The 53989-nt window shown below is 39.7% G+C and overlaps 1 protein-coding gene across 5 annotated transcripts; it reads left to right on the top strand.

Annotated features, from left to right (window-relative positions):
* The first annotated feature begins 25686 nt into the window (after positions 1 to 25686).
* MARCH7 (membrane associated ring-CH-type finger 7) lies at positions 25687 to 51379 on the top strand. 5 transcript variants are annotated; one of them, XM_027695773.1, is made up of 11 exons: positions 26243 to 26845; positions 31386 to 31542; positions 36043 to 36201; positions 38616 to 38778; positions 40394 to 40528; positions 42176 to 43292; positions 43554 to 43723; positions 44961 to 45070; positions 46439 to 46552; positions 48346 to 48394; positions 50271 to 51379. In XM_027695773.1, the coding sequence occupies exons 2-11, from the start codon at positions 31396 to 31398 to the stop codon at positions 50294 to 50296; spliced, it is 2190 nt and encodes a 729-aa protein (XP_027551574.1). In that variant the 5' UTR covers positions 26243 to 26845; positions 31386 to 31395; the 3' UTR covers positions 50297 to 51379. The 5 variants fall into 5 exon arrangements, with proteins under 5 accessions (XP_027551572.1, XP_027551573.1, XP_027551574.1 ...); XM_027695774.1 differs by lacking the exon at positions 48346 to 48394 and having other exon boundaries at positions 26249 to 26845; positions 42176 to 42970; positions 43139 to 43292; XM_027695771.1 differs by lacking the exons at positions 26243 to 26845; positions 48346 to 48394 and adding an exon at positions 25687 to 25781.
* The last annotated feature ends 2610 nt before the right edge of the window (positions 51380 to 53989 follow it).

Here is a 53989-nt window from a genome sequence, read left to right as displayed (position 1 = left end):
CGCGCGGCGGCCGCCCCGAGCCGGCGGGTCCCTGGCGGGGGTCGGCGGCCCCGCGGCCCCGGTGACGTCACCGCCGGCGCTCCCCGCAGTGCCGGGCACGGGACGGGAGCCGCGACCCCCGCCCGCACCGTCATGCGCGGGGGGGAAGTTGGGAACGGCCCGCCTTCTCCGGATAGCCACAGAGAGTGTCGGCCGGCAGTGGGTCGGTTTTTAATGAGGGCTTTAGCGATCGGGGGAGACACACAGTTGCCCACCTCAAGAACCTACATCAGTTCTCACGCTGCAGATTAAGTTTAGGTTAGAAAAAAAATTAATATGGCAACAAAGAATCTGTGGTACAAACAACTGCCAAACTGCCACCTACTAAAAAAAAAAAAGCTATCCGTTTCTAAAAGAGGAGACATTTTAAAGACGCCGAGCAAATCGGTGGAAGCAACGTTCAACTTTTATGCTCCTGAAGTTCTAGATAAATTCAAGTAAAACAGGCAACAAGGGTGGCGGAATTAAGTTAAACTTACGGAGAAGTATTAACATTCACCAGCTGTTGACACAAGAATTAAAATAGAAAATACATCTTTTAATACCGATGTTCTTGCCTTGCCTGAAACAACTCATACAGATTATTTGTAGAAAACTAGAAGCTGTGCTTCCCTACACCAACCCTTCACACTACACACATGGTATCCTCCTTTTTTTCTTTTTTTCTTTCTTTGGCATAGTCTCAAACTCAGGCAGGGTTAAAGTACACGGCAAGAGCCAAAGGATTGCTCCCTACAAACCATAACACTATAAAGTTATACCACGGTGCAATGACTAAAATCCAAGTGATTTCAGTATGAGCTAGTAAAAACATACTTGTAGAATTCAAGAATATGAACAGCTTGTTAACCTTGTTAAATACTACATATAAGCACTTTAAAAATCAACAATATTTCTAAATAAAGCTGATCTCTGCATAAAGAAATATGCACATGTAGAAAGATGCCATTGTTTTCTGTTTCCTCTTCAGCCACTGGCTGCGATTTTAATTGTGCTGGAGGATCTTCATTAGTATTAACACATGGGGAGATTTCACAAAGCTGCTTCATTAGGAGAAAAAAAAAAGCCTGGCAGACTAGGTCTTTTTGCATGCAATGAGAATGTCAGCCTTACCTCGGTCATTTGTAACATAATAAGTGGAAGCACAATGATTGCAATGCAGGAGCATTGGGGGAAGGGCAAAAATGCTGCCTAATACGGATATGAGAAAAGAAAGCTTCTCATTACACAGGAAAATGTATGCTAAAAATTAGTGGAGATGATGTCTCGTGAGACTCATGCTAAATACATTAACGTGCTGATATGTTTTTAATTATTATTTTTGTACTAGTTTATTTCATTCCCAGGATTCACATCCAGCAGCAAAGGTTTGCTAGCTCTTATTGATTTTTTTTTGTCCACCACATTCCCTGAATACAGATTTTAATCGTTTCACTACACCACATTCAGTAATTTCATTAAAAAATGGAAGCTTCCATCCCCAGAAAGGCATTTAATTTCAATGACACACGATTTCTTTTAGCAGCAAACTGTCTCAACTGTAAAAGCTGGCCTAAGGTTCAAATGCATAATTTAGTCCCAAGTTCTCCATGCTCTGCATTCCTTTGAAGCTATAATTTGACTAACTACCTAATAACTGTAATAAGGACAATGATTTCCTTATAATATGTTATTAACCCACATTTAATTAACTCAGAGGCCAAGCTCTGTACATGTTTGATTGGGTCAGTACCTCTCTAACCTCAAAATTTACTAATAATGGTCTTAAAAAAAGAGTGGGGGATAAGAATGTGTATAGGTATAATAAATAGCTGTTTTACTCAGAATGTTATGCATCAGAAGCTCACACATTTTCAAATACAACAATATTGTCACTCAGAAGATAACAGGATTTTATAAGGGGAAACAAAAAAATGGATTTAGATAATTCCTTATCAAATGTACTGGCTGTTTTGTAAATATTTGATATTCCTGCTTTTAACATTTAAAAACAATTCTACTATCTCTTATTATTGCAACCTCTCTAAATACCCATTCTAGGTATATTTTTTGTTATTAATAAGAAAAACTGTAGTATGTTGTTAAAAATAAAAATGTGTGTATGTTTGGACAATGTGAACACAGAACCACAGGCCCCAACACATACTCCTCTTCAAAAAGTTCAGTCAACTATCCAAATTTACACCACAGGGATATATTTGACATCAAAATATGAACAGTCAACAATTTAATATAGTTTTAGCTAACTACATTGTATTTTATAGTCTACACCAAAATATATTTAAAAAGTTACAGTTTTTCCACTGGTCACAAACAAATCAGTTCTACTACTGCAAAACTTACTAAGGTTTTAAAAATGGATTAACAATTCCTTTGTTTTAATATGCTTATTCAACAGAAGCTGTTGTTAGTGGATGCTACTGATGCATTTAAAGTGATTAACTATTACATCAGAAGGGTTCCTAGCTTTCAAATTTGGCTGTTCTCCCCCAGGCAATATTAAAGCTGTAATTCTCAATTTTAAAAAATGCAAATTCAAATGCAGCACATATACTACAAAACCAGGATTCTCTTTTCTTTTGCTTTCTTTTCATGATGAATTAATTACAAGTACAGTTAGCCTTTGCATTCTTTTCAGGCTTCTAGTGTAAATGCCATTAAAGAAAACCACCATGCCAGAGTTTTGTAGTTCCCTCAGTGTTTTTTGCTATGTTTGTTGACCCTATCATTAATATTTTTTTTTTGAAAGCATAATCTTAACTGCTGAACTGGGAGAAAACAGAAATAGAATAAGGACCATATTTACAGACATGTAACCTCACATTGGAATAATTACACTGATGTCACTACAGCCATTTACATACCATACATAAATGTCTAGAAGGTCAAACCCAAAATTCCTATGGGACTACTTAGGTGGAGTTGACTGTAATGATCTCCCCAAAGGCACAGCCAATTTAAGAAATTCTCTTCTCGACCTCTACTCACAGATTTGCAGCACAGGTTTATAGCCCTTCATTCCTTCAGCTGTTTATGGGGCTACACCAAAGTTAAAACTCACATAAACATTTCCAAAATCTGATTTTGTAACATGGTCTGTTCTAGGTAGAGCTTCTTATCCACCTAAACAAACAAAAAGACTTTGAAAGCATTTTAAAAGTCTATGCAGTATTCACTAGAGACTAGAAACTATACTATAAGCTTTTGTTAACAGGTGTCCTGGTGTGCTGTTCGCAAAGCATTCATTTTATTATTATGAAATATATTAAAACAGATTTGACATATGATAAGGACCAGCAGCAAGTTACCATCATTTAAAAATAACAAAATGTTTGCAAGGCTGGTAGGACTAGTCTTTCCCCTGATGAAGAGTAGAAACAATTAGCATTTAATGCATGCTATTAATAAAAAAAATTTAAAGGTTGATCTTCATAAAAACTTGAATATATCATTCAAGTGCAATATATCACTGTGCACTTAGGGTGTGCAATCTGGTTTTTAAAACACTACTTTTAAAAATATTGCATAGCCCTTTTGCTGCATTTACTCTGTGATTAGGAGGTTTATTGTCATCGTAGATATTTGTTGGCATTTGCAGAGGTGATGCTACCGCTCTCTGACAGCTATTTATACAATCTCAGATGTCTGAGTACTCCTGGCTTCATGCTCTTACACTCCTGGTTTTATTATACCATCCTGGAGTGATCACATGAGGATCTACTTCTCTTCACTATAACGAATAAGGCTTGAGGTACAAAAGGCCAAGGGATCTTTAAAAGCATAAGTTTATATGAAGTATAAAACAAATGTGATAGCTTTGCAACTGGATCGATGTCTTCAACACTAAGTTGCTTTCGTTAAGAAATGCTGTGTAATTGTTGAAAATCAGTATGTTGGTAATTTTTCTTCTAAAGCTTTGCAAAAGTGCTGAGCTAAATGAATCCTCAAAACAGACATAACTGGTTTGCAAAAAATACAGATTTGAAGGGCCAAGATAAGAACTTCTGAAGGATGGGAAAGAATCTAGATTGCAACTTTACACATACTATGAAAGCCTAGAAATCTTCCATAAGAAGCTTCTGCATCAGCCTATGTTACAGACAATTTACAAAATACACTTAATAGAATGTGCACTCTTCTTACCACGCATCTCACTGTGAAAGAGGCAAAATTAGCTACAAGTTGTTTCCCATCACTCCTAAATTGTTAAAGGATACTTCTGCTTGTCTTAAAAGATAGAGGACTCTATGATTTGTTCTGCCAATCCCATTTTAGCAGTGTCTCATACTCCAGCCTTGCCTTCTATAGCTTCTCTGGCATCTCTTTTACATTTGTGAACAAAAATAGTCTTTTTATTAACTAATTTAATCTCCAAGAGCGAGAAATGTCAGTTTGATCTAAATAATTAAAATGTTAACCCTTTGAAAGCAGAGAGAGAGAAAAAAATCTTCCTCACTTGGTCCCCTTTATACTGGTATTCCCGTTGCATTTTACAGTTGGCTCTGTCTTGTACTCAGCACCAATGTTTGATTTCAAGTATTAGAGTGCTTTCAAGTGCAAGTTACTTCTACATTAGAAAAGACTTAGGTTCCTTTTTTCTAGCTGACTAGAAAAGCACCAGCCTCATCAATAGAAATGTTAGCAAATAAGGTACTGAAAATCTTTTATTACCACCACGACTGCTCACATTGTTCTATCAGAATCTTTGCAAAATAAAGTGACCAAAAGAGATACATAAAAACAAAAGAATCAGGGGTTACTTCTGTCTGTATAATTTTTTCCCCTAAGTGTTTCATAAAAAGTAAGCCAGGGAAATACTAACTTGCAAATTCAGTTAATTTTTATCTTCTTCCAAAAAATTGATGTTTTTTGCTATTTAGGCATATTTGGCCTTTCCCTTTCCCTATATACATCTCCAAAATACCTTTCATAACAGCCGGGTTAATTTTCTTGTGTCTACGATGCTCTCTTTTTTTCTGGACCAAAATTAAAACTAGTTTTCTCTGATCAAGGGATATAATGTGTGTGTGGGGTCCTGTTGCTTCTTTAACAAGTATTCAAAAAAGCCCACTTCAAAATTTAGTGTGAATCTGTAGTAATTGCACCCACAAGTGAAAAGAAGCTCTTTCAGGGTGGAGCACAACAGCTGTCACACAGCAGACAAGACTACACAATAGTTTAGGACAGGAAGTGATGGCATCTCTTATTAAACTATAGCTAAGTAGGAAATAACCTTATGTAATTAGCCAACTTGGGACCTGGCCAGGTCACAAGGATTAAGAACTTTTGCAAAAATTTCATCACACTCTTAGTTAATTGTCCATGAACTTAATTTAAAAGCACAGCGTATTACTACTGCACATATAGTGCAGTATGCACTGAAAGAAGCTGTGGCAAATTATTTTGTCAGTATATACATTTTCAAGTTGTACTTAGGCTATTAGAGATGTTACCTTTAGTGTTCTTTAAATAATTTTATCCATAAAATACCATGCAGTTGGCTGCCTTTAAAGCTACACCAAATTTATGCGTATTGTCTAGCTGATTTTTATATATTAAATCAGAATAATGCAAAACACCAATACTGTGACACAACGGAGATTTTTTTGTTTGGGTGTTTGGGTGTGTGGTTGGGTTTTGGCTTTTCCCCTTTTTTTTTTTTAAGAGACACATGCTGTCCAAGTTTTATTTGATTAAGATCTCGGGTGCCTGCAAAACCTATAGTTTTGAGGTGGAAACTGTCCTTGCTTATACAGCTCAGATTCTTCAGCTTCTAGTTCTTCTCCTAGTCTTTATTCTCTTGTTCCTTTTTGTGTTTGAAAATAATGCTGCTGAAGACATTATAAACATACTTTTATACTTTAAGAACTTGATGATGCATCTATGAAACAGAAAATATGTCAAACAGAATAAGGATTACTGTAGAAATGCTAAGCTGGAAGAGAAGTGCTTTGACAGTTCTCTTCATCCATTGGGATAATTACAACAATACCATTAAGTGAAATTCAGAGGACATGGGTCTAATGTCTAAGAATGTCCTTAGCATAAGAGAATCAACCAATTAATATATTTAATTTTCCCCCATATCATAAATGCTGTTCTGATGAGAGCGAGGTTGAAAGGCAAATTATACAAAGGCCCTTAAAAGTTACATTCACTTGTTCTTCATTGCCTCACAAACAGTAACCCTTAAATTTAAAATCTGCTAACGATTATGTCCTTTTTATAGATAAGGACTGAGGTAGAACTAAGAGCGGAAATCATAAGCTTGTGATTCTAAATCCTACAAAGCTCCACCTTCCAAACACTAGAAAAAAAATGTAGGAAGAGTTTTCTGCCAGGATTAGTTGCATACGTTGGTAAAGAAATACATGTTCTGTAAACTGATTGTTTTCTGGGAATTTATAATAATGCAGTTTATCAGAGTTCAGAAGTAATCTTCCTGAATGCAATACTATTGCCATTTAAAGAAAAAAAAGTTTATTCTATCTCCATGCCTTCAGAAACTCTTGTTAATCTGTTATTTCTTAATATGAGCACATTTTCTGCATCATCAGTTTGATTTCACATCTGTTTGCACTATCTTAGAACCCTCAGAACGTTATCACCATGCATGGCACAACATAACACAAATAAAGATCGGACTTCTCTCAGGACTACAGAGTGCTGAACTGCAGATCTAGAGATTATTATTGCAGCTATCAGAATTTTTTAAAGTGTTTATGAAAAGTGTTTCTGAAAAGACTGAAACTTGGTATGGAAATTTTATACTGTTTTGTATATCAAATAGCTAACATTTCTTGACAGGAAAGCATGAAAAGGACCTTTTCCATACTAGTGCAAATGTGAAACACCCTACATTTATTGTTATATATTTGGGGATATCTTAGGCAAAAGAAAAAAAAGAACTTAACAAAAAGCTACTTACTGTAACTAGAAAAGCGAAAAGTTGACATACATGTACTGATAACTCAAAACTTGCACAGTCTTGGCCTTCCTGGTACCTTTTCCCTTCTTCTCTCCCCTCAGATTATACTAACTTCCCATGTTGAAATTTAAAACTGCATAAATTCATTACTATCCCCTACAGAGAGTTCTATGACAAAGCTTTGCCTAACGCACTTCCTGGCATGCTAAAACAACTAATTTGTAGTTCTGTGAAAGCTTGTAAGAATTATCATAAGTGTGAAAGTTGTGTCATGTTTGAACTTTTTATGACTATAATAGGTAATATTCTCAAATTAAGCATGTAATTCGAAATTTTAGCTTCTAAAAATTAGTTTTCTGGTCACATTTTGATCACAGAAATCAGTAAAGATTCATTTGATGCTTCTTATGCCATTATGTTTTAACATAAACAGCGAAATATTAAAAAAAAACAAACCAAACATTCCAAATGTCTAGTCTTGAATTCCAACATTAACTCATGCTCAGCAAATATAAATACAGCTGCAATACAGATAATAGAAAAGATTGCATACACTCATGAAATGCAAGAGTTAAAAATAACCTTGATGCTTTTCCCAGTGTTTTTTTTAACAGGCCATATATACTAAATTCAATCTCCTTTTCTGTGGTACTTTAGCAACTTAGGAAAAACTTTAAACAGCTATTAAAAAAAAAAAAGTTAGGGAAAATAGTGGAATACCTCTACAGTTAATGATGATATCCTGCAGCTTCAGCCTGACTTTACCGTATTAACGGCCCTTGATCCACACGCAGCTGTGGCTGTGATTTCCAGCTGTTAAACAGAGTGCATGAATTGGAGCTGACCTGGCTGTTCACAGTGCTCCACCCGCCCAGGCGAAGCACCAGGCCAAGGAGCACCTCAGTGCCTCCATCCCCCGAGCCCAAGGCTGGCTCCCATGAGTGCAGTCTTCCCCTGCACTCATGTAGTGATGTCCCGCACCGGGGCCCAGCCGTGAGGGGAGCGGTGATGTCCCACACCGGAGCCCAGCCGTGAGGGGAGCAGTGATGTCCCGCACTGGGGCCTGGTGTCCTACACCGGGGCCCAGCCGTGAGGGGAGCGGTGATGTCCTACACCGGGGCCTGATGTCCTGCACCGGGGCCCAGCTGTGAGGGAAGCGGTGATGTCCTGCACCGGGGCCCAGCCGTGAGGGCAGCCGTGGCCTCGCCGCCCGCTTGCACAGCAAGGCAGAGCAGACAGGAAGGAGGCCCCAGGCTGAGCAGACACTGCCTTCTGGAGTTTGTGTTCCCACTGCTGGATCAGCTGTATGGTGACTGAGCACTTTAGTCCAAGTCCCATTTTGGTTATTAAACCATATCTCTGCCTGAAGTTGGGTTTTGCTTGTACAAGTTCAACTGGAAGTGACCTCATGCTCAACTGGAGTGCTTTATTGCACAATTAAATTTTCTCACCTAATTCATTGGCAAGGATTCTTCTTTTTCAACGCAGTGACACATCCAGGTGAGTAGATGTACTTGTTTCTTAAAAGGTTGTGTTTTGTGAAAGCACTATGAAAAAGCCAGAGTCAGCATATATATTAACCTTTTTTCACTGCTGGGCATAGCTTTAGCAAGGAAACCTACAGTAAAAGTACTGAAGGTAAAGGCAGAAACTGTTCTTAATCTTCTATTAACATTATCTGAACAAGAGGCTAGGGAAGCATTTTATAACACTTTGGGGCAAATATATAAGATTCAACTTGAAAAGAGATGTGTATTTGGGTGTAGATGCAGTCTGAACTATAAAGCCAAGAACCCTGAGCTTTACACAGTCAATGGAAACCCAACGTAAAAGTAATAATAATGTCTCTGGACTAATAATGAGTTCAAGTCTTAAATTTTATAGGAAAATACAGAAACAGAGGAAGAATTTTTCCAATGAGATACCAATGTGGAAATCGAATGAAGAATTCTAATGGCAAAGAATTATAAAACAGGCTTGATCTCTAGTAGACTTATTATCTACTGTCAAAAATGAGTGCTGGTATAGAGGCAGTTCAGCAAGTTTGTCTACTGTTGAACATTGTTTAAGAGTAAGAACAAACTGCCAACAACAGGCAGTTTTTATTGCAGGCTAACCTGAAATGATCTCATTCTGTATACTTCAGTGCACATAGAAGGCAGCCAGGAAATCTATTGATGCTGATACCTGCAAGAGAGAAGATCAAGGTAAGTCCCAGACAACCTTAAGAGGTAACTTAATAGTATCACTGTAGTGCTACAGTCAAGAGATCTAGATGAGGGCAAGGAAACTACAAGGAAACTATTAGGAAAGAATTCCTGTAGTTATATTTGAAACCTATCACTAAACAAGTCCTCAGTAGTGTGTCTTTTTCTACATGGGGCATTTAGTAAGAAAAGGAAACTTTTGAACTTGTGAACCCATTCTTACCAAGCATTAATTTTCTATCACAGAAAGTACAACAGTGTATGCTTCTGCTGTTAGGACATTTAGCTATGCATTGATTTTTACTAATATTTTTCCATTCACTCTGAACTCCAAAGAGTTCAGTTAAAAATCGAGGGTTTATTTTCCCCAGTGTCAAATATATTAGTTCCATTCTCTGAGCCATCCTAACTTCCACCAAGTCAAATGAATTGACAAAAGTAATCAGAGTTTTGATTTCTTTGCCCTACATCAATTGATGTAGTGAGTTTTGGGTTTTGGTAGTGGGGGGGTACAGGGGTGGCTTCTGTTAGAAGCTGCCAGAAGCTTCCCCTGTCCGACGGAGCCAATGCCAGCCGGCTCCAGGACAGACTTCCTGCCGCTGGCCAAGGCCGAGCCAGTCAGGAGCAATAATAATGCCTCTGGGATAAGATATTTAGGAAGGTTGTTGTGGAGAAGGAATTCCAGCCAGGGAAGAGCAGAGTGAGAACATGGGAACAGCAATGCAGACCCCAAGGGCAGTGCAGAAGGAGGGGCAGGAGGTGCTCTGGGCGCCGGAGCTGAGGCCCTGCAGCCCTTGGGGCAGACCAGGGTGGGGCAGCTGTGCCCCTGCAGCCCCTGGGGGATCATCAGGGTGCAAAGACCCCCCCTGTGCCCATGGGGGATCATCAGGGTGCAGAGACCCCCCCTGTGCCCATGGAGGCTCCCATGCTGGAGCAGGTGGATGCAGGAAGTAGGCTGTGACCCCATGGGAGACCAGGATGGAGCAGGGTCCTGCCAGAGAGCTGTGGCCTGTGGGAAGGGAAGCCCAGGCTGGAGCAGGTTTTTCCCGGGTGGGATTTGTGGCCCCTGTTGGGGACCCACACCGGTACAGCTCATTCATGAATGACTGCACCCCATGGAGGGGTGACCCACGGGACAGCAGGTTGGGAAGAGCTGCTGACTGAGGGATAGACTCATACCGGAGAGGTCCATCAAGGACTGTCTCCCGTGGGACCCCACAGGAGCAGGGGAAGGACTCCAACTCCTCTCCCTGAGCAGCAGCAGAAACAACTGGGGGGCAGGTTTCTTGGTCTAGCCAGCCTAAGCTTCCTACACAATTTGAGGAAGTTTAGAAGTGAGGCTTTTTGCTCCCAAGTCCAAGCACTGGTGGTGTTTCAAGGGCTAAGTTGAAAGCCCAGCACAACTGGCACACTAACCACAGCTCAGGTTTTGAAAGGCTGGCTCAATGCAGTCAGTCCTGGAAATTAAATCTTCCACACCTGCCCATATGTTGTTAATTTGAGTGGACTAGAAATGGTGTTCATGAGATATCCTTCCATCTGATCTGTTCAAAGTGCAGTTATGCTGCCTTCACATTCTGAATCCTCATTTATATGGAATCGTAGAATGGTTTGGGTGAAAGGGACCTTAAAGATCATCTCGTTCCAATGAATATCAAGATGTATGCAGAATAATAAGTGCAGAGACTCAAAATTCCAAATACCCCTCTTTCATGAATGCTTGAAAATCACACCATAGGGCAGTTCTTGGGTTGCTCATATGTACAAGAGCTTAATCACAAAAGGCAACTACATATCGATGTGCATGTCTGTAATAAAACTCTAGTGCAACAGAGACTTGGATGGCCAAATAAGAGGTGTCTGGATTCCTAAATTCTGGATGGTAGCTATAAAAGAAGAAAGGAAGAACAGACTTTTGGAGGGAAGCAATGAAAACAAACAACTTTGATTCATATTCTATCAGTTTAAACTTTTTAGAAAACTGAATAGACAAATATCTAAGATTCAGCTTTCTGACAAAGACTACAAAGTTGACAGCGATTAAATGTCAGTCATCTATGGAGCTGAGCAGGCCTAAGGATGAAAAATTAACATATATTATAGAAATAATCCTGTACTACTTTATTTGCCTTACATTTTACCGTATAATAAAAAATGTTGTCAACACTGCACAGACAAGCTCTCTGAGCTAAGCACAAACAGAACTAAAGCTGCATATGTGACATCAATTTGGCCTCTTTGTGCTTGTGAGCTTATTATTCTAGTGTGGTTTGGTGGGGTATTAGGGCAATACACAAAGGAGGTAGTTGTCTATTCAATTCCTGCATTCACAGAATAAATGAAATATTGAGTTGTTGGTCTTTAAGTTAAGGAAAATGAACACCACACAGGAGAGCAAGCCTTCTATCTCAACCTTTGACATGAAATTTTTTTTCTTAAACTGAATTTTCTATCTCAACCTCTGACATGAGATGTTTTTTTCTTAATCTGAATGATCATTAATTAATCTTCATTGCCTAAATATTCAGTTTGACCACCTGTGTTCTAAAAGTGCAGGGTATTCACCAACTGCAATTGGCATAAATTTAGAGCTGCTGTTTGGCAAAGATCTTCACAAAACACAAGTCCTTGTTCTGCATATCCAAGCTAAAAGTTAGCAGATACATATTCCAATATGCCACCGATGAAAACTGACAAAATCATTCATAATACATGTAACCTGGCATGCCAAATCAGGACTATCCATTCCAGAATCAACTGTTATGTGAACAAAGTCTCATGAATGGCCTAGTGACTGCATTATAAAGAATTTGCTTTAAATTCATGTCTGCTCTTGTTCCAGATTATTTTCACCTGTAAAATAAAATCATTACTTATAGCCTAATTCTTGCCTCTGAATTGATAAATTCCTCATATGCCTTTTTAGTGTGTACATTGCTACCATACAAGAAGGAGAAGCTAGATGTCCTTCTGGCTAGATGTCCTTTTGCACACACAAGCAATTGTCAACAAATCTGGCTTTGGAGTTTGACTTCAGTTGCTTTCAAACAGGGCAATTGATTTACAGTCAATGCAATCACAAACACGTGAAGACTTATTTAAAATATCTCCTTGCAATCTGATGTGTATTGCCATTTCTAAAATTAGACAGCAGCAATTTGAGACCCAGGACTGGAGAGGTGGTTTCATTAGAGATGCCTGTTCTCAGAGTGCTGGCATTTCTGACAGAATGATTTTACTTATGCTTCTCAATACAAAGGTGATATTTGTTGTTGTTGCTCTCTGAGCATGGCAAATAAACTAAAAAATATTTTCTCTAAGTCCTCACTTTTTGAAAAGGTGGTGAATCTATTTTATTTTGTCTCTAATTTCAGGAGTATATTTGTCTCTATAAATTAAACATTTGGGTTTCCATAAGCTGTATGAATATAAAAATCTGTACATATGCTATCTGTATTTTTTTATTGCAGATCATTGTATAAGATGCTGGGATAGATATAAATATATTTTTATACAATATTTTTAGTACAAAATGAAGGAAATTTCCTCAAAATAAGGAGACCCGTTTTTTTCAACTTTTTGCATTTTTCCTATGCTTTCTTCCATTGACTCTGTTTCCACATAAGAAAGACACAAGTTTCCCATGTCTATTTTTTCTTTTTACTTTGACAATACTGATGGTTTCTACTGAATCTTGGGCTGTTGGCTCTAACAGGATACTGCTTTTTCCAGTGGAAAGAAGCATTTCTTTCTTTCTTTCTTTCTTTCTTTCTTTCCTTTTTCTTTCTTTCTTTCCTTCTTTCTTTCTATCTCTCTTTCTCTCTTTCTGTCTTTCTTTCTCTTCTTTCTTTCTTTTTTCTTTCTTCTTTCTTTCTTTTTCTTTCTTTCTTTCTTTTTTCTTTCTTTCTTTCTTTCCTCCTCTCTCTCTCTTTCTTTCTTTCTCTCTCTCTTTCTTGTCAGTAACTATTTGGATTCAGGAACACAATCAATGTCGATTGCATATATTTGTTTTGGATAATTGCTTGGATGACTGTTTATCATAAAGTAAACATTACCCTTAACTGGTTATGTTAGAACTGATGATGAGAAATGCAGATTGATGATTTTAAAGGAGTACACTGTATTCATTTTCACCTCTCACTAGCAGCTCATAGAGCTTGGTGATGGAACTAAAGGCATGTGTTTGCTTTTCTCTGCATTATCTCTTCGTATGAAACTGCCACTCAAGCTTATATATTAAGGCAAACAGAAGAACCTATAGTTTTGCCATAAAATGTGTTAAGTGATTGAACTAATTTCACGAATGTGCCTTAAATTATGAGAAATTATGAGTATTTCTTACTATATTTGTTCTTTATCTTATTGAGTGACAATAATGCAGAGGCTAAATGACACCTCCCAAACAAAACACATTCTAAATTTAATTATGCCAAGCATAATCACAGGAATCTAAACATATGAGCATAAGAATATTTTGATTCTGCACAATAAATAGAAGTAGACTGAGATACATTATAAAAAGTTTGAGATATAAGCTTTCTTTTTGTCAGATCTTTATTTTGCTCTCTGGACTAGATTCAAATCTAGGGGTTTTAACTTCACAGATAAGCAATAATCCACAATTCAATCCACTTTTCTTCTCATGTGAATATTTTTTGTACTGGATCTACATTATTTAAATTCCAGACAATATTACTTATTCAGCAATATGCTAAACTCTTGTTATAGCCTGAGCTAAGAAGACAGATGATCTTGAAGATGAAGCAGGAGACAGTTAAAAAATCCATGACTGATTTCAAAGCTGACCAATGCTTAATTGATTGAGACTCAGAAGGCATAAAGTAACACTGGCTTTTATAGCTGTAACCAAATACAAAGTCTCCAATATATTGTAAAAAATCTTTAACATTGATAATGACATATAAACAAGCAAGCCTGGTGTTTTTGCATGCATTTACATGGATGCAAGCCTTATTGGCAAGGGTTACAAAGAAAAGCAGTAAATTTATTAGAAGATACAGATGCAATGGATATTTTTGAAAATTAAACAGGTTAACTTATCCCCAGAATACACACTCAGCTGTTTCAGTGATGTAATAAGTGACCTTGTCCTTCTCACATTACATTCAAAAAGTATGCACAAATTAAAAAGTAAAGCAGCGTAATGTCTTGCAACAAAGCAGTTTCTCAAAGGGTATTTAAAAGCAGTTTGAGAGTATAAGGATTGGGGTGATACGGTTTGTCTTGCAGTGTGGTCTTTCCTCTCTTTGTACATCACTGGGAAACAGTTAATCAATAAGAATTCAATTATGAAATTGCTTCAATGTGTAGCTTTCCAGAGCAAGATCTACTCATGTGAACAGTTTTCCTCAGAAGGGAAAGAAGAAATAATGTCGTGGAATACATCAAAATCAGTTTTTACTGCCGCCCAAGCTTTCTGATTCTGATTTAACCAGTCAGTGTTAGTGTGCCAACTGGTGCTAATAAACAGTTACAACAAAGGGAAGAGAAACGGTGCTGCATCAGTGAGGAAAACGGGTACTGAGACAAAAAGGGAAAAACCCCGCATGCTATTATGTGATTACACAATAGAGCCATTGAGCTCGAGTATGTTTTAGAAACCGTTTTCTATCTACATATGGGATTTGGTATTTTAAAGTAAATAAAATATTGTGAAAGACTTTTTTCTGTTTTGTTGGTGTACTATTGCTTTCTTTATTTCCTGGACATGACATTTTGGCAGTGTATAGTTTCAGTGAGATCTGAAATGTGACAAATGCCACCCCCCGAGGATTGTTTCCAGCCCCACTCGCCAGTCTGAAACTCAACATTTCCACCAACTTCTGGAGGCGGCTCTGTATTTGGTTCTGGCTAAATTCTTATTTTTGTGCTTGAAAATTCAGGTAAAAACTAAATGCATTTTATGTACCCAGGCTTTGCAGCACCGGTTACAGCAGTAGTTATTTGCAGATATTTAGCATTTCTCATCCTCAAGAGTCCAAGTATTTCATAAGCGGAACACAAGAAGCCCCTGCGGGACTGAGCGTCACCTGGTGGATCGCCGAGGTAGAGCCTCAATTCGCCTGCCGGCGTAACCCGGTCCAGGGGACTGGCACCGAACCACTGAATCACAGGCTATTCTGAGCTGGACCGGACCCACAGGGATCATCGAGTCCTTACGCACTTGCATCTTAATAATCTTTACGTTGACCTCCTGTACATAAGGGTTACAATTCAGTCTTTAAATACATTATGACCTTTTCTGGAGACCACTGTCTATCCAGTGAGGAACATGCTCTCATTGTCTCCTGCGCTCTTTCCTCACTATTTTGCCTGCTATTGGGGTTAAGACCATCTTTGATTTTCTTTCTGCGTTAGGACAGCAGCTGTTTCAAAAAGATCCAGTGGACCATCACACCTTATGTGTGTTTCATGCTACAGATAATATAAAAGAAAGTATCACGAAGGCCTTGACCAAAACTTGGTGGATCACATAGGAAATGTCAATAAGGCATGAGAAATATATTCAACAGAAAACTGTAATTCTTAGGGAAGAAAATATAGATCAGCAAAAGAAAAATGTGATTTTTTAAGCAACCGTTTTTCTAACTGGATTTTGGATGAGACCCTCATTAACATTCCAAATAGACCCTTAATTTTTAAATAATGTCTTGGATGTGAAAATCTATATGTAAAAGTTATCTTTTCAACCAGAAGAATAATTTATTTCTGTCAAAACAAACCAATTACGTATATATGAATATGTCTGGTTATTAGTGGTAAAGGTAATAATGTTTTAAAAGACATAATCTTATTTCCTGGTTTCATGGATATTGAATTATTTTTAACTTTTTTCTGGCTAACAGCTTTCAATGGCAGGACCTACCCTCCTTATTTTCTCTTATACACAACCTAGCCAACAGTGGAATGTAAGGACATTTCATACAACGTAGGGAGACTTTCCCCAGAAGGGGACTGAACCTGTTTTTTACCTCTCCTAGACAAGGGGCAGTTGATCATGAAGAGATGCAATTTTTGTCTTATGTAGCTAACTTCAAGTCATAGTTTGCACTTATGATGACTTGACATTATTTAAGAATGATCTGGCAATCCTGTGTTTAACCTAAGCGATAGTTTCCTGAGTTTCCAACTCTGAGTATTTGAATTTGTTTTCTTCATTTACCTCTTGTGTTCCAGCATCAATGGCTGTTATATACTTCCTAAGCAGTTCCCAAAGGCCTTACTTACCACCCTGGGGGTGCTGGTGGGCAGCAGCTCAGCAGGAGCCAGGATGGTGACAGGGGCTGGTCCTGCTGTGGCCAGTGGCCTCACCGAGAGCCCTGTGCGCAGTCCTGGGCTCCAGCGCTGACGGGGATGTCCCCAAACGTGCCCAGGGGAGGCAGCCAAGCTGGTGAGGGGCTGGAAGGCACGTCCTGGGAGGAGCAGCTGAGGGCTCTGGGCCCGGCTGGTTTGGAGAGAAGGTTGCCGAGGGCCAACCTCTTGACTCTGCTGATTTCTAAGGAGGGGACATGGAGTGGCAGGTGCTGAGCTCTTCTCCCTGGGATCCAGGGACAGGACATCTGAGAATGGCTGAAAGCTGCACCAGGAGAGGTACACACCAGACACGAGGGAACATTTCTTTACCAAGAGGGTGGTCAAACCCTCAAAGGGGCCTCCTAGAGAAGGAGCCAATGCTCCAAGCCTGTCAGTGTTGAAGAGGCATTTGGACAACGGCCTTAATAACAAACTTTAACTTATGGTCAGCCCTTAAGAGGTCAGGTAGTTGGACTAGATGATTGCTGTAGGTTCCTTCCAACTGAAATAGTCCATTCTATTCTAAACCTTTTGGCTGAGTTAGTTGTACAATATCCTTATTTTAAAACATCCATCCATTTTTTTTGTTGATCATAAATAAATTAGATGGCTATTCATTAGAACTAAGATTTGGTGCATTTATACGAAAGCATTAACACTATGTACACTTGAATAAAGGAAATTAAATTGCTTTCTAGCTTTGCACAGCTCTCACTGGCAATGAGAAATGCAGTATACATTATACAAGCAGCCTGACTGTAGACTTGTTGGTCTCTCCAAGATAAAAAAATTACTGTAGTTAGTCCAGTAGAGTGGCAAGATCTCAAGTTAAATAGCAAGTAAAAACAAGGCTACATTTCCAAATTAGTTGAAATAGATATCCCAAGTTTTTTTCCAGAGAAAACCAGCGTGCTTTCAATAAATTATAAAACATATTTTTCCTATTGCAAACTTACGAATGCACTGACACTACAGCCAGTATCTCTGTATCAATACAATTTTATTTTTTGCTTCTCTTAACCCCTAGCATTACAAACATTTATGAGTATGCTAACCTTTATGGTTTGTGAGAAGATCCATAAGACCCATAGCGTATCAGGGCAGCTGCTTGGTAATCAGGCTGGAGATCTAAGAAAGAATGTCACAGGCTGTCTTATAGAGGATGTCAGTAATCCAGTAAGTATAAGTTTAATATTGTCAGTTGCATATACAAAGCTTATTTATTTGAGTGAACCTCGGCAGAACCACTTCCAATACCTCAGTAACCACACCACTAGCAGATACGAGATGCAGTATTAGTTGTCCCTAGAATCTGGAGAGGATGGTAAGATGTCAGTGTCTGCACAGGTGTCCTGGTTTCAGCTGGGACAGAGTTCATCTTCTTCCCAGTAGCTGGTGCAGTGCTCTGTTTTGGATTCAATCTGAGCGTAATGATAACACACTGATGGTTTGATTCTTGCTCAGCAGTGCTCACTCTTAGTCAAGGACTTTTCAGTTTCCCGTGCTCTGCCAGGGAGGAGGTGCAGAGGAAACTGGGGAAGAGCATGTCCAGGACAGCTGAGCTGAACTGGCCAAAGCAATACCCCCTCACCAGAGCATCGTGGGACCTGTTAATGTGTACAAACTACAGCTTCTGTAAATGGTTATAACTAAAAATTAAATTTACAGATTATAAGTATGAATTTATAAGAAAGAAATCCAGTGATGAAAGGGAAAATTCCTAGAAAAAATTGCATTCTATCCTTTCGCTACCAGCCAGCTGATGCAAGACAAATACTAATCTGCAGTTCTTTTCCAGCAGTTGTCTGTGTCTGAATTTCAAACCCATTTGTATGCTGGTCTTTGTTAGGAGCAGTAAATTCCTCTCTGTTGCCAAGAAAACCTTATTTTGCAGTGATTTGTCTAGTTTCTTGCGTTGCACATGCCTCCTGTGCATAAAAGAAGTTTGCAATACTGCAAGCAGTCGTTACTAGAGATCGTGATCTCTGACCTTTATCTGCATTTAACAACAGCCTAAATTCCACATTTTGTTCAGCATAGCATTCACACAAAAGTCTTCTAAATAGGCTATAGTAGCTGCTATTCAGAGCTGCTTCCATTGTAAGACTATTTTCTGCCACATTTCATTATTTTAGAAGTAGAATGTTACTGGTTGTATTTTTAGAAATACTTTATTCTTTACATCTTTAATGAGAAGTGAACATGCTAATAGTCTACCATGCATTTGCTTTCTATGACTTTCTGCCAAGTACAGCTAAATCATTAGTCAAAACACTACAGGTTTTTACGTTAACAATAAGAATAATTTGAATAAGGGTTTGAAAAATGTGATTGTTTCACTAACATTTTAGTTCCCATCTACTCAACAAACATTTACAAAGCAAGCAGATACTTCTAGCTGTGATAATTTCTTATTTTGACAACTTGTGGCCAAACCCTTCCTTTACTACTTCTGGAAGCAATAGATTTGTTAGTAGTCTCAAGCTCTAATAATGAAAAGGTTAAGAAGTGCTAATTAACTATATTAAGAATCTGATTTTAAGTGTAAGATCTAATTTTTCTTATTTTATCTTATGAATGTAATGTTATATGTTTGTTATTTAGGCTATACAGTTTGGATAACCAATTTATTATTTACAAAAATCAAAAAATGTACAAAACATCAAAATGAAAGCCTTTTATATTGTATTTGATATTTAAAATGAGGAGGAGGAAAAAAAACAAACCCAGAAATTAATTACATCAAGCTATGGGAGAAAAAGACATTCTGATTTCCCTAAAAACCCCAGACCAAGTTATAAAGTTAAGATGCATGTGAAACAGGAGAAGCCTGCATTTAATTATTCCTGAATCTTAGGTGCTGATTTCCAGGATGCAGAACGTGGCCCTCTGAGTCACTGGCACATGCTCTCTAAAAGGAACACAACAAAAGCAATAGGCCCTGTATTCAGCAAGGACTGTGTCATTCTCCTGAGGCTCTGGTGAAAAACCTAAGAGAATGGTACCTGCAGGGTGAGAACATCTTACCTCGCCCACGACAGCCCCTCCTGGGTAAACTCCCTGTCCTTCTGCCCTGTCTGCAACTTCTCAGGCACTGGGCCAGAGCTTTTAGTACGTTGCAGATCATACACCCCTTCTGGCATGCAGGAGAGGACAAAAAAGCATCTTTGAGACTGCACATGAAAAGAAGGGAGGGAAGGTTATTAACCTTCATGATTTAATTAACCTGATTAGCTGTCACTTCCTTTGTGCATGTCAAGAAGGGCCAGAGGTACTACAGTAATGGGAACAGAGATTAACACATGTAACCTCCCCCTTTTCTGGATCAAGGTAGTATGATCAAAAACTAATCCCTTTTTATGTAAGGTACTGCATATGAGGCACCCAATGGTTTCAGATACAATATTAGGAAGGAAATAATTTAATTGTTTCAGATTTGACAAATTTCACACAGGCGTGCCTTAAATGGAAAAGCCATATATAACTAACCATAGATTCTGATTTCAGATTCAATCCTTCCAGGCAGGAAGATTCAGATTTATTTAGGGGTACCTGCCTAGCAGTAAGAAAGTAAAGCCATTTTCCCAGTAGAACTATCAAACTCACACCCTAAGAAAGGAACAGAAGCAGAGAATCACAGAATATTCTGAGTTAGAAGGGACCCACAAGGAACAACTCAGTAATTGACGGAGCTTTACTTTGACACCTTTACTACTTAGGGAACATTAAAAGAATGTGAATAAACAAAGAGGTCTGCCTATACAAGGTCAGAAAATGAGCATATCCAAGCCAGTATCTTGTTTCTAACAGTGTCTACAAGGTGGGTTAACCTTGGCTGGCTGCCAGACGCCCACTAAGACGCTCTCCCACTCCACCTCTTCAAGAACTCAAGAGGAGAAAATAAGATGAAAAATCTTGTGACTTGAGAGGTCACTTATTAATTACCATTGGGGCAAAACAGGACTGGCAGGGAGAAGATTAATTTAATTTATTACCAATTTAAAATTGAGCAGTATGGTGAGAAACAAAGCCAAAACGAAAATCACCCTCCCTTCACCTCCCCTTCTTCCCAGGTTCAACTTTACTGCTTTGTTCCGGCTCTTCTGCCTCTTCCCCCATGAACAGCAGAGTGGGGATAGGGAATGGGGATTGCACGATTCAGAAATAAAATGTTCCAGTTATCAACACTGTTTTAATCACAAATCCAAAACATAGGACCATACAAGCCACTATGAAGAAAATTACCTCTATTTCAGCCAACACCAGCACACACTTCTCTACCACTCTTTTCTCTTTATGCTGTTGCCTTCTCCAGCCTGGGGTCCCTCCCAGAGGATACAATCCTTCCCAAACTGCTCCGGACAGGTCCTTCCCATGGGCCGCAGTTATTTAAGTATGTGCCCTTTCCATGGGGTACAGTCTTTCAGGAAGAGACTGCTCCAGTGTGGGTCCCCCACGGGCCACAGAGCCCAGCAGAAAATCAGCTCCTGTTGGACTCCTCTCCCTGGACCACAGTTTCTGCCAGCGGACTGCTCTGGTGTGGAGTCCTCCGTGGGCTGCAGGGGCTCAACCTGCAGCACCATGGGCCTTCAGGGTCTTCTCCTACTCCTCATGGGCTGCAGAGGAACATCTGCTCTGGTGCCTGGAGCACCTCCTCCCCCTCCTTCACTGACCTTGGTTGTCTGCAGGGTCATTTCACACTTTTCTCACTCCATTCTCACCCAGCTGCTGCATGTTGTTCTTACGCTTTCTTACATATGTTATCCCAGAGGCACCACCAACATTGCTGATGGGCTCAGCTTTGGTCAGCAGTGGGTCTGTCTTGGAGACGGCTGGAACTGACTCTGTCCAATATGGGGGAAGCTCCTGATGTTTTCTCAACAGAAACCACCCTTGCAGACTCCCCACTACCAAATCCTTGCCACATAAACCCAATACAAGCTGATAGCAGATGTCTAGTGAGAGTATGGGACTAGCACAAGGTACAGTGGGGGCAGCTTCCTTGTTCTAGAGGAGGCACTGTTCAACCCTCCTTCTGGGAAGCAGCATAACTCTCATTCCAAACTGAATCCTTCGGCATCTGTATTTCTTCATGCTCTGTAGTGATCGAAACCCCAAGTACAGTGTTACAAGTGCTTAGAAAAGGAACACAGCACAAAAGTGAAATCACCACTAAACTACTATTAATCCATGGTGTGCCTACATCCTGAATAATCAGTTCTGTTACAGCAACTCCTCACAGAAAAGATAAAGTAGGACCAAAAAGTTAAAATAAAGGATGTTCAAAGTTATAGAAGAACTTCCGGATTGAAAAATGGACTAGAATCCTGTAACTCAGAAGAGGCAAAACTCAAAGTCAAGATGATAGGTATCCATAAAGTCAGAACTTGAAAAGGAAACAATTGTTTGCTCTTTCTCTTATTGCAAGAATTAGGAAGTATCAAATTAAATTATCAGATAGTGATCTCTAAACAAACAAAAAGATGATCCTTTTTTTGCACATCACAAAGCTAAATTCTGGAATTACTACTACTGCAGGATGTGTCCATGAGGATAAAATCATCATGATCCATGAGGATCAGTCATCATAAAAATGAAAATGTGTGTCATCACCTGTTTTCAATACACAGCTCAGAATGCAAATCTGGTATTTGGTGTTTCTTCCCACAAACACTGTGAGTGTCCAGTATCCCAGTCTGTGTAACACTGACAGTGCCTCTCATCACATCAGTAACAAACTCAACAAAAGGCCTCAGTTGTTTAACATCCCCTGGAGTCAAGAAGCATTTTTACTCCCTGATCTACTTCCAGCATTGTCTATGTTGTCTTTTTGTTATTTCCTGCCCTCTCTGTATGAGGCAAAGGTGAAGATCTGCTGTCTAAGCCCTGTATGAGCTCCCCTGATAAAAACCTCCAAGGATACTTTATGCCAAAAGCAGAAGTGTGACCTCATTTCCTTTCTTCCCCCTTCCCGTCTTTGCTGACTGGTGTCTCCCTGTCCTCGTCAAAACAAGATCCTTTTATTTTCCTCTTCAATTTCTTTATCTTAAGCTGGTGTAAAATGGGCACAATAGAGAATATGGGGGGTTTTTAGTACAAACCACTTGTTATCGGGTAAACTCTAACTAGGCCTTTGTTGTATTTATGTACATGCCCTTTTGTTTAAAATTAATATCATTTTTTTTAGTGGACCACTTTATCTATCACATCTGCACTGTAAAGCAGAAAAAAAGTCAGGCAGCCACGAGTAGCTGAGCAGCTTTTCCACAGGTGAAAGATACTTCTGGTACATAACAGTAGAAACAAGGACTATGTTCCTAATCCTACATGTGATTTATTAAATCAAATCTACTTGACATTTATTTTCTCATTTGTGCAAGACACGAGAAGAAGATATTTACTCTGTCTTATTAAGTGTACAGCAAAACACTGTTGTTAGTTTTGATTTTTTCCCAGTTGAACCTTAAGAAAGGGATATTAATCTATTCACTCACAAAGGGAGAGCAACAGAGAGGTTTAGTTTCACCAAAAGTTGAAAATGTCTTCTGTTTAATCATAGTAATTTGTTCCTACCCATAAAAAATGTTTGGTATAATAAAAATTAAGGAAAATAAATAAATAAATCTGAGTAATTGTTTTGTGACAACTCTACTGCCTGTATTTCAATTACAGGAAAAACAGAATGATCTCCTTGTTGTGTGTACATGCAACTAATAATTCCTGATGTTTTTCTCCTCCCACTTCCTTCTCTGCCTTAACACTAAATTAGTCACAATATAACAATAACAATAATTATGTTGTTCCGGGATTCCAGTCCATTCTCATCAACACGGGAGTAAAACATATTGCATTCCCCACCCTACTTACATACTATCCTCAGCAGCAGAGCTCACATACATTTCTATGAAATCGTACATTGTTGTTATTCTTGTTCAAAAACTTTTTTAACCCCATATGTTTACATAGATATATATTTCAGCAATGATTCAGAATGCAGAGAAGTCTTTGTGCAATGTGTTGGTATTGATCATTATGTCTTATTTTTTCCCAATTTTGTATAATTGTAATTAAACTAGTTTACTTATGCATTGTTGCAATATTTCAGGGTAGACCTTTGATCCATTATGCAGATTGAAAAAAAAGCAAGCCCATGAGTTCAGATGATAGTGTATTCTTTTTCCTATGAGCCAACAAATGGCTCATAAACTTTTAATAGAAGAGTATTGCATCAACCCTCAAGTAATACAAATCGTGCATTGCATCGGACAGTGCTAGTGTAGTGAGTGGTATAACATCCTTAGCACCTTAAGTAAATGCTCTTCTGATGATAGTGAGACTGAATTGAAGACTGAGGTTTTTTACTGGATAGATCTTTCCCCACTTACTTCTAACTTGCTTTAAAAAAGAAAGCATAATGCCTTTGCTTATGGTGGCTGTGATCTGTCCTGGCTGCAGGGAAGGCCATATGCTCCGTCTTCTACATTTACACAGGCATTTCACTAGATCTGTGAATAGTACTTGATTTGTGCATGACTAGAAGGCAGAATGACTGCTCTAAGGATTGAATTTAATGTAGCTCTAACTCCTTCTATAAGAGCTCTTATTTGCTAACCAGGAGAAAGAGCAGCTTCTACTGCTGGAATGATTCATTAATCCATTCCCAGCTGTCCTCTTTCCCTGGAGACAGATATGCCAAATAAATGGTATTGGCTGGGACAGCAGCCTGCTTCTGGGTGCTAGAGACAAGATTTTCCCAAGTCCAATAAGCATTGGTTTTGGCATGATGGTGAAAGGCAACATGCCCAGCAGCAAAAAACCAGCAGCCTTTCTCTCCTATCAATTTTTTTTCAATTGCTCCTCTCTCTGTTTACAGTTCTTCTTCTCAGCCCTTTGTCCTGTCTCCAATAAAACAGTACTTTGCCCACCATTTCCCTTTGGGAGAGATTCAGTGAACAAAATGCAACGCAAGCCAAACATATGGAAAAAGTTATTTAAAAGCATGAACGGAAACAGAATCAAGGATATTGCTAAATGTAGCAATAGGACTGTCCTATAATTTAGATGCCACCTGGCTAGTTTCTAACCAGCCTGGCTGATCTGACGTGTCCCAGATCTGTCAGAGCTATTAGCCATGCACACATTGAATTTGTATGTGTTAAAGCCCTGTGCCAGGGTAGCTGCTCATGTTTTCTTTATTGTTTGTTTGGGGTTTTTTCCTTTTTTCCTCCCTCAAAGAATAGCCAGCCTGCTACTGTTGCACAGCCCTTTATCTGACTTGTAACAATGCAATCCAGGGCACTCGCTGGGATACTGGGATTCAGGAAAGCCCCGCCGGAGACTGATGACAGATGGATGGTGGATCAGTAAAATACTGAAACTCCTAACTGCAGGGACACAAGTCTAGATCCTCAGTAATAACACAACCCGCCTTCTTCAGAGTCTGGTTCAGAAAGCACAGAGCAAAGTCTCTGCTGCGTTCCGTAGTGGGCAGGGACACAGCATCTAAACTGTGATTACGTGAAGGCTTGGTATTCTCAGATTTGCCAAGGTTACCTCCCGATTTCCTGCGTCATGCAAGATCTTCCCTCAAGTAAAGCCGTCTGCCCTTGTCTGCTACTTTCAAGAGGACCAAACTGGAGCCTCAATACAATTAAAATGAATGGTATTTCTGTTGCCTTGCAGCTGAGGGGGCCGCGTCCAATAGCCCCATCCCGCCGTGTCCTCCAGGGAGCCCGAACCAAACCCAGGCTGCGGTGCCCGCTCACGAGAGACGGTGGGATCACTCACAGCACGGGATTCAGGACTGTGTGGCACGGGGAGAAAACTCAAAGCCTCTGTTGCAGTTTTAAGACCGAACGTGGAAGTCGATTCCGATGTCTCTGGCGACGCTGCTTCGCGCAGATAAAGGAGCCCTGTCCTTAACACGCGAGGGTTTCCAGGCCGGCTCCGCTCCTGGGCTCCGGCCCCGCCCCCCGGCCCCGTACCGTGCCCCGTTCCCGCCCCTGTGGCCCATTCCCGGCCCTATGTCCCGTTCCCGCCTCTGTGCGCGCTCCCGGCCCCGCCCCCGCCCCGCCCCTGTGCGCGCTCCTGGCCCCGCCCCGCCCCTGTGCGCGCTCCCGGCCCCGCCCCTGCCTCGCCCCCCCGCGGGTCCGGCCGCGCCCCCGCAGCTCTCGCGAGAGCGGGGCGGGCGGGGCGCGGCCGTGTCTGGCAGCGGCGGTGTCGCGGCCGCCATTGTGCTGCGGGTCCGGCGCGGCGCGCGCGGAGCCGCCGCGGCCCCCAGCCCGCCCCGGCAGGTGAGTACGGACCGCCCGCGGCGCCCGCTGCGGCCCGTTCCGCCCCGGCCCGGCCCACGCCTGCTGCGGGGCCTGGCACGGCCCGGCGGCCACGCGCCAGGGCCAGGGGAACCATTTTGTGCCGTGCGGGGCCCGGCCTCGCCGCCCTTCCATCCGCTCTCGCCCCCACGGCCGCTTGCCTCCGCGTCCGCTTTCGGAGCGAGGCCGTGTGGAACACACCCGGTGCCCCCCGAGCAGCCCCTGCCGTGCGGGCCGGGCCGCTCCCCGCGCGTGGCGGGGACGGTGCGGGGCCTGGCGGCTCTGCGGGAGAAGCCCCGCGGCACCGGCCGCTGCGGCCCGGGAGCTGTCGGCGTTTGTAAGTATTCTTGCTGCTCGCGGGACTGAGGGGCTGCTGAGTTATTTGTCAGCCTTTCTGCATCGAAGGTTGAGAAAATACCTCGAATGAAGAATTGCACAGCCTCAAAGATACGCGAACTCCATCTTGTTTGTCATAAAAACGTGATTGTGAGTAAACACTGAGGAAGACACGTGAACACAAGTAGCTTGGGAGAAGGTCTTATGAATAGTTTTATGTTAAACCACACAAAAAGATGTAGATGTAAGAGTTTGAGTCTTAGGTAGAAGTGTCACTTCATAGTTCCAAGCTAGAAGACTTACATTTAGGAGCTGGTAGTGAAGCTCATGCTTCCCTCTGATCGAGGGTACAGGAATGCTTAAAAGCTTAAAGCTGTTAGTAGAAATCATGGAAGCTGGTAAATACTTTCCTTACTGCTAGACAAGACTGCCTAAAACTGCTCCTCATATATCAGCAGAGAAGGTCAAAGTAGAAGAGAAATATTTGCTGTCTGTTACTTTTATCTTTTGAAATTCTGTTGCTTTCCCGCAAAGACTTCTTGGATCTTTTCTGTCCTTGTTACCTCTATCCATGGCTATGTTATGTCTAGTTGATGTTTTATAATGTCGTTGGAGGGATGACATCAAGAAGGGCAGGACATTTGAGCTGTGCACTCAAAATAGGCTGTTCAGCTCCACCTCTTGTTACAAGTTGGTCATCTGTTTCACAGGTATGACTTTAAAGTTTTATTTCAGAACTTGGTTTCTGACTGAGTCTTGAGAGGCATGACATGTTATTCTAGGAGCCACTAGAGTTTCCAGATTTTTTAATGAGGTTTTGATTGCTAAGTAGTGTAAGATGGCATAAGCTGATGAAATATGTTGCTTTGATGAGAAGAGCACTTCTCATCCTGCTATATCCTTTCTTATTTCTCTGTTGTTGGGTACCAGAGCGAGTACAGTCAAAATAATAGAGAAGCCGGAGGTGTGTTTTGCCAGGATAGTGTGTTGAGGTTTCTCAGTGAAGGACACGGCAGGTGTGATATTTGAGTAAGGTGTTCCTTTTCTGTTTGGCAGTGGTAGGCTTTTTAATCAGTTCAGACTACAGCACTATTTCTATTCTTATATTATTAGTATTTCCTCAGAGAAGTAGATTAAGTTTTTTGATCTCACTACCTTCTGTGTAAATGGAGGTGACTACTTTGTCATTATAGAACTCATTACAGTGTGTTAATTACCACTTGGGGTTTGTTGAATTCCTGTGTGTGTAAACAAAATGCTTGAGGTTTTAGTTTGAGTGCCTTTGTGCTCATTCAGGAAAACCCTTAAGATGCTGATCCTGTAAAAGGGAACCATTCTCATTCTGAAATACTGTATACAAGCACAATATTCCCCTTGCAGACAAGTACTACTGTGGCTTTAATAATGTGATTGGTTTTTATTGTGAGACCGTTGTCTGGTTCTGTCCTGTGTTCTCCAATAGCTTAGCATGTTCACCTTATTTGTGCCCAACCCCATTGTGTTACCATGATGAGCATAAGCATTTTATGTGTTTTGGGTGTATTCAGCCAAACTGTGAAGAGGGTTGCTTCTCAGGCTTTCAAGGTACAGTGCTTAAAATGCTTTTCAGAGAACTCTGAACACCCCCTGCCAAGAGACCCCTTACTGGTGTTGATCACCAGAGTTGAAATGCCTAGATCTAGTTTTATCTGGCTAGTAAATTCATATCATGGCTCCATTGACTTCAGTTGCAGCTCTGTCCAGCTGGGTAAGACAGGAAAGGCTGAAAGAGGTGGGGCTGTTCAGCCTGGAGAAGAGAAGGTTCCGGGGAAACCTTATTGCAGCCTTTCAGTACTTAAATGGGGCCTGTAAGAAAGATGGGGACAACCACTTAGTAGAGCCTGTTGTGATAGGACAAGAAGTAATGGTTTAAACTAAATTTGAGGAAGACATTTTTTACGATGAGGGGGGTGAAACACTGGCACAGGTTGCCCAGAGAGGTAGTGGATGCTCTATCTCTGGATATATCCAAGGTCAGGTTGGACAGGGCTTTGAGCAACCTGATCTGGTTGAAGATGTCCCTGCTTATTGCAGGGGAGTTGGACTAGATGGCCTTTAAAGATCTCTTCCAACTGAAACTATTGTATGATTTCTGCTCATTGGATTGCAAGTGAATTTTATGATGGATGCCCAGAAGTTGAAGAGCTCTTTGGTTGTGGTTTTTAAAAAAATTAAATCTTAATTAATCTTAATGACATGCTCCATATCACTGAATCTTTGTTGAAAGGCAAAGGCAAAATCCAGTTTCCTTGAACGGAAGTTCTTTGCCTAGACCATAAGGCCTTTTATTCGGCGTCTTTTCACTTCTGCATCAAACAAGGCAGGGTTTCTGTTGCCTTTTCTTGCACTGCTCCGATTAATCTTTATAGCAGATCCTTCTCATTTGCTGGCTGAGGTCAGTACTTCCGAAAAAATGTACAGTTGTATTCAAGAGATTAACCATAATGTGTTTGCATAAACTGAAATTAAAATTTTGCATTTTCTAGTGTGCTGCCTTAATCTTATTTTAACACTTTTTTGTGTGTATAGTTTCTGCAAGATTTCTTTATTTGAAGAAAAATAATATTATATAGATAATATCATCCTGACTTACTAGGGTTAAAATCACAACCTGTGCTAATTTACAAGGTTAGGCTGATGGATAACATTGTCCTCTAGGGGTTACCCAGAAAGGAGAAAATTAGTCTTGTGCCTTTTTGTGTGTCTGAAGAAGTAATTTGCTAATTTTGGACTCCATTTCAGCTTCTGGAGGTAGTTGGTTCTGGTGTCCACTCTTCCACCCTGTCCTTTTCAGTCTGAATGCTTGTGTTTTGTTTGTTCTGTGGATGGCAATTTTATCAGTATTAGATGATCTGTAATTTAGTCTTGAAGCTGTTCTTACACTTCTTTATTCTCCCCTGGTTCATCTAGACATTATTTTGTACCAGTAGGAGCTTCCATCCCTTCTTCTTGAACCTTCGTGTTTTCTATATGTGTCTGTGTCTGACTTTTATCTATATTATTTAATTTGTCTCGTTCCACAGCTATCTGAAACAAAGTGATTCGAAGTGATTCAGAAGTAAATTGATCCATAATAAAGGGTATAATGCTGACACTCTGTCAAGTACTTAATAGTACAGAATTGGATCCACTATTCTGTGTGTCTGTTCCTTATATTTTATATCAGGGTAAAACACAAATGAAGTGCTTTGAGTGTCAGATGTCATCAAGACGTACAGCTGTCCTGTCCAGCATACACCCTCATCTGTATTACTGTGACATTATTTTAGTTTCACAGTTTGCAACTTTGATAGTTACTTTTTCAAACTCAGTGCAGCTTCGTCCAAGTACTAGACTTGCAGTGCACATTATGGCAGATTACTCTGAAGCTTAAATTACATTACAGTTTAGGATTGCTACATTTTATTGCACTGAGGATCCACCTGAAATGATATAGCTTAGATTATTAGATTTTCCCTTAATTTCTTCTAAACTTCCATGATTAACAGTTTCTTCTGAACTTTGAAACACTGCTTAGAACATTCTTATTGATAGAGCTGTGTTTACAACTTGAGAATTGCATAAATTGTTTAATATTTATCTTGGGATTTAAATGTGATCTGGGAAATTTAATTAATTAATTAATTAATTCAGGTTACTAATGCAAAGTTAGACAAGTGAGGATTTCAGATTCCTGACCAGATCTTTTTTAACTGATTATGTCTCTGGCGAATACTAAGGGGTTCCTGATGTCGGAAGCATGGTCTAGAAGCTGATGTGCTTCTCCTTAGTACAACCCAGTACACAAAAATAAACAGTTCCTTGGTGTGCTTTATATTTTAAAAGTCCTACTTGCAGGATTAAGCATTTAGGCTACTTTGTGTTTTGAGGACTGTTGTAAAGCTGGCAACTGAACATGCACAAGAACAGTGGTTAAAAAAATCCTCTGTTATGGAAATTAACCTCAGCTGTCCCAGCTGTTTGGTCAATGGAGTTCTGTACAAACTGGCTTTTGCCGGGTAGAATATGTAATGCAGTATGACTTTAGCAAAGATTAGAAGTCTTGAGTATGTGAACTCGAAACTGCAGCCAGACATGAGGTACATCAGGACTGATGCAGCTGCTTCTTGCAGACAGTGGCTGAACTGTGGAAAAACGTGTACTTTGCTGATGGATAGGGTTTTTTCAAAAATTAGTAAAGCTTACTCCTATTCTTAGAAGGTTAAGCCAGAATTGTACTACTTCTGCAAATCACCTTGTACCAATGGAATTCTTGGTCATCTGTTTGAGTTGATAGGTATCATGCTGCTCTTCACTGTGTACTCAGTTCACATGCTATGCAGTACTGTGCCACTGAGGATACTGCAGTTCTCTTAAATTTTTTATTTTAGAGCTTCGTTTTGTGATCTGATTCTTGTCTGTACCATCCTGAGGAGGAAAAATCTGTGCGTATAAGCAGGCCAGTTAGGTAGCTATCCGGAGTTCTAGAGAAACACTAACTCAAGATACTATTTCAAGGACAGGGTTGACTATGGGGTCACTTTGCAGGGGAAAAAGGCACCAGCATTTCTTTTGAAATGCCTAGAAATATCAAAAGAGCAAATAAATACTCGGTGAGTCAGAGGTAAATTTATATATGCACCTGTGAGATAGCATGTGCTCCTTTGCATATGTTAACTTGCATGGGAGTTCTCCTTGGAGGAGCTAAAGGCAGGGAGACTGCAGATATGTTTTTTCTCGGGGAGGTGAAGTTTCATGACTTTGGCCCTGAAAAATAAGTCTGAATAAAATTTCTGCAATTGAGATACAGTTCATGAGCAAAAATGTAATACATAAATTTAAGAAATCTGAGTACTTTTTTCCTGACTCATTCTGTGTTAATATGAGTGCTGTGGGGTTCTTAAGGGAGTATATTTATATATTTTATCTATATATATTAGATATATGTATAATATTTATAATAGCAAGAGTATATTGTAATAAAATAAGTATAGCAAAAGGGGCTGTATTTCTAGTTTTCTACCACGGAATGGGAGGAGATGTAAAGAAGAGGTTCCAAAAGCCAGGGTGAGAGCTCGTTTCCCCGTTTTGCTGATGCACAGTCAGACCAAAGCGCTGTGTATTTAATATTCATATGTGTGTCATATTCATGTTACACTCAGAAAGACTGTGCCTGTTTTACATGAGATCCCTGCTTATAGGAGAAAAAATAATCAGTGTGTCCTTGTACAGGATACAAAGAATGGAGTCAAAACCCTCAAGAATTCCGCGCAGGATATCTGTTCAGGCTTCCAGCTCTTCCCTAGGATCTAGGACGTTGACTGGAAACAGTTTAGCTGGTGCATATAGTGCAAGAGAATCTTCATGGAGATTAGGATCTGGATACCAGGTAATGTTTTTTTTTTTCTTTTTTTAAAGTATAAATTAATTTCAAGTGTTTTTGGTTTTTTTTAACCAAGAAAAGCCCCCAAACTCAGACAAAAAAAATTCTAAAGTACAAGAATTTAATAACCAGACCAATGACAGTAATCTGTGAACTGGTAGTTCTATATTTCTATTTTTACCTGCTCGTGCTTGTAGCTGCACCTTTAGAAATCATCTGTTTGATGACCGAAGGGGCATCCTGATACTGTGGATCTGTTTTGGCATGAGTCACTGCCATTGTAAACCTGGGTAAATGGAGTTTTGTGTTGAAGGGGGGGTGAGGGTTTTGGTTGAACTTAGATGTGTATAGGACATTACACTTGATGTGTTGATGATGCAGAAATTACAGGATTGTGTTTTGAGTTAATGAGGCTGTGCCTCTCTGCAGCACCTCCTGTGTTTGCGTTTTGTGAAGGTAAGAAGAGGAGCTTTAGGCTCCCCTCAGCCTAAACACTTACCATGTCAGTGTGCTAGTGCAGCTGGGCTCTGTGTGCTGTAGACAGGACTGAGGGAAAGGCCTTTGGTTGGTTCACATGCAGCATTTCACACTGACCAAACTGCTTTTTTAGGGGCAGGGAGCCATGCTCAAGAGGAAGTGCTCACACTGTGCAAGTACTTTCATTTTGGAAGAGTATTATGGGAAGTAGAGATTAAACTACTTTAGAAATTACTTTGGGCACTTGGAAGCCACACATAGCAGTTCAGCTCAATTGCCTTAGTAGTTCGCTTCTGCTCCTGTCAGCAATTCTCATCTCAATTTTGGGCCCAGAATTGTAAGCCCATTTTGATCTTTGAAATTGCAGAAACTTAACTCTGTGATTAAATGTTCATAGTTTAAAAAAAAAATCGTTATGAGTTTGATCCCTGTTGACAAGCTATCTGGAACACTGTGTTACATAATGCCTTTTTCAGAAACAGTTTTACAAGTAATGGAACATTATTTTTAGCACAAGTACACACATGTGTGTTACGTTTTTGTTATCTCTGACACGCACAGGTTCATTAGTATATAGGCTATAGGGAATGTGTAAGGGCAAGCAATCATCAGTTGGTTTTGGTTTTTGGATTCCCCCGTGTTTTTCATGGGCTGACTGCTCCACAAAACCAAATCAAACAGTCTTGCTCTTTTGTAGGAATTTATGGACACAGTCCACACGCAGTGTACATATACTGAAAGCTGTTGATCAGAAGATGAGTCTTCAGCTGAACTGCTTCTGTGAAGTTTGATGTGTTACTACTGTTAAGAAAATTTAACACAATGTACCTTACATTATTTACTTTATTACACAAACTGCGATGTGTTCACTGCACTGCGAATTCTTTTGACTATTTCCTGTTGAGCAAAGTGCTTCTAATCTGAGGAATGATCTTTATAACATTTAGGGGAAAATATTTGTATAGAAGATTACGTTGTATCCCTTCTTTCCACTCTCAATTCATAGAAGGTAGTCTGAGACCTTGTTGCACAAGACTAGTGCTTAGTGATAAAAGCGTAGGGAAGCTCTCTGTCGACTAACCTTTGGTACTTAGAGAGCAGGTAGGAACAAATTACATTAGTGCTTGCAAGTTAAGATTACTGAGACTGGGGCATGAAGAAACAAATAGTCTAAATAAGATTAAGTCCAGTCAGATAGGAATGGAAAGGACAGGCGTTTTCCATTTGTTAATCCATTCAGAAGCCTACCTTAAAATATTTAGGAGCTACTTCAGTTACCAATCATTTAAGATTTGTCATTTATAAGAAAAAACACATGACTGTCAGTAATGCTTTGGGTATAAAGATGAAAGGGAACTTGGGGACTTGGATTTTAAATACAGAGTAATTTCTGTAGAGAGAATATTTCATTGTAGCTTAACTCAAACTTTTGGGACAGAGCAGTCAAAATTTGAGTACTTGGGTTTGACTAGGGCTAAAAAAATAAGAAAGGTTTCCATTGTTCTCTTTCCCTTTTTTTTCGTATAGGTGTGAATTGTTGTATGTCATGCATTTCTGAGATCAGTCTGGGGACTAGCCTCTGCTTCTCTGAGGAGGCAGAACAAAGAGGTTAATTGTAAACTAATCAGATGTATGTGATACAGTGTTGTTTCTAGGTGACTTACAATATAAAAATCAAATTAGTGTAATGAGAAAAAAAATTCCTATGCTTTATGTTACAACATAGTCAGCATTTTGTGAGAAATGAGTTGTAAGGTTGGGGTTTTTTTAATGGCAGAATAGTGTCAAATGTAGCGTATAAAATTGTTCTGTTTTCCCCATCACATTTTTCTGCTACTTAGACCCCAGATTGACACCAAAATAGACTACATTAGGTAGTGCTTTAATTGTTAAGTACTCACAAGGGATGTTAACTAGTCTTAAGGTGAACTGAAGGAAGAAAGCAAACTGAGATTTTTTTTGTTGTTGTTGTTGTTCATTTGTTTTGGGGGTTTTTTTGTTGTTGTTTCAGATATAGCAATTGGTTTGAGGATTCCTGACATGATACCTGATAATCTGCTTTCTCTTAAAGACGCTTTTTTGATTCCCAGTATGTTGCTTTTTTTTCTCTCTGTGTTGGCCTTGGGACATCCTTTAAAGAAATGAGCCCCGTGCAGAGGTGCCACAGCTACCAAAAGCTGCTTGGCATTAGGAGGGTATATGATGGAGCTCCATGACTGGGCTTTCAGAGCTGTGCTAGTCTGAGCGTGGTGTTCTTCAATTAGGGTCTTTAGCATGGTGATCCAAACACTTAAGAAATTCTCACATCTTCAGAATCTAACTGTTGGAAAGAAAAGGGAAAGGCAGGTATTTCAAGATCAATTAAGTCTGTAGGTATGGCTCATAGTAAGGACATTTTAAGAGAGCTTTACTTTTATCTTCACATTGTTTAGTCTTCTGCCCATGGGCTGATTATCCATATGTGAAATAATCTGGAAATATGATGAATCCCACTGAGACTTGAAAATATGAGGTTTAATTTTGCTTGTGAGAACGACAAGCCATGAATATTTCTTCAGCTTTTTAAATCCCAATCCTATGACTTTTAAGAAATGGTGACAGCAACTACTGTGTTTGTAGTATTAATAGTTTGTAGAAAGAGAATGGACAAATAATCACTTAGAGATGCTTCTTAGTGTTAATAAAATAGTTGGATTTCTGTTATTTCTATTGATTTTATTAATCTCAATGATTATTCTATGGAGCAAATTAAATTGTAGTCTTTCCTCAATTATCATCTATTAATTGAAATTCAGTGTAACTGGTAGTCTAGAGCCTTGTCCCTTAGGTTCTCTTAAAGACAGACATACTTTTATGTTAAATGGTTCCTGTTTTAGTTATTAGAAACTTGCCTCAGTAGCCAAGGAGAGGATTAGAGCTCCTGATTTTGGAAGAGAAAACACAAAAAGAGAACAGTTATGGTGGTTGCCCTGCAGACTTCCTCAGACTTCAGATAATTTGAGCACTTTGTTCTCAGGAAATGCAGCAAACTCTGTTTATATGCAGGACTGTTTTGCCAAACAGTCTTAGTCTGTTATGCATCTCAAACTGTGGAATCAGTATTTGTGTCTGAAGTAGGCTGCATAACCCATTTACCTTATTTCTGAAGCCCAAAATGGTTTTATACCCAGTGCTGTTTACTGTTTTATGGTGATCTTCAATGTTAGTGATTTATAAAAAGCTTAGACACACAAAAGTTTCAATTTTGTAATGAAAAATAGAAATTTATTATTGCTGCTTGCATGAAATGCAGTTGGAATTAATAATGCTTACTTTTCAGTCCTTCACTACCAATAACATAATGATGGATTATTAGAATAGACTGCAGAGAAATAAAAACCTTAAGTAGTGGTAAAAGGGAAATGTTTAAGAGTTGGAGAAGATACTGTGTAATTTGTAGGAGCGTTTTTAAGGTGACATAGTTGACATTTGCTGTACAATCTATTTTCCTTGGACAGATCATGCTCCTTATATAAAAATAGTTATCTGTTAGTAAACCCCAAAACATTATTTTTCTTCTCCCCCCCCACCTCTTTGCACCACTCTTTTCTGTGTTAAAACTGATGGCCAGGACAAGACAGATAGCTTGCTTTAGTGGCCAGATAGGTGCGTTTTTTGTCATGGAGACTTCTACATATGTGGGTTTTTTTGCATAACACTTGAAAGTGAGGCCCTTAATTCTACCCTGTTGTTGCAGTATTTAAGTTGGGATGATGCCTCAAAAGCCTTACACTTTTTGCTGCCTGGTCAAATGAGAGGACAGATGAAGGAACTGATCATTGCTATGAAGTACTTTAACAAAAAAAAAAATTCCTTTTGCCAGTGCTTCTGTCTTAAGCCTGTTTCATTTTTTGACTATCCCTTGGGGTTTCTTACTAAAGGTTTCCAGGTGTGTTACTACCTCCACTTCCCTGTATTTTCAGTATTCAGATCAGATACTGAGTTGATTGTGAGTTACAAGATGCATACAATAAGTATGTTGTTCTTCAGGAACCCAGTGTATTGAATAGTTCCAGTAGAGACTGGGGAATTGGAGAAAGAGATACCTGCGAGACTCCTTGGAAGCTTTCAGTGTCCTCTCCAACCCGCTACTCAGGGACACTCGATCATCCACGCTCTGGAAGATTTTTGGGAAGCAGGAGCAGATTGGTGAGAACTGTTAATGTGTAATACCTGAAAAAAATATTTAAACCTGGGGTTTTACTTTAGCCTTCCCAATCTGACAAGCAACTAGCAGAGACTCATTGTCATGTTTCTGGGTAAGTACAGTATTACTAAGCCAAGATGGAGCAAAAGCTACAAGATAGCACTGTTAAGAAATTATTCAGAGGATAAAAATAGTAATGCATATTAGTTTTAGTAAGAGTTAATAAATAAATTTGAAGTGTGTGGCTCTGCAAATGTCCGTTTAAAAAGAAAAAAGGAGGGGGTGATTAGAATCTGATACATGTTACAGTCCTGTGGATGGCAACATTAGTATTATTGATACTCAGCTTGTTCCATCAGGTATTTCTAGGGGGTGTGGGCTTTGGATGTTACCAGTTCTGTGAGTTAACACAAAGCGGGTGGGTGTGAAGACCTGCTTTAGGAAACTTAGTTGTGGAGGTATAATTTATGATCTGCTTGTGCTTACTGATGTGCTGCTTACATTATGGGACCCCTGGTGGCCTAGTGGTTAGCATGCAGGACTCTCACTGCTGCGACCCAGGTTCGAATCCCAGTCCCCCGGGCAGATGGAGCCCGTTAGCCCTGTGAGGCCATCCATCTATGAGAAGGTCACTCTAAACAAACCTACGTCCTGAGGACCTCACTGCCATTGTCCAAGCTTGCTTGGCCCCGGCAGATGAACCTTAGGATTAAAGGGTGGGCTCAGTTCAGCGCATGCTGTGTCTCACCTAAAAAAAAAAAAAATCCATTGCGCAGGCTGGAAAGGTAAAAGACCTTTCCCAAAAATCTTCGTTCACGAAGACTGGCCATTATTACATTATACTGTGAAAGCAAATGGACGCTTAGTTGTTTACGTGAGATTCAAGGCTCAGGCCTTAACAGCTTGTCATAACTGGTTTCTAGAATGTACCTTTGTAACTCCAAAAATAGTTAGTTTGTGCTATGCTTATGCATTGTAGAGTGACAGTAAAACACTTCAAATTGCAGAAGAAATATTAGGGTGGGAAAAGCAGAAAACTGTGAGCAACTTTGATGGGATGGTAGGGAACAAGTAAAAATTCTGCTTATTTTCTGGATAGATAAGAGTGCTCGCATCTTTAAAGAGGTATTTGTTTTCTTAATGACTTGTAGGTGAAGACACTGAGATAATGGGGAGGGAGGAACTAGTGTGCACATGCTGGCCTTCAGGGGAAGCCATGGTCAGTGTACTTAAATGCAAATGGAATCTGTGGTTGTAAGTGGTCTACATACCCAGTTAAGTTGGTGCTATGGAGTTTTCAAGATGAAAATCTTTTTTTTCCCCAGTGAGGTTAATTTTTCTCTTAAATTAAATTTAAGGAGTGAACATTGCAGAAGACATTCAGAAACTTCCACTTCTCAAGTAGTAAACAATTAAAAATAAATGATACGTTAAGTAGAGGATTCATGAGGGAAAATAACCTAGCTTTGTAATTGGTTTTTGTTGTTAGTTTCTGTGTCTCCCTATCTGTCTTTTATGATGGGATGAGAGAAATACTTTGATACTTTTTAGTTTGAAAGAGTTGTGGCTTAAACTTAGTAAAAACCATAATAAAATAACACCCCGCAGCTATAACATATACTCCAATTTGGTTGATCCTTAAAGGATCTTGGTTGTAGATAAGTTTTTGGGGAAGACAAACAGCTCAATTGAGGTTTATGATTGATCTCACCTTTTTTTTTTTTTTTTTAGATATGAAAAAATAAACCTCAAACATTTCAAATAGAAAATGAATGCCTTGGCTGCAAGTAACCAGACAAACAGCTTTATAGTCTATCCCAGTTTTTTTTCTAAGTACTAGGGTACTAGTTTCTGAAAACTGTTTTATTTCAGTGCTGTACACTGCAAAAATTGTTTTGTACCTGTTCTTTACTCTGAACTGCTTCAGTAGCACTTGGGCTTATTGTAATCAAAATATACCTGTTTCAAACAGTTTACTTGAAGCTCACACCTTAACTAATTGTATTTTAGGTTGGTAAAAAATAGGTTGGAATAGTTAAACTGTTAAATAAAATAATGTTGCTGGTCGGTTTTGGCTATGTCTGGACAGCAAGATTATGTTCCCTTGGAGATCTGTAAAGCTATATTCCTGGCCTCTAAGATCTTATAATTTTTTCCCCTGTAAGCCACATCAATCTATAAAGGAAAAATGATACTGAATGTCATAGGAACTGGCTTTTGTTGGTAGGACTGTATTCAGTAAACATGGAAATACTAATCAAGAGTGCAAGCACAACTCCTGAGTTATTTTTAAAGAAAAGGTTTTGTATCTAAGACTTACTCTATACTATTTTTGTGAGTTTTACATTATGTACGCTTTTGTTCAGTGTAAGCCCATCTGAAATACTGTGTAATTTATTTTCTACTGTTATTTCAGTCAACATCATCTTCCTCTCATTTTACATCTGGGTGTTATGGTGAGTCTGAGAGAACTCAGGGAGCATATTCAAGACAGCAGCAAGACAGTGAATCAAAGAGACCTAAGCTATCTTATACATCTACCTCTTCTGTGAGAAGTAATGACTTGACTGCCTTTTCAGGTGAGAGGTTGATTACTTGAGCTGAGTTACATCACAATTGTCTGAGTAGTGAGATCAGGTTTTATCAAGCTTTAAAAGACTTGCTTTGAAATAGTATACCTTTATTATTCTTAAATAATAAAACCTTATGCCTATCAGAAGAGTATGTTCATAATGACAGCAGTATCCCAAGTACCAAGAATGCTCTTAACATGGTCTTTTGAAAACCCAGCTGTACTCATGTAATTTCAGAATTATTACCTGTACCCATTCCATTTGCAGTAAAGCTGAACCTCGTGGCTCAAGTATGTCTTAATTGGTTAATATTTCAAGGAAAGAGTGAGTGCAACTGCTCTTATTTCATGAGTCAAATTGTCTTGGTACATCAGTGTGTGCCAGGGAGTGCAAAAAAGAAATCTTTACCATATTTAGCAATATGTTCCAAACACAGTGTCATGGCTGGTTAGAGAACTGTGGGTAGGGGTCAGGGAAGAAAGAGTTCTGTTTTTAGCAGGGCCCAAATTCATTCTATAGGCCACACAAAAAGAAATGTTATAAGAGCTCTTCCATGAAAACCTGAGATTTTCATTAAAGCTATCTTAAAGTAAGTTGGTGAAACTTGAATAGACAGGATTTAAGCAATATACCAACAAAAGTCTAAAGCTCAGAAAGTAACGGTCAAAAACTTACACTAAAAGTATTTCTAGAACATTTTGAAACTGACCACTAGTTTCATTCAGATTACCCTTATGAGCATGGATTAATGTTATTTTTATATCCCCTTATGGAACCTCACAGCCATCCAAATAAAAATAAGTTCTTGCTTAAAACCCAGTATTAGTGATGCTTTCTTACTCTGTTAATAAGATGACAACTGTTAACGTATCTCACTATGGAGTAGGACTGTTCATCTTTCCATTTCTAGATTGGTTGGTCATTACACTGCTGACCAGTGAATGCTTAAATTAGATTTCTAAGTTAGCAGTGAACAAAATGAAGGTGAATTTCTCAGAACCATTGAAGAACACTCTTTTGGAACAAGAATTTTGTTCACAGCTGAAGTGTGCACAGTTCCCTATGTGGTTGTTGGAGCTGTTTGTAGAAAATAAGATTCCTTTTGACACTGAATTGTTTTACTCTGTAATAAATACGATATTAGTAATTGTTCTTAAAGTTGTGTCTAAACTACATTTAAGCTTCAGCTGTCTTTGTGGAGAATGAATTTTAGAAGCATTTAAGTAGCATCAAGTAAAATGGCAGCATTTACTAAGTCTCAAGCTGCTGTTTTTGTTATATTGTGAAACCTGTGTAAGAACTAGCTACCATTTGGAAGGAAGATGCTACTTCTCTTCCTCCTCTGTCCTGTATGAGTGTTAATGGGTCTGACTCTTCACAAAACTGTTATTACTTTTCATTTGGTTTAGCTTTCAGAACTTAACTCACTGCAAGATTAAGTGCGTGCCAGGATCAGCAGAGTGGTGCTTATTCTGGGCTTTATATTTGCCACTGACCACTTAATCAGTTTAATGGTAATGTTAAACTCACTGTTGATATGGAATAACAAAAATGCATGTGCAAGTGCCAGCTTTAATGGATGATTACCAAAACAGGGGATTTATTTACTTATTCTTTCTAGATTCCTCGTGGAGATGCAGTAGGATTCCTAGGTCTTCATCAGTGATGCGAAGAGAGTTAGAAAGACGAACAGATCTGTCTGTTAACGATGTGGTGGATCCGAGCTACAGAAACAGTGACTTTTCACCTTCAACATGTATGTATTGTGCAACTGAAAGCTTGTAAACCTACAGTAAATATGCCTTTTAGTTTCTGAACATGTTCGTAGAATCACAGAATGATTTGGTTTGGAAGGGATCTTTAAGCTCATCTTGTTCCAACCCCCTGCCATGGTTAGGGGTACCTTGCATTGTACCAGTTTGCTCAAAGCCACATCCAGCCTGGCCATGAACGCTTCCAGGGATGGCATGTCCACAACTTCTCTGGGCATGTTAATATTTTACTCAAACACAAACCCAAAAGATCTTTTTAATTTTAAGGTATCCTTTTAAATAAGGTTAGCTGGCCACTTGGCATGCATTGACCAAACCACCGAAGGATGTATGAGTGGTCTACCTTGTAGATGCGTTCAGTCATATGAAAGTGGTATGGCTGCCCACCACTGTAACTGTGTGATTAGTTAGTAAGGCTCTTTTCTACTTTGTGTTAAGATCACTTTGTATTTAGGTATGGGAAAAGAAATAATGTTAATTTGACCCAGGAAACTTTTTTCTTAAAGGTGCCCATGGCATATTATCTCTTTTCATTTGGGTTCTCAAATGAGTATTAGGGAAAACCTCTAGACCACTGAAAATAAAAAGGAATGAACAAATGCTTTACATGAGGCAAGAGGTTTGTCTCGTGGCAAATGCTGGGACTAGGACTTCTGTGCTGTAATTTTCACTTTCTGTTCAGTGTGTTGTGGCCTTCTAGAGTTTTTTCTGGGGAAACCATCATCAGTCTCCATCTGCCACCTTTTGCAGATGTATTCAGTGATATTTTTTAATGCAGAAATTTAAAAAAATGTCATTTTTATAATTATAGAAGATCAGGAGAAAAGCTAAAAACTAGTTCCAGATTTCAGCCTGCAGTCTTGCCTCAGCAGAGGAGTGTATTTTAATGTCATCATACTCTACACTTCTTTATGTAAGTGGACAGTTCAGATTACCTGGTAGAGCCTAATGGGAGAAGCGGATAAGTGAACAACCTTGCTTTGTACTGTCCATGCTGCATTTCTAGCAGTAGTGCTGATATTAAGTGCTATAAAAATAACTCGTGACTGTGTTCCCTACTGTGTAATCAAAACCGTATGGTAGATGCTTGGCATCTGTGCAGATGTTTCTTTAGTTAGAATCTACCAGATGCATAAACCTCAGCTTCAGCAATAAATGGTGATTGCCATGCAGAACCCATAAAAAAAAGTTACCAAAACTGCAAACATGAAAGGTTTCAATTCCAGAATCATAGAGAGCTTCTGTTTCCTACCTTCATCTACCTGTGCTTGTTCCTCCCCCCCTTTTCCCACCCCCAACCCCCAAATCTAGCTGTTTGAGGAGGGAGACTAGCTGATTTTAGCCACCTCAGATGATTCATGTTGTGTTAATTACAGTTCAGCTGCAGTGGAATTCTTCTCAGTGTTGAAGGTACTTGACAGTATTTACAGAAAATACACTTGTAAGAGTCGTAGAATGTTTTGGGTTGGAAGGGACCTTCAAAGTCCATCTAGTCCAATCCCCCTGCAATGAGCAGGGACATCTTTAACTAGATCAGGTTGCTTGGAGCCTTTTTGAACCTGACCGTGAATGTTTCCTGATGTGTTAGAGCACATCTTGTCATAGTGTTTTCCTCTGCTTTTCTGCAACAGATCTTCAAGACAGGCCTACCTCTTCATATGCAGAGGGAGCAAGACCAAAAGAGAACTCCTTAAGCACTTTGAGGCTGAATGCGTCCGTGAACCGCCAGTTGCCTTCTGATCATCAGCCATCTTTTTTCAACAGAGACTCTAATATGAGCTCTTCGAGATCCAGCTATTCTTCAAGACAAAGGAGAAATGAATTGGAATTTCCCCAGAGGAGTGTGCAGCCAGCATTTTCGCTTACTGCCATTAGAGATGAAACCCCTTCCTCAAGTGGTTCTGAACGGGTTTTGTCTTCTCAGAGGTCACTGAATGAGCCTGCAGCTGACAGTGAAGGGAGGCGCACAACCAGGCAGCTGCTGTCCCGTTTAGCATCTAGTATGTCGTCTACATTTTTCTCTCGAAGGTCGAGCCAAGACCCATTGCATACAAGATCATTAGGCTCTGAAGAGTCAACAGCGGTCCCAAGAGTTCAGGCTTCTACTCTGTCGAGTAGTAATGGAGCTGCAACTCCGGAAGTTCCAGGACTTCAGTCATCTGAAGCTTCTCAGGGGTTTAGTTTTCTTGGACGAAGATGGGGTTTATCAGCAGTTTCACAGAATCGCAGCTCTGATTCAGATGGGGAAAGCTACAGACCAGACTCTGAAAGTAGGAGCACAGGATCCTGGCTGTCATCCTCTTTGAGGAACAGATGTACACCTCTCTTTTCCAGAAGAAGAAGAGAAGGAAGAGATGAATCCGCAAGGATCTCTACCTCTGATACAACAGCTAGATCACAACATGTCTTTAGAAGGAGAGAGTCAGGTGAGGAGACCTCTCTTGAAGCATCAGGTAGCCCTCCTCGGGCTTCTGTTAGCAGACCACCAACACCTGCAGTGTCTGGTATTTCTAGAGCTACTGCTTCCCCACCAGATTCAGCCCACAGTAGAAGAAGTTCTGGAATTCTGCCCGGTTCTCTCTTTCGCTTTGCAGTGCCTCCAACATTAGGAAGCAGTCTATCTGACAATCTTATGATAACTGTAGATATTATACCCTCTGGCTGGAATCAGTCTGATGGACAAGAAAGTGACAAGTCTAAAGTACCACCTTCAAGAGATCCAGAAAGACTCCAGAAAATTAAAGAGAGGTAAATTAGTAATTTTTTTGAGATAGTAAAATGTACCTGTCTTAAGGTGAAAGGGCTTTCTGCACTTGTGATTTTAAAAGAAAACTTTCCTTCAGAGAAGGCGGCAACTCAGTCCCTTGTCACCTGTATTCTCACTTCTGTCTTTGCAGAAGCTTGTTTTAATCCTCTTAGGTTTGAGAACAGTTCGATAAATAGAATTTTCATTTTAAAAATCTTTCATGAAATGTGTTACAGTGTTTATTGGTATTCCTTCCTATTCAGCCTGCTTTTAGAAGATTCTGAAGATGAAGAGGGTGACTTATGCAGAATCTGTCAACTGTCCTCTGCAAGTTCTGACAACCTTTTAATAGAGCCATGCAAATGCACTGGAAGTCTGCAATATGTTCACCAGGAGTGCATGAAAAAATGGCTGCAGTCCAAGATTAATTCAGGTAAAGCAGACTCTAGACCAAGGTAGACTTCCAGTTGTATAGGGATGCCTATCAGAGGTATTGCATTTACTGAGGTATTTAGCTGAAAAATGAGCAGTGGGGACAAACAACAGTGTGGCACTTCCAGACTTACTGTGTGTCTGTGCAGCTTCTCGTGTGAGTAGTTCCAAGAACTGTATTTGTTGTTCAGAGAATTATTAGGGTTGTCTACTAAGGTATTAGACAAAATATAACATTGTAGAAGTGTAGCTTTAGAACTACTCTATCACTTTGGTGGTACAGCTTGGGGTGGAGTTTGCTCCCCACTCTTCCTTTTGAGTATGATTGTGCTTTTTTGCAAGACTTATATAGCCAAGCTGACTGTAGCAGAGCGATAAGAATTTGAAAATCAAGAAATGTTTTTCAATTGTAACTAGACTTAAGTACTTTATTTTTTTTAAACATACTAGCTCTTGTTCAAGGCACTTTAAAACTGCTTGTTCAAAAACTGCTTCAAAGTGTGTATGTAATTTTTTAAGAAACACTTCAGACATTGCACACTGGGTAAAAATTTTTGTAATAAGTTGATTGACCAGTTTATAACTAAGTGATCTGCAGTATTCTTAAGACTTAAAAATAGGTGGCTTGGTAGAAGACACAAAAATCATGGAATACTTTTTACCAAAGGAAGGTGCTAGCATCTGTTTGCTTTTTTACTCAGTATCAGAGGACACACATCAGAGTAGGGATGTATAAGAAGCCTCAGCCTGTAGAAGAAATTAATTTGAATTTAACTGTATGTAAAGACATAAATCCACCATCAAGTTGCTTTGTTCGTCTTATTGCTTATGGAACAGCTTGTTTTAAAACTGGTACTTAAGACAAAATGTTACTCTGACAATAACTTTAAGCTGGTTTGGTATATTCATTCTTACTTTTGTGTGCATTTGGATTACAGGGTGGAATTCAAAAAGCTCAAGAAGTGATTTTATGCCAGACTTGCAGTAAGAGGCTTGTTGTATCCAGAATAAATGTGAGGCAAAATAGGTGCAGCTGTATAGAGAACAAACATTCCACAGCATTTAAATTCTGACAGTAGCAGATGTCACTACATTCATCTTAGAGACTTTCTTTTCTTCTAGCCTTGCTCTGCAAAATAAAGCCAAAAGTTATACTGAGAGTTTGCAGTGTTTATATGATTGTGTCATAGATTGTTGAAACTTGACACTGAGTTTCCCCTTGTCCCCCTCCTCACCAGGTTCTTCTTTGGAAGCGGTGACAACTTGTGAATTGTGTAAGGAGAAGTTGCATCTGAATCTGGAAGACTTTGACATTCATGAACTCTATAGGGCACATGCAAATGAACAAGTTAGTATATTTTACTTAATTTGGTAAGTGTTGGTTTAGTGCTGGGAGGGCAGCCTTCTTTAGAGAAGGCAAATGCATCTCTATTTCAGAAGGACTGTTATGCATAGAAAGTAATGTCAACATGGAACAGATTTTTCTCCTCAATATTCAGACCAATTCTATCTTCCTGCTGTGCTTCCTATAGCTGAGCTTTCAGTAAGTGTAATGTATCTTTTTTCTTAGTTGCAGATCTGCCATCTAGCTTTGCACCCCCTTGTCTCTGTCACATAGGTGCGGTGTGAATTCTGTTACGATTAGATTGAATTTCACATTGTCATGAGCTGTCTGCTTTTAGCTAAACACACTTAGCAGTTGTTTTAAATGTACCATTAAAAACTTTTTGTTTCATTAAAGTGATAGAAACTAACCTATTTTCTAACAGCTTCTGACTGCTCCTTCTAGTTGTTTCGTAAATTAAAAATGATCAAAGGCTTATTAGTATTACTCTTGTTATATAAAATATATTATCTTAGAACTACTGGATTGTGTAGTATTAAAAGTGGGTAAATAACACAAAACTGGTGTTTTTAATTAACTTTATTCAGAGGGTTTTTCTTATTCTCTGGGTTGTATTCTGAGAATATATAAAGACTTATGGTATAAGCCTACCTCAGAAGTTGAAAGAAAATACCAAGTGACATCAGTTTTGGGGCAAAACAGCAACCTCTAATTTTTTTATTATTTAGAGTAAGTTCTTACCCATGTACTCTACTTCCTATCACTTGGGACAGACTGAAATTTTCTTGGCTTTCTTGAGAGTGCCATCATACATTTTAATACTACTGATTATTGGTTACTGTCACTGTACTTTAATAGAAATAAGAGCTTTGAATTTTTTTCCTAAAGAGTTGACTAAATTATCTGTTCAGTGCTAGCATTTTTAAAGGTTTTCTTTATCTTGGGGAAAGGAATTTCCTAAAATATTTATAACATCATAGCATTCTGAAAATATATTCCTTTATTTTGGCTTTCTGTAAAGCATTGGGATCACGGAGAAGAAACCAGAAATGTTCATTAGTTTTGTTTTTCCAAGTGATGTAATACACTGTTTCTTTCCTCTAAACTAATCATGCTGACTGAGATTTAATTTGTAGAACTCTATTTATCTTCAAGGGTGACGTGTTAGATCCGCAGTGGGTGGGAAGAACCAGAAGTATAAACAGCTTTTCAGTAATTAAAATTTTTTTGTATTTCATTTCCCTAATTCTCTTGGAACAAGTAGAGATAAATATGTAATGATTCTAGTAAAATCTAATTCTGTTCTACTTTTTGAATCATATATGCAGACGTATTACTGACATTCTGAATGTTTCTTTGATCTCCTTTAAGGCAGACTATGAATTTATCAGCTCTGGTCTCTACCTCGTAGTGTTGTTACACTTATGCGAGCAGCGCTTTTCTGATATGTTAGGAACTGCCAACGAGGCCAGCACACGTGTCAGAGTAAGTATGCAGTGATTTTCTGGCAGGGATTGTTACCTGGGAGTGACATGGGAGCTAGATACCTAAGAAATATGCTTTTAAAAAAACTTTTAGGTCTAAAATGGGCTGTGCTTGTCAGTGCACTAACCCCGTGTTTAATTTGAAACTGGAGGTACTGCATTATTGCAGTTACTGTGTTGCAGAATGCTTTTTGTCAAGGTTGTTGGTCATTCATTGGTTTGCATGTATGTTGTCGTGATCGTTGTGAACTTACACAAAACTGGAAGGGTAACCTCTCCCTGTACAAAACATGCAGTTAAGAATTTTGGACTACCTGATTTAATTTTTCTCATTATGCCGGTCTACATTGCAGAGGTCTAGAACTTGCAGTGGTTGTCTCATGGACTATACCTAAATCTGTACTTGACTGTGAACGTTGTGAAACAGACCATAGCTATAGTAGGATTTTTTTGGCATTAGTCCAGACTCCTATTAGTTGTGTTTGATTGTACTCTTGTCACTTAAGTGGCTTGGCATAGACACCTGGTAAGTGCACATTTTACAAGTAAGAGATCAGCATACAAAGTTCTTTCTGCATAGTGACTCACTCAGAAATCCAGTATTCTACATTTATTTCATACTAGATAATGAATCAGTGCTCTTAGTCAACCAAGCTCCTTGAAAAGCTGATCATTTCGGGTTTTTTTACTTGGATAGAGAGAAGTGACAATATTAAGCTTATCTAATGGGTATTGGAATGGTTGACTGCCAGCAGGCACTAGGCCTTTGGGGAAGAGGCAGGACTGTACTCTAATCTCTTAAGGTCCTAAAACAGTGGTCCTCTTTTCTATGCACATCTAATGTAGAACTTGTATTCCACCGTCCGCAAATGAAATGTGCAGTTTCCCTGGTGCGAGTGTAGAGATATAAAAGACACATAATCTAATAGTAGCCAGCATCCAGTATAGTACAGCTTGAGTGTATTACAGAAGTTGTTTTTACTGGATTTTCATCAGAGGAGGCATTACATACTTCAGTGTGTGACACTGCATTCTAACCCAGTGAGAGCACCCATGCTGCTGTTTGATACCGAGCATACAAGTAAGCAGTGGAGACGCATTTTATCTGCTGTGTCTCAACATCTGGACTTTACCTGAAACAGTGATGCAGATTGCCAGTGGTGAAAGAAAACCACTTGGCTGAGACATGTTATTCCTAGGGATTTGGGGGTTGGGTTTTGATACCATATGCTTCCAACATTAAACTACCACCATTGCCTGATAATAATCCTGGTCTTAAGATTCTAAGCGTAAACAAAAACTTTAACTGTATTCATGCATTTTTCATTAATCTCATTCAGTCAAAGGACTCTGTTTTGTCTTAATAATAATCATAGTGAATTAAATAAAATGGATCCGACTAATGCAAGTCCTTACCATGACTATGTTTTTCTGCATTACAGTTTTTAGGAATGGTATTCATTACACTGGCACTTGTTTATATTTGCTGCTTTCAAAACTGATATGTTTTACAGACTGTAGAACATGAAGATGATGCCACTAGCTGCTACCAGAAACATTTGACATAGAGTGGAAGCTGAAATTACTGTGCAGTAGCAATTTGAAGTCTAATGTGTGGGGATTTATATTAAATTTTGCATTGATTTTTGTAAGTTGGGCAAATGGGTTAGGGTAACCAATATATGGCATGAAGCTTTGGGATGTAAAAAGTGAAGAAAACTTTGCTAACTTGTTGCAAATTTCTGCAGATACCTTTGCAACTTTTAAACTACTTTCTCTCTGCCTTGTTTCTAGTTTATTAACCTTGCAAGAACTCTTCAGGCACATATGGAAGATATTGAAAGTAGGTGCTTCCCCTCTTCCCCTCCCCTCCCATTAGATCAACTCAAAGCTAAATGAGTACAATCCTCCTTGCCAAGATTCATGATATGAATATAATTACTGAAAACTTTACTTGACCCAGCAGTGCTTTTTCCATCATCAGTAGAACTATTCCGAGGGGGAACCGGTTTTAATTCTCCATGATTAATTTCCCAACAGCATAGAATTGTTTAGACTACAGAAGTGTTATCTGCAAGTGATTACAAAATTCCTTACTAGTTACAGTTGGTTATTGTAATTCTAGTAGTACCTAATTATGGGATTAGTGGTGACCTTCAGGTTGTTGCCTTTTACAGGAGTCTTAGTAGGAAAGAAATATTTAGAGTTGAATTTCACTGCACTTAAGTTACATATTCTTTTGCCATTTTTTCCTCCTCCCCTTCTTTTTTTTGCCTTCTCTCTTTTCTTTTTTCCATTCACATGCACTTTTTGGTTGTTTGGATTCCTTGATCAGACCTACCACACCTCATGAACGAGATTTAAAGGTTGCCAGCTTTTCATTAAATTCTGTGCTCTGTACAGACCCACAAAATGATTCTTCCTAATGCTGTCAGGCTCTGTGTTAGGGAAAAGGTGACAACATTTGAAAAAAAAATCAAAAATTCAAAACTTTATGCTGACTTCTGGTAAACATCTCCTGGATCTATTTCTAGGCATGATGAATAGGCAGTAGAAGGGTAGTTGATCTACCTTTTTTTTCCCTAGCGTGCACGTGAATGTCTGTCAATGTTCAAAGTTTGTATATGAATTTTCACTGCATAGGATGCATTGGAACTACTGTAAGGAATGGGGAGTGTGTGTGTGTATGTGTGAGTTTTAGTTCAAGATGATTATTGCATCAGAGCAAGGTGGGCTAGAGTTCTGAATTAATTCTTAAGTTATGTGCATCCTTACTAGAGTAAAAATTAACCTTAATGAGTGTCATTTTACACCTTAATTCAGTCTATATTTGATTCAGCCTTTAACTTGCAGGTGAGGAATACTGAGTTTTAGTTTTATCACTGATGCATTTCAGTTACATTTGTCTTCTAAGAACTGAAGAAGCAAGGAGTCAGGCTTTTCTTCTTTCTGTATTCAGGGGTGGAACAAATTACTTCAGTGTAAATACTTTCTTGCCTGCAGACTTTGCTTAAGAGGACCTACTAAATTCCTGTTACAGACAAGCTAATGCTTTGCAAACCTGATGTAGATGTGTGTACTGACTTTTCTTTCGTAGTCGACAAGTATGTATTTGTCTCTTTAATTCACCTTGCAACAACAAAATCCTATGCACATGTGGGCTTCATGTTCATCTTGCATATGGTGAAAGAACAGGGCTGGAGAGAAGAGCTGCTTCCAAGTAGGCCCAAGTTGCATTAAGCAACATATATATGTGTATATATTTAAAAATTTCAGAGTCTTTGTTCGGATGACTGAATCTTTCAAGATATTTTAGTATCCAAATTGTTAACTTTGTGAGTCATTTCTTTCCCTGGTGTTGGGTGCTGCTGTCATGGATTGAATATATCCTCCTCTGACTACTGTTGGAATTAGCCACTGTAAACACTGCATAAAAGTTGAATCTCTGGCTTAATTTGGTTTTCTTCCTTTTACTTTGAGGAAGAAGAGCAGGAGGACACTGCCTTTTGTACTGTTGAGTTTTGATTTGAAAATGCTATATTTTTCAGACATGAGATGCATTTAAAAATTAATCTATGTGATTACACCAGGTGTGGGTGGGTATTACAATCTGCCATTTAATATTATAAAATTACCTTTATTTCCTCTGCTCATCCTGAAGTGCTTTAATTTCACAGACCTTTGTCAAGGCTTTTGATTATACTGTGTTGTTCCAACAGCTTCTGAAGATGATTCTGAAGACTGATGCTGGTAGACCTTTCATACTGCAAGAAACAAATGGAATTGCTGCAGAAATGCTGAACTGGCAAGAACAACGTCAACATACATTTGTTTTATTCCTCTCCTTAGTAAAAAGTGCATTGAATATCCCTGTAGTTTTTGAAGCGTTGTTGAATTCAAAATAAACTGCTGCACAGTGGAACTCTCAGTGGACTTGAGATCTACTCAGCATGTGTGAGGATTAGATACACAGAAAGCAATTTCCCTTTTTAAATTATGAGGATGATGTGCTTTGTTTTGGAGGACATCAGATTTTGAATATTTAAGGAAGCTTTATCTCCCTTTGTGTTTCCTTCTTACTGTAGTCAGATTTCTGGTTTTGTCTTACCGAGCTTTGGTCCTCTGCTGGCACTAAGTGGTTATAGTGGGTTTCAAGGGGAGGGTGGGGATGTCCATGTACTGAAATAGGTTTTGTTTGGGTGTTCTTAAATGCCTCTTTTGCCGCATCATATAATAACTGATTGCTTCCGTTGTTAATAAATGAACAGGAGGATAAGCAAGATATTGTAGAAATTGTGTTTGGGTTTTGGTTTATTTGAAGATTATTATTTAACTCAAAAAGCAATAAGAACTTGCAGTGGTCTTTTAATACTTGGTGATGGCTTTTTTATGTACCAGTTTGGAAATTGGAGATTATATTTGATATCACGTGGCTGTTCCATTATGGAAATTGCAGGTGTAAACTCTTGCATTTCAGCATTTCTAGCAGATATGCAACTTGATAAAGACCTAAGGTTGTTCAGTTTAATCAGAGTTTTTTTAGATCCCACCTTCACTGTTCAAAGCACTGGTTATCAATGTGTTTTCTAGTGTCGTCACTTCTTTATAAATAAAGACGAAAGAGGTATGCATCTCTACTGGTATTGTCCATTTTATTGAAACATGGATATCTACCAGAACTTACACTTGAAAACATAGAAAGCTGTAGTCTGTGGTATATCTTTACTAATGTTTATAAATTCTTATGCGGATATTTAAGATTGTTTCTGACCATTTTGGATTGAAATGCTTTATATGAATGGTGATACAATAAATTCTCATACATGTATTGGAATTGTATTTCTTACAAATTTATGTTAGTTTTTTAATTACCACAGTAACAATGTATCTGCAACAAGTGAAATATGTTGAAATGCCATGAGTGTAGTTTATTGTTACATTATGAAAAACTAATTTGTGCGGAGGAAAGGATGTGCCTTAACAGCTGAAATGAACTTGTGATTTTTAACAGTTAACTTTGCTAGTATTACATGAGATGGCCTATAATCTGTAAGATTTGAAAGAAAATGGAATGCAAATGAAATGGCACATTTCTATGCCCATTCCGGTAACCTTAGGCATTGGAATATTCAGTGCCAACACTTAGAAGTATTATTCCAGCAATTAGTTGAAATAGAGCTCTGGGACATTTATCTGAAAAGTGAAGGTCCAGGCATGTGTGAAAATTGGTTAAATTGAAAGTGCCAAATAGTTGTAGGATACAGTTCAGTGGTTGTATTTAAGCAGCTTGGTGTTTGTTTAAAATGGGAGGCAATGGAATGTTATGGGGTTTCCCCCCCAATATTTTGAGGTAGTGCCCTGAATTACTTTATTTCTGCCTCCCTCCCGATGGGGGGAAGTTTCCCAGCAGTCCCATGGCAGCTCTTGGGCAGTGCAGCTGCCAGGGTCCCTCCGGACTGTGGGACAGGCAAAAACCCCACAGCAAAGGCGAACCTGGATTTTGGAGATGGAGAATTTAATGGCATCACTTTGAGCTGTGACAGTTCATTGAATGCCAAAGGAAAATCCAGGACTCCTCCAGTGGGAGTGTTTTTCTGGGACATGTGTAAAGAGAGGCAAAGCTTTTTACTGCTCTGGAGACCACAGTGTGCAGTGGGGGCAGCAGCCCAAAGCCACACTCAGAGCCATTTCCCTGCAGTTCAGGGAACCGCTGCTTGCAGCACCTTGAAGTCCTGTGTGCTCAGCACCTTTTCCTTTGGCTTTTCATGCACTTGGAAAGAGATTTCAGGATCTACCAGTGAATTCAGTGAATTGTCCCAACCAGAGAGCTTTTTGCTGACCTAAATGGAGCTTTTAGACCTCGCGGTGGTGTGGGGTGGCCGTCTTCCACAAGCTTTCAAGAGAATAACAATGAAATTTAGCGATAAAATAAAAATTTAAAAATACAACAAAAAAACGCATTCAACCCGAATGTTTTTTTGCAGGAAGTGGGCTGTGACAGGGGAATTGTCTCCAAGAAGGCCCAATATCAGGGCAGGCTCTATGGTAGGGACGACTGCTGCTGCCAGATGGGGAAAGGCACCTTCCCCCCTACTCCCAAAAAGCTGGGAAGGGATAACATCTGCCTGCAGCTGCCTGGAGTTGCTGTTGGCCCTGGGCTTTCTGTGCCACTCGTGGCCACGAGATGATGGCAGGATCACTCCAGCCTTGGGACAGATGGCCTGAAGGCCAGCCCTGAGACCTGTGCGGGGCAGGCCGTGCCCTTCAACCCCTGAGCGCGAGGGGGTGTGGAGGGTGTGGAGGGAATGGGTTGCCCAGGCTTTGGCAATCTGGACCCCAAAAAGACTAAGTGACCTCTTCCAACAGGGGAAGACTGAAGCAAGCGGTGCCAGAAAGAACTGGAGTTTCTGGAGAATAAAAGCTGGCAGTATGCCCCTGAAAATCCCCCTGGCTGGTCAGTGCTCTGACTTGCACGGGCCGGTGGCCTTGGCCAGGAGCGGTCTTGCCGGAAGGGCCTTTGCCCAGGCTGGAATTTTAATTTCCATGGGATGCTGGCAAAGCCCCTCTGGGTGAGCCCCGGTGCCTGGCATGAGCGGAGCGGGCTTCCAGGGCACTCACTGCAGGCGTTGTGTTTAAGGGAAGAGCAGGGGAGCCTTTCTCTGGCCCAGAGGAGCTGCAGTGTTTCCCTCTCAGGGAGAATAAGAACTAAAAAAAATAAAAACCAAACGAGAAAGAAAAGAAAATGAAAAATAAAGAGAATAAAAAATAAACGAAATAAAGAAGGAAATATAAAATAAAAAAGAAACTTAAAAAAATAAAAGCAAGAAAACTAAAAAGGAATTAAAATGAAAAGTGAAATAAAAGAGAAAAAAAACCCCTTGGGTACCCCGTTTACTCCTCCCCCCTCGCCCCGCCCTCCGACCCGTAAACTGGGGGTCATCACCCCTGAAATGTGAGAAGGGGACCCCAAAACGTGGGTGGGGGAACACCAGAGAGCCGAAAAAGCGGAGGGGGAGCCGCGAAATGTCAGGGCGGGGCCCCAGAAAAGCGGGCGAGGCGCGAGCAGGAGGAGAGCGAAGCCAGGTGGTGAGGCGGCGGTGGGGGGGCAGGCAAGATGGCGGCGCATGCGCATGCGCAGTCGTTAGGAAGACGCCGGCGATCACGTGGTCAACAAGGGCGGCCAGGCGCGGGCCCGGCGACGCATGCGCAGTGGCTCTCGTGCCGCTGCAGCGCTCCCCGCTCCACTTAAGGGCCGGTTCCCGCGGCACGACGGGACCCGTGGTCTCCCGTCTCTCCCGGGGTGTGTGCGGGGGGAATAACATGAAGATTTTGCGGGCGAAAGCGCAGAAATTAGTGAGGGGCTTTCTCCGGGGGGCACCGGAAGTAGAGAGCGACCGGACTGTTTTGGGCGGGCACCACCCAAGATGGCGCCTTCCCT

The sequence above is a fragment of the Neopelma chrysocephalum genome, unplaced genomic scaffold (genome assembly GCF_003984885.1).
Source record: "Neopelma chrysocephalum unplaced genomic scaffold, ASM398488v2 Primary Assembly neopelma1_103, whole genome shotgun sequence".
Lineage (NCBI taxonomy): Eukaryota > Metazoa > Chordata > Aves > Passeriformes > Pipridae > Neopelma > Neopelma chrysocephalum.
The sequence above is the reverse complement of the archived record's forward strand: the minus strand, read 5'-3'. Positions and strand labels throughout refer to the sequence as shown.

Bases quoted from the DNA above. Each gene is read 5' to 3' on its own strand.
- MARCH7 (XM_027695771.1), top strand. From the start codon at position 31,396: ATGGAGTCAAAACCCTCAAGAATTCCGCGCAGGATATCTGTTCAGGCT. The intron at 43,724-44,960 runs GTAAAGCAGACT...CCTCCTCACCAG, and splicing joins GCAGTCCAAGATTAATTCAG to GTTCTTCTTTGGAAGCGGTG. The intron at 46,553-50,270 runs GTAAGTATGCAG...TTGTTCCAACAG, and splicing joins AGGCCAGCACACGTGTCAGA to CTTCTGAAGATGATTCTGAA.